Here is a 72,089-nt window from a genome sequence, read left to right as displayed (position 1 = left end):
TATTCATAATGAATACATGAAGATAATATACACATAAGTTCACAAATTCATATGTTCTTACTTGACACAATATTTTACTAGCCTGTGTCCTATCCTTCAAAGAGTATATAAAAGCCAAGTCCAAGCTTCTTGAAGCGGCTAAACTTCATACTCTTATAGGTAGTTCTTTTATTCCCGCACCTGCAAATGCAATTTTTGAAAGAACTATTAAGAAGTTATATTTCAAACTCCTTTATCTTGCAGTCTGAACACAACCTTGGGATGGTTTTCATCATGTGTTCCAATATCTCTATGACAAGCTTTCCACATTGAATTCTGCATGTAACGTTGTATTAGATGGGAATTGGGTATCTTGACATAGGATATTAAAGTGTGGACTTTAAACCCATCCATGTGACTGATTTATTCACGAGATCTCTCCTAACTCTTTAGTTAGATAATCAGCCAAATTAAACTCAAATCTTACAAATTCAACAGATATCACTTTATGCATGATGAGCTCATAAATCATGTTATGTATAACACACAACCGTCTAGACTTTCCATTACACACCTGGCTATAAGCCTTAGCCAGCATTATCACACCTGATAGATATTAGTGATATCGGTTTTGGCCACAAAGAATCTCAAAGATCAAATTTCTTAGCCATTCAGCTTCTTTGCCAGCTACTGCTAAAGCTACAAATTTATATTCCATTGTAGAATTTGTGAGCAAGTCAGCTTCTTTGAAGCCTATGAGATAGCACCTCCAACAAGTAGGAATACCATCCATTTAGTTATACAACTTGCATCGGAATACCCTTCTAAAACTGAAGGAAAACTTTAATAACACAAACCATAGATCATGGTTCTTTTCAGGCATTCAAACAATTTATTCACCGCTTGCCAATGCTAAGTACCTGGATTATCTGTAAATTTACTCAGTATCCCAAAACATATGCTATATCAGACCTTGTACAAATCATAACATACATTAGGCATCCATCGCTTTATATACCCCATCTGTGTGAAATAGATTCACCTTAATTACGTAAAAGTCGGATATTAGGACCTAGAGGAGTACCAACCGAAGAACAAACAAAGTAATTAAATTTCTTTAACAATTTATCAAGGCAATGTGAATGTACCATTAATAAAATATACTTGTTCATCCTTTTTATCCTTAATCCTAGGATAACAACAACCTCCCCCAGATCTTTCATATCTAACAATTACTCTTTTACCAGAGGAATCAAGACTGCTACATATATATTTATATGCTTGGTTCAGAAAGAACCCATTAGATAAGATCATCTTAGCAGTGCTTGGTTAAATGTGTTTTTTTTTTCTTCAGGAATTGGTCATCTTCAATATTAAGACAATATTGATCCTGATGTCTAACCTAACTCCTGGCCCTTTCAACTAATTAAAGATGAAAGACATAACAAAAAGACTTAGATTATCCTGTTCGTATGCTTTCCTAGGTTTAGAAAGAAGGAACAGATACAATGTCTGTACCAATAGCTGCTTTATCATAATCACAAGCTACATTCTCAATATAATCAATAACCCTATTATGAGAATTCTGGATGATATCCCTTGATTATATCACAGTGTTTATATACACTCAATATTAGTTCTAAGACATGGTACCTATAGACTTTTGAATTTTCAGCAGAGCCTATGAATATACCATCTATTTCTTTCTTATCTAAACTCTTTCTTTGAGGTTCAGTAAGACATACAACAGGCATACAACACGATAACCCCAAACTCTTAAATACCTCAATTCCGGGATTTTAGACCTAAATTCTGTAGGGGAAATCTTGTTCCTTTTATTAGAATTCGCTATCTTTTGCATGCAACATAAATACATAGAAAATCTAGGGGTATCGTCTACAAAAGTAACGACACACTTTTGTTATCCAATAAAGGTGTAAAGTGAAAACATATAAATCGCTATGTATAAGTTCCACAATATCTACAAAAGCTGGAACCAAACCATCCCCATATACATCATGCGTTTTCCTAAAATTTGCATGACCTAAACGAGCATGTCATAACATAAGATCATGAGTTTTAGGTATGCTAGAGGTCAAATAAACATAAACCTCAACCAAAGCATATTTAAGGTTCTCTTTCAATATAAACATTTTGTTACTACCACATTATTAATATCCATTTAAATAAGAAACGAGAATTGATATTATTTGAATGGATTATAGTGAATTAGATTAACGTCATTTAAAGGATCCTTATCTTTTATATAAAGATTGCCTCATCCATATATAAAATAATATCCATTTATACATAAAACGAATTAAATCCATTTATCATTTGTGATTGAAAATCCTTTTCTAAATGGATAATAATGTGTTAGATTAGGCAATTAACTTGCTCTATGAATTTCTAATTCGAATTGCCTCTTGTCCCTCGAAACCGGATGAATCAAAAGGGAACCCGAAGTTCACGTATCTTCGCCTAACAACCCGCTAACCACCACCAGTCAACAAAACCCAAGTTTCCTTACAAAGGCAGCCTCCTCTTGGACTAAAATAATCCAATAACTAGCTCACTAGAATTCTTTGGATCATTAAGCTTGTTCAAGACAGTCTCAAACTTATTAAAATCTAAACTTACTTATTAAACCCTTACTCAATACAATATCAAATTAAAACTAACCTGGCATTGACGAGTTCATGGTTTGCAGAGGATATGATTCTTGAAATCACCTTGATGAATTTGAACCAACTTGATGACCATTAACAACTAAACAAGTGTCGTCAACTTTCGATTTTATCTTGCAAGTTAAATACACCAAGAAACAAAAAATGTTTCTTATTCTTTCTTTTAACCGCCAACAAAACCAAAAGTTTTAACAAGTAAAGTTATCCAAAATTTTGGTTGGTTTTTGTGTTGAACAGTATCAAGAATATTTAAACCACATAAAACGACCTTCAAGATTTTGATACTGTTGAGACAACAAAATATAGACCGAGGATAGTAGCAAGGGTGGTTAGGAAGAAGGGTTAAAGGGTTTAACCTTACCTAACGCAGGTCGTGGGGTCCCCCCACGTTTGCAAGACGTGGAAGGAGGTTCACTAGTTTATGTTTCTTGTTTGAAGATCCAATTCTTAAATATCATCCAGAAAAGGATTGAGGAACAGAAAGAATAAGAGTTGTTGGTGCAGTTGTCTGTCGACTACATCTTCGTTTGAGTCTTAGAATAGGACTGATTGTATAATGTACGGAAAACGAGAAAACATATAACACATAGGTCCAATTAGGTTAGGTTCGCCCGAGCGGACATATGGATGGTCCGCTCGAACAGCATGTCAGCTGGTCCGCTCATTTGGCCCATTTGGTTTTAGGTTCGCTCGAACGACAAAGTAATAGGTCCGCTCTTATGACTGTTTGGGATCGCTCGAGTGACCAGTTGTGTTGGTCCGCTCGAGTGGCATCAAACTGGTTCGCTTATTGGGCCTGTCCAATAAGCGAACCCAAATGTCTATAAATAGGTCCAATGAGCAATTCATTTGTAACGGTGTATTGAAATCGTGCCGAAGTGCTGCCGGTGCGAGATTTGAAGTGTAATCAGTGTCAAATCAATAAAACAAGTAGTTAAAGTGATTTGCGTGCTATTTCTACCTTAGTTTCTTGTTATTCCGCACCTGAAACCAAGGAGAAAGCCTCTGAACGACTCGTTTAGATCAGAATACGATCCTACAATTGGTATCAGAGCCAGTTGTGAGTTAGTTTGCTAGATACGAAGCGTTTTACACGGACTTTTGTAGATTTGGACTGTTTGAACGGTGGAAATGGACTGAAACTTGGACAACAGGTGTAAAATACACTAATAACAAACCCTCGAAAGATTCGGATCAAAATATGGCCTAAAAGTGACCCAAAAACCCTCGTGAAATTGGTTCGCGCTTACGTCATGCTTCTGGTTCGCTTTTCTGGACCGCTCCAACGTACATTTTAAGGTGTTTCTGGTCCGCTCCAGTGTCATCTGTGGTTCGCTCGATAGTCAACTGTCTGGTCCGCTCTTTGTGCAACTTCCTGGTCCGCTCGAAGTACTCATTTCTGGTTCGCTCTTAGGGTAATTTCTGGATCGCTCCTAGTTACAGTTGTGGTTCGCTCGAAAGTCATTGTGGTTCGCTTTTTCAGCCACTGTGGTTCGCTCATTCAGACTGTTTGAAAAATTTTTCCGTTACGACTGAAAATGGAAAGCCAAGATTTTTACAACATGTTTGCGGGTAGTGGTGGAGTTACTCAGAGTCCTGCTAGCATCATTCAGAATGGGAATCTGGAAAACGAGCTTGGAACGATGCAGAAACCTCCTAAGTTGATGAGTTTGGATGAATATTCAGGATGGTCCGGGAGATTCAAAAACTGGGTACAGGCAAACCATCTAGAGTGCTGGATAAAAATCGAAAGAAAGTATGTTCCTCCGGTAGACGGGTTGAATATGTTGAAGACCATAGCAAGTCTTACAGAGGCGGAACAGGTCGAGTTCAAAGCAGAAAAGAAGATGGTTAGTATTCTGCAGCAAGCGATAAAAAAGGATATTCTAGTTCTGCTACAGCATGATGATAGTGCACAGTCGATATGGCAAGCTTTGGAACAGAAATTCAAAGGCAGTGCGTCGATGATCAAGAGTAAGAAAGCACTGATAAAGAAAGAATTTGATATATTCACGGGAATTAAAGGTGAATCGACAAAGCAGCTTATCGAGAGGTATTGTCACTTGGTGGTAGAGATGAGAAGGTTGAATATCGAAAAGACGAATGAGGAGTGGATAGACAAGTTGTGTGATGCGCTTCCCTATGAGGAATGGGGAACGTACTTGATGATGTTGAAAAATAGTTCAGATTTCGTGAACTATAGTTTGAGCGTGTTTATAGAGAAAATTGAAGCTCATGAGTTGGAGTTGGTAAAAATCAAGAAGATGAATTCAGCGAATATGCCACAGGATGTGTCTTTGTATTACAAAAATAGTCCGGCAGCTTCTAATGTTCAGAGTCCGAAGATTCAAACCGGGTTTAGTGCAGATAACACTTCATCTGCTGCTCCAAATGCCTATCAGTCGAGTCAGTCGACTCCATTTGCCAACTACGAGCCAAATGTTAAAGTCTCAGAGCAGAATTCTCCTCAAAGTTCTACAGGGTCAAATCAACAGACATTTGTGTCCGGTGTGCAGTGTAACATTGCGGTTAATATCAAGAATGGGAATGAAATCACCGAGATTGCAGCCAAGCAGCACATTGCGTTACTGGCATCAGTACTGGAAGCTTATGAAGGTTTGGTCGCTGGTAGGATCGGTAATCCCGATATGACTAAAGAGGATTACGATCAGATCGATCCGGAAGAACTGGAACTGATAGATATAAAGTGGTGCATGGCGAGTCTGGTTAGAAGAGCACAACGCTTTATGGAGATCACGGGTAGAAGTAGTCTGTCAGGTCCTGATCAGAAATTAGGGTTCGATAAGTCAAAGGTGACTTGTTTTAAGTGCAAAGAACGAGGTCATTTCAAGCGCGAGTGTCCGAATCGTGAAGTGCAGAATCATCAGAACCCGTTCACCAATGATTATTACAGACAGGCTATATATCACCGCCCAAATCAACAATCTGCTGTTCAGAGACCTCAGATTGAGAACAAACCAGAGAAGGCACTTATCGTAAACCAAGATGATGAAAAGGTTGCGTCTGGATTTAGTTGGGACAAGTATGTTCCAGGAAAGGATGATCGAGCAATGATGGCTGAGGTAGTTGAAATTACCGAGACAGTTGCAGAGCCGAAGGTTGTCGATGAGGTGGTTACTGAGAATGTTGGTGAAATAGTTTCTGAGAGTGTAGTTGAGTCTGATTCTGAGGTGGTTGAGGAAGCAGTTACTAAGATGGTTGATTCTGTGACTGAAATTGTGATTGAAGAGGTTATGGAAGTTGTTGATCAGGTGGTTCCAGAGGTTATTAAAGAGGTTTCTACAGATAGTTCTGCAAAAGCTGAGGAATCAATGACTGAAGTTCTCAACTTTCAATCACGGCAGGAGGAATTTGTTTATACAATGAAATCTATTTTGCCTCCTAACGTCTTTGATTCTTTTGCAGATTATTTTGAAGAGCCAAGAACTGGAACGTGTCTGAGATTTGAAGCAGAGAAAGAAGCAGTCGAGGAGGTGATCGACGTTTCCAAAGAGATGACTGAAGAAACTCTAAAGGAGATTGCAGATAAAGCATTGATGAGCAAATTGAAAGAGGTAGACACAGATTTCCAGGAGTCAGTTGATAAGATGTCAGGTCTAGGAAAGGAAACTAAAGTCATAGAGGTCAACGTGGTCAAGTCGTCTGAGTCGGAGTCAGATCTTGTTGGTAAAATTGTTTGTGAGAATGAGATTATAGTTGAAAAAGTTTCAATCCCCGATACACCGTGTCTAAGTTGTTCACAACCATGCACGGGGTGTCTTGAAAAAGACACCAAGTATCAGGAATTAAAACAACATGCAGATTTGGTGAAGTTTGACTTAGAGCAAGTAAAAGAGGCTTACGACACATTGTCTAGGTCAATAAAAATGATCCAAAAAGAGAGTCTTGAAAACGATAAAGCAACCAAGCTAGCACAATCAACTTTATTTGATAAACAGAGAGAAGTCAATTTTCATTTAGATACAATCGCTTCTTTGAGAAAAGAGATTGAGTTGACTAAAATTGAAAATGATAGAATTGATCAGAAATTGATGAGTTATGTGGCATCATCGTATGTGTTAGAACAAATAGTGCCACAACAGCCACATGCTTCACCTGTCTACAACAGTGTTCCACCCCCAATGTGGAATCATTATACACAGAAATATCCAGATGGGGTGGAAGCTGCATTAAACATCAAACTAAAAACACTTGAGAATGATTTACCTGATAACATTGATATCATTTTCACTGCATCTGACACTGACAACGAATCCCAGGTAATCAAAAATGTTATTGATCAGGTGTTGGACGATGATAGTGAGAAATCTGAGAAGGCAAAATCAGTGGAGTCCGGTAGTGATTCTGAGGAGGACGGAAACTTTTTAGATCGTTATTTGACAAAAACGGATAAAAGTGCGGATGATGATTCAATTATGGTGGCTTACACTATGGTTGGATCTGACAAACTTTACTCCAACATCGAGTTTCCACTTCAGAATGTTAAATTTGAGAATGTTCAGAAAGTGTTTAAGCTGATTGAGCTGAGCGTAAATGAGTTAAAGAAAAATGATTTCTTTTCAAAACTGAAGAAGTCAGTTGGTTCGTCACGTCCTACTAGTCCAGAAAAGGTAGAGGGGGTGGGTAAAAACCAAAACAAGAAAAATCAGTTAAGGAATAAAGGTCTTGGTTTTGAGAAGAAAATGACTAAGAAGTTGGTCAAGCCAAAAGATAGGATGGATGATGTGTTTGTCGCTGGTCCTAGCACTGAAATTGAAAAAGATTATATCTTTAGTCAAAAGGCCGTGGACGACTTCAATGCAGCGAAAAAGCTAAAAGTGGAAACTGTCACAACCACTTTTGTAGAATATGATAAGCGTGTGTGTTATCGCTGCAATGAAGTTGGCCACATGGCGAAGCAGTGTAAGAAAGTTATTGTAAAACCGGTTGTGGTAAAAGCTGTTAATAAACAAATGGTTGAGAAACCGAATGTTGAAAAACCTAAGGTTGAAAACAAAAATGGTTCAAAACAAATCATTCAAAAACCTCGACCAAAATCACCGGTCGTTGCAAAAGATAAACAAGTGTTGGTTTCACCGATCCGAATTCTTAAACGGGGTGAAAAATTGAAGTCGGAGGATAAGCCAAAATCGACTTTCGAGATTGGCGAGTCTTCTAAGTCTTCCAAGACTTCGAAATTTTACTCTAAAGCAAAAACTTTTGAAAATCAGTCATGGGTTGCAAAGTCTAAACCATCTGGTGAAATCAAAAAGATGGAAAGTGTGTTGAAAAATGAGTTACAGTTTGTAAAAGATGATGTTGCTGTGTTTGAGTCTGAAATTGATCAGTTTTTATCGGAATTTCCCAAACTCCATAACAAAGTGAAACAAGATAAAAAGGAAATTGAGTCAAATGTCACATTTAACTTTCCTAAAACAAATGAGAAATGTAATGTAGTTTTTGGGTCTGTGTCGGAAGTTAAAAAGTCGTGGGCATCATTGTTTAACTGATGTGTTTGTGTGCTGATTGCAGGAGTTGCCCAAGTCTGTGCTATCTAGGTGGATAATGGACAGCGGAGCGTCGAGACATATGACGGGATCCTTAGCTCTATTATATGATGTCAAATCAATTAATGGAAGCTACGTTGGATTTGCTGGTAACCAAGGTGGCAGGATTGTTGGTCAGGGAAAGCTCACAAACGGCATCATATCTTTTGACAAAGTGAATTATATTGTTGAATTGACGAACAATTTGTTAAGTATTTCACAAATTTGCGACAAAGACTTTAGCGTACATTTTACAAAAACAGAGTGTTTGGTTTTAAAGCCAGGGTTTAAAGTCCCTGATGAGTTGGTGCTGTTGCGTGCTCCTAGGGTTAATGATCTTTACATTTTAGACATGAGCACTGCAACACCAACAACTCCTCAAAAACAATGTTTTGTGACAAAATCTAAAGCAACTGAGAAAGAGTCAATTATGTGGCACAGAAAAATGGGTCATATACATGTTCGTAAAATGAATTTTCTTGTGCACAACGATTTGGTAGAAGGTGTGAATGTTAAGAATTTTCATTTACCTGACGATTGTGTTGCTTGTAAGAAAGGTAAACAGGTACGGAAGTCTCATCCGCTAAAGATGCTCAACACCATCCGGTTACCTCTTGAGAGATTGCATATGGATCTCTTCGGGCCGGTCAACATCAAAAGCATCGGTGGAGATTCTTACTGTTTGGTGGTTACGGATGATTATACAAGGTTTTCATGGGTTGTTTGTTTGGAAAAGAAGGACGAAACATTCGATGCTTTGATGGTTTTATTCAAAAAGATGGAAACGGTGTATAAGCTGCCGATCAGAAGAATTCGGAGTGATAACGGAACAGAGTTCAAGAATAACAAAATGTACGAGTTCTGTAACGAGAAGGGGATACTACATGAATTCAGTGCGCCGTACACACCACAACAGAATGGAGTGGCTGAACGAAAGAATAGAACTCTGATCGAGACCGCACGTACTATGTTGGCCGATTCAAAGCTTCCGATTTTCTTCTGGAGTGAAGCAGTGTCAGCGGCTTGTTATACATTGAATAGAGTTCTGACAGTGAAGAAATATAAAAAGACTTGTTTCGAGTTGCTGCATCGCTATAAGCCAAATCTTGAGTTCCTAGAACCTTTTGGCTCTCCGTGTACTTTCATAGATGCTGATGGTAAATTCGGAGCGAAAGCGAATGAAGGATTTTTCGTAGGTTACGCCAGCCCGTTAAAAAGGGTGTTTGTACCGTGTCTGGGGAAGGTGATTCAGGTCCATCATGTGGATTGTCAAAAGCACACGCCATCGCAACAACTTCCCGGACAAAGATTCCTTTTCGACTACGACAATCTCTGGAAATCGTTTCATCTGCCGTCCGAGCCGAGTGAGGAGGAATTTGCTCTCATGTACTTGTATCAGCAAAGTCAATTGCAAGAGCCGGAATCTAGACCGCTAGATGTTCCTACACCCACCGTGGGTACTCACGATGATGAAGCTGGACCAAGTGGAACCGTTTATATACCGCCAGAGGAACCAGAGGAACCAGCTCCGTCATTTGACGTTTCTGACGACTCAGAGGAGGAACCCGCTCCTACCTTTGACGAGGAACCAAATGAGACATCAGAGGATGCTGTTGATCAAACCGTTGATCTTGACATATCGAATCTGGAGTCAGAAGTTGTGGTGCCTGATACTGTGATGCCACGGACACTGTCTTACCATCCTTCAGAACAAATTATCGGCGATTTACAGAGTGGTGTCAAGACGAGACATCAGATAGACCAAGCTTTTACATGTTTTTATTCAGATATTGCTGATATGCAGAAAGAAGTCTCACTCAAATGTTTTATTTCGCAGATAGAGCCCAGGACTTACAAAGAAGCGTTGACCGAAGACAGCTGGGTTAATGCAATGCAGGAAGAGCTGCAACAATTTGAGAAACTGGGCGTCTGGAGACTGGTCGATCTGCCGAAGAATCAGAAGTTGATAAAGACAAAATGGGTGTTTAAATGTAAACGTGACGATAGAGGAGTCGTGGTGAGGAACAAAGCACGTCTAGTGGTTCAAGGCTTCAGCCAGCAGGAGGGTATAGACTATGAAGAGGTTTACGCGCCGGTCGCAAGGCTTGAAGCTATTCGTATTTTTCTTGCCTTTGCATCCTGGAAAGATTTCAAAGTCTATCAACTCGATGTTAAATCCGCATTCCTGTATGGCAAGATTCGAGAAGAAGTTTACGTGGGGCAACCACCGGGGTTTGCAGATCCACTGAACAAAGACAAGGTGTACTTACTGGATAAAGCATTATACGGTCTACACCAGGCCCCGAGAGCCTGGTACGAGACTCTCTCGACCTACTTGCTGGACAACGGGTTCACAAGAGGAACAGTAGACAGCACCTTGTTCACAAAAGAAGAAGCAGGCCACTTGCTGATCGTGCAGATCTACATTGATGACATCATTTTTGGTTCCACCAACGACGATTTGTGTAAAGAGTTTGAGAGAGTAATGAAGAAGAAGTTCGAAATGAGTTCAATGGGGGAGATGAAGTTCTTCCTCGGGCTGCAGGTAGAACAAATGCCCGACGGAATCTTTATTCACCAGTCAAAGTATGTAAAGGACGTGCTAGACAAGTTTGATATGACAGATTGCAGTCCTGCATCAACCCCCCTCGCACAGAACCATGGTATTTGTCCGGATGAACAGGGAGTGAAGATGGATGAAACGTTATACCGATCGATCATTGGGTCTTTAATGTATCTCACAGCTTCCCGTCCCGACATCATGTACTCGACATGTCTGTGTGCGCGATATCAGTTGAATCCGAAGCAATCTCACCTGACGATCGTCAAACGCATTTTACGGTATTTGAAGGGTTGCCCAAGCATCGGCTTGTGGTACCCTCGTTCGGGTGATTTTACCTTATCCGGTTTCGCTGATTCAGATTTTGGTAGCTGTAAGCAAAATGCAAAGTCCACCACTGCTGGGTGCCAGTTCTTTGGAACTCGGCTTGTTACCTGGCAGTGCAAGAAGCAAACTGCAGTCGCGCTCTCCACGTGTGAGGCTGAGTACGTCTCAGCCTCTAGCTGTTGCTCGCAGATCCTCTGGATCCAACAGCAGATGCGCGACTTCGGTCTGCAATTCTTGGATACGCCGATATTTGTGGACAATGAAGCGGCCATAAATGTTACTAAAAATCCGGTTCATCATTCGAAAACAAAACACATTGAAATCCGTCACCATTTTATTCGAGATTGTCACGAAAAGAAATTAATACGGATTGAACATGTGGGCACCGATGATCAGAAAGCTGATTTTTACACAAAACCGTTTGATAAAAATAGATTTTATTATCTTTTAAGGTTAAATGGGATAAAAAATCTGCAATCTGGGAGGGTTATCGAGTGTGAAGCCGAATTGGGCGGCGATCTGACTTGAACCGTATCGAGTTGTCAACTTTTGTTTGTATAGTTGTATTTTTTTCTGCTTTTCGTTAAAAACAAAAACACAAAAATATGTTTTAGTTTTAGGGGGAGATATTCGCAGAAAAATACAAAAACATGATAAAACCTTAAAAATCCAAAAACATTAAAAAATGCAAAAAGAGCTGTGTAATATAGGGGAAATGATAGTACATCAGCTGAACGGAAGTTCTGACCTGAGCTCTCACGGTTTCGCATCTACCCCCAACAGATATCAGCCGTGGTATATTCACCTGTAAGACTGAATACTGGGATCCGGATACGGGAGTATATACTGAGGTGGGAACACACGTTAACGTTTAAGTCTCTAAAACATTAATCACATATCCCGAACAGTTTGAAAGTTTTGCGAGAATTTCAAGTGGATCAATATACCGACAATTAACGCGAGTTGTTTAAATGTTTAAAATGAAATAAGCTTAACGGTGCTTGTGTTCTGTCGGCAGCTGATATGATCCCCTAACACGCTCGAAAAAATATTGTGTGTATATATTTCAGTTTGTACAGCTTTAAACCCAAAAAGATTTTCTTTTCTCACTATTTTCGACAACTGATACTAGGGATTGAAAGATCAAAGCCTGTGTGCAGATCATGTTAGTGCCTGATGAGGGTTGGGTAAGCTGTGATTGCAAACAAAGATCTGGTATGATGTTTGAAAGATAAAATGTGCAAATGTTTGAAACGTCGAAAAGTTCATTAGTTTGAACTGGTTTTAAAACAAAATGACAGAGTACTTCATAAAACTGATCAACCAGGGCCATTAACTTGGACTTGGTAGGTCAAACAGCTGTCCAGGGTCATTAACTTGGACTTGGTCAACTGGGTGTCAGCGTGTGAAATCGAAAAAGTTGGAAAAATATTTAAAAAATTGAATTTTTGAACAATAAGAAACAGGTTCGCTCTTTTGTCACCATCGGTTCGCTTATTTGTCAAAGTAACACGTTGGTCCGCTCATGAGGACATGTCGAATAAGCGGTCCAGACCTCATATAAATAGAACAGGGGTCCGCTTTTTCTGTCATTTCCAGACCGCTTATCCGTCATTCTCTCTGAGGCGATTTCGAGCGATCCTTTGTATTCTTCGTGATTTTCTGCTGTTTGAGCCCGATTTTCACTTGTTCTTGATAGATTCTAGTTCATTACATCATGGGCAAGGTAAGACCTCTCTCAATCTTAGTTCTTTCGTGTTAAAAACATGTCTGTTAGTATGTTTAAATGAACGAATCATGTTTTATACTTTTAACTATCATATTTGGATGTATAGAATAGTGTAGTTGTGTCGTCTAATGATTCCAAGTATAGTGTTATGCTTTAATTGCTGAGATTTGAGCGATTGTTGAGTGTAGTCGGCAATGAGTGACTTCAAGTTCAGATCTAGGGTGAATTAGACATGTTCTGTTGGAATGAAAGATACCTCTAGTCTCGGAATTCTGTGAAGAATCTGATTTTGGAATCAATTTTAGGGTTAAAGTAGTTTTTCAGGTTTTGAATTTGAACCGCTTTTATGAACAGATAACCTTGAACCGCTCATATGTCATTTGTTGAACCGCTCATATGACATTTGTTGAATCGCTTATCTGACATATGTAGGACCACTTATAAGAACCATTTTAGGTTCGCTCTTATGACATCTTTCAGGACCGCTCATATGTATAATATCAGGATCGCTTTTAACACAGTAAACTGTTGATTCCCTTATTTGGTTAGGGACGGTTCGCTTTTTGTGCATTTTCTAAGTAGGTTCGCCTTTTAGTCACTACAGTGGTTCGCCTATAGGGTTGTGAAGTGTTTGGTTCGCTTTTAATGTAATATGCAGGTTCGCTTTTTAGTCAGTGATAAACATGTGAAATTTTTCTAAGTTTTGATTTCTGTTGTTGTTGTGCAGGCATCACCAAACGTGTTATTTGATCCAGTACACAACAGTTGTATTGATTTAGATGTGGAGAAGTGTCCTTTATTGTCAGAATTCAGCAGCATTTTGGATTATATGAACCGTATTCCGGTGAAGAAAGCAATGATTGATCAAAGACCGTTGTATAGATCACATATTAGTCGATTTTGGATAAACGCAAAGTATGATGAGGAAAGCAAGGTGATATCATCAGTGGTGGAAGTGGATGGAAAGTTGGAGACTATTCTGGTGACTGAAGCGTTAGTTCGCGAAGTGATGAACTTTCCTGATGAGGCCAATTACCCCACAAGATTTCCGGAACGTATGGTGAAGGGTTGTATGCTACGTTTGGGATACAGAAATACTTTGAACACCGGAAACTATTTGAAGTCGAAATTTCAAAAATCTTTCAAGTTCTTGATCCATTGTATTCTGATTTCATTGAGCCACACAAAGGGCAGTTTTGATCAGATGAGAGATTACCAAATGAACATGTTAACAGCGTTGGTGTTGAATAAGAAATACAATTTTTCGCACATAGTTTTTCATTATATGGTGGAGAATCTCACGTCGGATGTTAGAACCTGGAGATATCCGCGTTTTGTACAAATGATGATTGATCGTGCATACCCTGGAAATGATAGAAACATTAAGGGTGATCTTCTTGTTCAAGCTCACATGTCTAACAACACTTTGAAGAATCTGGTCAAGTATCATCCTAATCATCCAGAGCCTGATCTAGTGATTGAAAACTTTGGATTGCTTAGAGATGCGAACTATGTGGATCCTGATCCGGAAAATCATCAGAATTGGAGAAATCAAGAGGAAATGAAAGAGGTGTTGTATGTTGTAGAGTTGAAAATATTTCAGAGTTTCAAACCAACCAAGAAGGAGTGGTATGTAAAGGAGTCGGGGCGTAGACGTAGATTTGCAACTCCTGTAGCTGAAGGTGAAGGTTCTTCGTCAAAACCGAAGAAGATACAAAAGAAGAAAAAGCAAACAATGTTAATTGATGAATCTGATGAAGAAATTCATGAGATGAATGTTGAAAATGAACAAGAGACGACTGGTGCTGAAAACATTGTAATTGAGACAGATTTGTTTACAACAGAAGCGTATTTTGTTGATAATGTTGTGGAAACGGGTACTTCTGATGTTCAAAAAGAAAAAGAAAAGGAGTTAGATGATGTTGAAGGTGACGACGTTGATAAAGACACTACTAGTTCTTCTAGTTCGTCTGATTATGAAGTGATTGATGCAAAAGAACGTGAGAGACGAATGAGAGAAGAAGTAGAACAGGAGAGGTTGATTAGAAAGAGGAAGAGGGAAGAGAAAGAAGATGCACCTTATGAACCCTCTCCGGAGCATGTTTCAGTGTCACAATCTTCTCCGAAGGGTAAAAAGAAAGCTGCTGGTCGAAAGAAAAATACACCAAAGATCAAAGTGTCGAAGCGCCCTCAGAAGATCAGGCAAACACACTCTACACCTCCACGTCAACCAACACCTCCACAATCTCCAATACATCAATCTCCTCCCAGACAACCAACACCACAACAATCACCAAGACAACTTACTCCTCCATCACACTCAACACCACCCAGACAACCTACTCCACAACGACAACCATCTCCTCTGTTTCAATCAACACCACCTCCACATCAACCATATTATTCTTCGCAAGATCTCTTTGGCACACCTCCACTCACCCAAGCACAACCTGGTTCTTCAAGTAGAGGTCTTCCGATACCGCAAGATAATCTGCTAGACGTTGATTTTGACTTTGCAAACAATTCTCAAGTATTGAAATTGGAAAAGAGAATTGATGATGTTATAGCAGAAAATAAAAGGTTGGCGGCTGAATGCAAAAAGATTGCTGATAGAGAAAAGACTCTTGCTGGTAGGATGCAGAGGTTGGAAGGTGAAAACAAAGTGTTGACTCTGAAAATTGAAGTTGATCAGACGGAAATCGACGTTCTGAAAGTTCGAGTGTCTGAATTAGAAGAAGAGAAGAATCGTCGAGAAAGTGAAAATGAATACTATAAGTTGAAGAATAAAGAGCTTATGGCTGCTAAAGCGCTGCATGAACACAAGTTCTACATGCTGAATAGAGTTGTGGAAAGCATGTTAGAAACATCAGTGGAACAAAAATATGAAGAGTTGAAGTTAGAAGACCTTCGTGCAGAACGTAAAGCAGATTTAGAAAGGCAGATGAAAGATAAGGGTAAAGGGGTGGAAGGAAGTTCTGTAATGTCTATTGTACCTTCAATGGTGATAGATAATCCTGAGCCTATATCTGCAGTTCCTGGTATAGTCGAAGAAGAATCACCAACGCCTAAGTTAATTGGTGGCGAAGATGAAGAGGATGATGAAGATGATGATGAGGATGAGTTTGTTTATTCTGCGAGCAGTCACAGTTCTAAAGGTGATGATGATGATGACGCTGCAGGAGGTTCAGGTGTTAGAGTAACTGAAACTTCAAATGAAAAAGTCGTTGAAGATCTGCTAAACGACACAGTCAATGAAGAAAGTGGTGAAGCTGAGAGAAAGGGGGAGTCGAGTAAGACTCAGATTGTAGAACATCATGAACCTTTGTTCTTACGTTTAGATGTGTATAGGGAGATGTTAAAAGATGTAAATCCCGAGATTCCAATTGATCTTGAAGCAGATTTGGAATCGTTTGATATCAATAAACAGCAAGATTATAAGTATGATTATGTTGAAGATGCTGATATTTACGATAGAGTTGAGGTTGAAGAGTGTTCGAATAATGAAGAGGTTTCTGAAGATACTTCTAAACTTCCAACATTAATGGAGTTCTTTGCTGCTGAAAATAGAGATGAATTACGTCAGAAAGTGACTGAAGCAGTGAATGATAATGTGTTTGAATGTTTGAGGAAAGAAGCTGAGCAGAAAGATCAGTCAAATGCTGATAAAGAAGATCAATCTAAAGTTGAAGAAATTGATCGTTCTAAGTGGTTTAAAGATTCTCATGAAAGAAAATTCAAAAGGCCGCTGAAGTTCTTCCAACGTGATAGAAATGTTTCGCTTGGCGATATTATTAGTTGGGGTTTTCTTCCACAAGTCAACGCTTATGCTATTAGAAGAGAATATGGCGTCTAGTATTTTGCACGTTTATATGATATAATGACATTACTGTGGTGGGACGTTGATGAATTAGCAAAAGTGAGGGTCTTGGAGTACAAGGTGAGACAGAATGATACCGCGATGTGGGGCTACATCAAGTATGAACAATTGAAGTCGTTTCGAAAGTGGAAGCCTCATCGTCCAAGACGTGTTCAGAGAATTGATCCGGAAACTGGAGCTGTAGAAGTTATTCTGAATGTAAAGCCTCCACGTACAATGAAGACAATTCCGATGCCAGAAATGGAACAGGATTTTTATAAAGGCTTTATTGACTGGGTTTACAGTTGCAGGACGACTGAAGCAATAATCACATACAGAGCTGGTGGAGAGCTGAGGGATATTCATGTTTACGACCCTATGTGGTTAGTAAACTGTTCAGCGAAAGACATCGAATGTCTATTCATTCACAAGATTCGCTACTCTCCAGCAGATAAAGAGCAAGCTCTTCAGTTTCAACGTGTTGTATCACTGTGTATTCAGAAAGGAATCAACTCTGAAAACAAGTGGAAATCCTCGTGGTGGTCTTTAGAAGAGAAGATGAGGAAGAAATCAAAGCGTGAACGTGAACGTGAGAATCAAAAGATGGAAGAAAATAGAGGAAAGTTTATGAAGGAACAAGAAAAGGAGGAAAAGGCGAGGAAGATCAAGAATGAGAAGATCAGAGTTGCTCTGAGCGGAAAGCCAAAACCAAAGGAAGAGAAATTCAAAGCTATCTAAAGACCTACATTCAAGACAAAGAATGCGGCTTCATCCAAGGGGGAGTTTGTTGATGCACAATGTCTAAAGCCTGCGTCTTTGTAATACTAGTTTAATGTATAGGGTCCAGATAGGTCATTTTGTATTAGTACAAGGGGTAAAAGTGTAATTTTATGACTTTAATGTTGTAGGTCCGCTTTTGTGGCATGTGTCCACAAAAGCGAACCAGCTTAGTTGTCTGGACCGCTTTTATGGACATGTCACATGAGCGGACCAGGTTCCCTATATATACCCCAATGTGTTCTTCATTTGTAACGTCTTCGGGAACTCAACGTCGAACTGCTGTCCGTACGACAAGCGTTATCAAGTGAAGAAAAAGTATTTTAAGTGTGAATCTTCTGTTTCTACTCCTTTCTGTTACGTTTTTCTTTGTATCATGCTGAAAATGTGTTTCCGCCACATTTTCAGTAAGCACTAGCTCTGATTGACTCACTCGAGAGGTCAAAACTGTTCCTACAATTGGTATCAGAGCTCAGGAGGAGGTTCTCTGCAGAAATTAGCCGGATTTCATCACTTTTTCTTACTTCTACACCTTCTTTTACTGATTCGGAAAGATTTCATGGTCGGAATTCGCTCAAATTTTCACAGATTGTGCGCAATAGTACCTAGACAAACCCTAGAAAGTTTGAAGCCAAAATTCGAAAGAAAAATGGGTCAAACCAGGAGGTCCGCTTATTTGGTCGGATAGAGATTCGTTTGGATCGCTCATTCGGACGGTCCGCGTATCTGGTCAGATCAATCCGTCCGGTTCGCTCATACGGTCGGTCCGCTCCAAGATCAATCTGTCCGGTTCGCTCATACGGTCGGTCCGCTCTAAGATCAATCCGTCCGGTTCGCTCATTTGATCCGTCTGGACCGCTCTTGTGTCCGATTGACTATTTGGTCTGTTTTTCTGTCATCCTGGTTCGCTTATCAGTCAACTAATACGTATCGGGATTTTGTGAAAAATGGCAATGGTGTTTGATGAACAGGAGAACTATTATTTTGAAAAATTTAATGATTGGCATCACGGATTTCTAGATGAGGGTTATAGAAAAGTGAGCAAAGATGGATGGGCAAAAAGGTTTAAATATTTGGTATGTCTGAAAGACGAAACGTTGGATGATCTTAAAGACCGATATAGTGTCTTACTGAATTATTTGAGAGATCATGAGATATATCCGTCAAATGTTGAGAAATTAGAGAAGTTTGCAGATGCATTACCGATTGAATGGGATGAATGTTTGAAAAATTTAAGGGATGACTCAAATTTTTCAAAACTACCTCTAAATCAGTTTATCAGCAAACTTAAAGCTCATGAACTTGAAATTAGAAAGAAAAAGAAAGAAATGATCAAGGTTTTAGAGAATAATGTGCTAGATCTGAGTTCAGATGTGATTGAAGAGATGCATAAAAGGGTTGCTAAATGTGTCAGGGCAAAATATGTGCTGAAATACGATTTCAAACGAGGTTGTTATATTGATAATAATGGAAATCCTCTTGATTTCGTTAAAATTTTTTGTGCAGGTACATTCATAGCAAAGGAAGAAGAAGCTCCAAAAGCTGAAGAATCGGTGAAGAATGAAACAATGTGTTCAAGATGCGATAACGTCAAGACTGATTATGACAAACTTGTGAAAGACATGGGAAGTTTGGCATCTGACGTCAAAAGGTTGAAAGACGAGAAGCACGCTGCTCAAAATCAGATTCTTATTCTGAAAGAAAATTGTGAGAAGTTGAAAGCTGAAAATGACAAACTGTTGGTTGGTTTGAACAGTTTGACATTTAAAAACAAGAAGTTAAATGAAAAAGTTAAAGGTTTTGAAATTGAAAAAAACAAAAATTGAGAAAGAATTTCAGAATCAAATAAAAATTCTTGAAGATGGGAGAAATGTGTTTAGTAAAAACAACATTGAAAAACAGAAAATGATAAATTCCCATCTTCAGAAAATCATTAAACTCGAAAAAGAAGGTGAATGTGCTCAAATTAAAATCAAAGAGTTGGAAAAAGAGCTTGAAAGAAAACAGAAATCATCAGAAGATGAAGATTTCTGGATCAAGCTAGAGAATAAAAATTTGAAAGCGAATGAATTAAAATTTCAAGAACAGATAAAAGTTCTGGAAGATAAAAAATCTGTTCTTGAAAATTTGAATATTGATAATGAAAGTTCGATCAAGTCTCATCTTGGTAGAATATCTCAGCTTGAAAAAGAAGCTGAAAATTCCAGAAGCAAGATTGATGAACTTGAAAAGAAATTGATAGGTTTTGTGGCTAAATCAGACAGTTTGAATTTTCCCTGTCTAAAACCAATCAATTCAGTTCCAATAAGTGACGTTGTCACAAACTTTGATAATGTCAAAGTTAAAGATTGTGGTGAAAAATCTGATGATAAAAAGGAAAAGTTTCAGAAAACTGTTCTGCAATCGACTGAAAAGGGTGAATGCTCGAAGCAAAAACCTTTGAAGAAGAAAGCGGAACAGAAACAAAAAATTAAAAATGAGAAAATTGTTCAAAAAGATAATAAAAGCTCATCAGATCGATCATCCAATCAACATGAAAAATTACAAAAAGTAAAAAATGAAAATTCAAGAAATGTTGGTAATAAGTGGTGCAGGTCGGACCACAGTGCTCAAAAGCCAAATCCAGCAAACTTGAGGAAGGAATATCACCAAGCCAGACAATGCTATGATCTGAGCGTTTGGTGTGAAGGTGGTATACGGTACGATAACAGAGTGTGTTACCGATGCAGTTATCAAGGACACATTGTTGTTAACTGCCGGAATTGGAGTTATGAGACCAGAAGATGCTACAATTGTCAGATCAAAGGTCATATTGCCAAAGATTGCCCAAGGAGATCAAATGAAAGATCGAGGGCTGTATCTCAGAAAGTGGCAAGAAATCCAGTCAAAGTCAAACCCAAAGAACTGAAAGTTCGAGAACCAAAAGTTCAAAAACCAAAAGTTCAAGAACAGAAAGTTCAAGAGACGAAAGTGAAGCTTTCGCAGGGGTAGAAAGACAGACTGAGGAAAAAGAGGAAAAAGGCGAGAGAGTATCTCGAGAAGATTTTGTCATCGGATTTACGGGACAAAAGGAATAAAAGTTCTGATGAATCTACTCCCTCAGTTGTAAAGACAAACGAAAAGAATTTATCAGATACAAATTTGGGGACGAAAGAGGAGAAAAAGAAGGAAAAGGTCGGCGATGAATCTGACAGTGTCAAAGTCAGACAAGCCACCTGCAGGCAATGATTCTGGTTTGTCAAAGCCAGAGGAGCCGTTGGTTGAGGTAAAAAAGGAGAGTTCTAGTTTAACAATGGATGATGCAAGTTTTCCACCATTGTTGAATAAGAATTCGAAATCACCCAAGGCTGGTCAGGCTTGGGTGAATCTTTTCAAATGAAAAACCCTGACTTGCCGGAGATCCCAAGATGGTATCGTGGATCATGAATCGGCATCTGTCTAAAATTCTAATCGGTAACGTCAATCAAACAAACGGTAAAAAGGTTTGTTTGTGTTTTTCTTTCAAGTGGTATTAGACGAGTTTATATTTTTGCAAGTGGTACAGAGGATTCTGGACTGCAAATGGTAAATCAAGGACATTAACTTGTACTTGGTTTTTCCTACTTTTGTATAGAAAACAAGATGATGAAGTAACCCCGTACCTAAAATGTTTGGTAAACAAACTTATATTTTCTGGAAAAACCATTTTGATTAAAACAAACTTAAGTGTTTTGAAATCATAATGGGAAAATAGTTTGTTGTGAGGGGGAGTTCTGATTGTTTATGCCAAGTGGATGGAGAATTGAAGTGATTCTCATCGTGTTGTCATGTTTGTACAGTTTGTTTCAAATTTTCCCAGAAAATCAAAATTGAAACATATTTTGATTTTAGGGGGAGATATTCGCAGAAAAATACAAAAACATGATAAAACCTTAAAAATCCAAAAACATTAAAAAAATGCAAAAAGAGCTGTGTAATATAGAGGAAATGATAGTACATCAGCTAGACGGGCACAGTACGTTAAAGAAATGTAATGTAAAAATGCAGTTAAGCAGTCTCGCTAAAGATGTGCCGGTAGGTTCTTACAGAATTAGTAGATCAGTTTGGGATATAAACTAAATTTAACTTGCGTTTTCGTGGGGAACACCTCCAGGATATATAGGTAACCCCTGAAATCCTGTTTGAAAGGTCCCGTATTCTGAGATACTAGGTCTTTATGCTCGGTGATATCTGGGGTATTATCCCGGGACTTCTGCTGTATGGAAATACTGACCTAGTCCCCGGATAATACTTTACGCAAAAAGCTTTGAAACATAAGCTTCACCCTCAGCATGCTGATGAAACAATAAAATTGATAGTCGCTGCTGTTGAAATGCAAAAGATCCTATAAAGGGGACCCACCTTAAAGTCGAACCGTCATCTCTCTGCTGAACGGAAGTTCTGACCTGAGCTCTCACGGTTTCGCATCTACCCCCAACAGATATCAGCCGTGGTATATTCACCTGTAAGACTGAATACTGGGATCCGGATACGGGAGTATATACTGAGGTGGGAACACACGTTAACGTTTAAGTCTCTAAAACATTAATCACATATCCCGAACAGTTTGAAAGTTTTGCGAGAATTTCAAGTGGATCAATATACCGACAATTAACGCGAGTTGTTTAAATGTTTAAAATGAAATAAGCTTAATGGTGCTTGTGTTCTGTCGGCAGCTGATATGATCCCCTAACACGCTCGAAAAAATATTGTGTGTATATATTTCAGTTTGTACAGCTTTAAACCCAAAAAGATTTTCTTTTCTCATTATTTTCGACAACTGATACTGGGGATTGAAAGATCAAAGCCTGTGTGCAGATCATGTTAGTGCCTGATGAGGGTTGGGTAAGCTGTGATTGCAAACAAAGATCTGGTATGATGTTTGAAAGATAAAATGTGCAAATGTTTGAAACGTCGAAAAGTTTATTAGTTTGAACTGGTTTTAAAACAAAATGACAGAGTACTTCATAAAACTGATCAACCAGGGCCATTAACTTGGACTTGGTAGGTCAAACAGTTGTCCAGGGTCATTAACTTGGACTTGGTCAACTGGGTGTCAGCGTGTGAAATCGAAAAAGTTGGAAAAATATTTAAAAAATTGAATTTTTGAACAATAAGAAACAGGTTCGCTCTTTTGTCACCATCGGTTCGCTTATTTGTCAAAGTAACACGTTGGTCCGCTCATGAGGACATGTCGAATAAGCGGTCTAGACCTCATATAAATAGAACAGGGGTCCGCTTTTTCTGTCATTTCCAGACCGCTTATCCGTCATTCTCTCTGAGGCGATTTCGAGCGATCCTCTGTATTCTTCGTGATTTTCTGCTGTTTGAGCCCGATTTTCACTTGTTCTTGATAGATTCTAGTTCATTACATCATGGGCAAGGTAAGTCCTCTCTCAATCTTAGTTCTTTCGTGTTAAAAACATGTCTGTTAGTATGTTTAAATGAACGAATCATGTTTTATACTTTTAACTATCATATTTGGATGTATAGAATAGTGTAGTTGTGTCGTCTAATGATTCCGAGTATAGTGTTATGCTTTAATTGCTGAGATTTGAGCGATTGTTGAGTGTAGTCGGCAATGAGTGACTTCAAGTTCAGATCTAGGGTGAATTAGACATGTTCTGTTGGAATGAAAAGATACCTCTAGTCTCGGAATTCTGTGAAGAATCAGATTTTGGAAAGTTAATAAATTGTTAAATGTGAAAAATTCTTGAATATTCTTAAATGATTAGTTGATTCATTTAGTTGAATCACAATTGTGTTTGTTTGTGATAGATTGTTTGAGTTGTGTAGGTTTCTGATCCTGTTGATAGGGAAAGCCAGGAGATACATCAGAACCTGAGAAGAAATTTGAAGAGATAAAGCCAGGAGATGATTTCAATGGTGGTAACAAATCCCAGACGGCAATCCTAGCATGGTGATAGGGGAGTCTGATGATAGTTATAGCCAAAGAAGGATCCAGGCAGAATTCCTGAAGAAGACCGAGCAATATCCGAGAATGTCATGTTGAAGACTCTCACTGAAGATTCCGTCAACATTCAAGGGGGAGTCTGTTGGTGCAGTTGTCTGTCGACTACATCTTCGTTCGAGTCTTAGAATAGGACTGATTGTATAATGTACGGAAAACGAGAAAACATATAACACATAGGTCCAATTAGGTTAGGTTCGCCCGAGCGGACATATGGATGGTCCGCTCGAACAGCATGTCAGCTGGTCCGCTCATTTGGCCCATTTGGTTTTAGGTTCGGTCGAACGACAAAGTAATAGGTCCGCTCTTATGACTGTTTGGGATCGCTCGAGTGACCAGTTGTGTTGGTCCGCTCGAGTGGCATCAAACTGGTTCGCTTATTGGGCCTGTCCAATAAGCGAACCCAAATGTCTATAAATAGGTCCAATGAGCAATTCATTTGTAACGGTGTATTGAAATCGTGCCGAAGTGCTGCCGGTGCGAGATTTGAAGTGTAATCAGTGTCAAATCAATAAAACAAGTAGTTAAAGTGATTTGCGTGCTATTTCTACCTTAGTTTCTTGTTATTCCGCACCTAAAACCAAGGAGAAAGCCTCTGAACGACTCGTTTAGATCAGAATACGATCCTACAAGAGTAATGTCAATGTGAATGAGGGACACTTTGAATGAAGTGAATGTACGATGTGAAGGACCAGAGTTTGAGAGAACAAATCTTATCCGAGATGTCTTTGTTAATGAATGAAGTGTCATTATATAAGCAAAGACATGTCCCAAAGGAGTATTCATTTGACTAGTGAACCAGCTTGCAGTGAGGGGCTTACCCTTTCGGGGGTTGAAGCCTTTTGACCCCCGGATAATAGCGTGTATTCTGTGGACCTGCATTGCTTTTACGGCTGTGGTTGGTGAGACTGTTTGGGGATGTGACTTGTTCACTATTCCCATGTTACTTTACTCCATCTCCTCAGCTTTTTCAAGCGTTGAACCTTTTAACCTTTTAGGTGTTTACATACTTGGTCATTTTATTTGGTCTCGGGCTACCCCCTTCATCAGCCCCCCAAGTCAGAGGTTTTTGGGAGTAGATCAAAGACTTCTGACTTTTTTAAGCATCTGTTTTATTCCCTGAAGGTTTCAAGGGTTCAAAGTTTGAAGGATTGGAAGGTTGTCGGCAGTTAATGTTTGAATTTTGAAAATTAGACAACTGATTTGATTGACGTGTAGCAGTTCCTAGGGTGGCGGTTTTGCAGGGTGTATTGTTTACATTATTGCCCCTATATTAACTTGTTTATATTTTTCTTATTTGCCATTTCATAGTTTCTTTGCAAAAATGGGTGCCCTTAAGGTTAGTGTTGGTTTCTTTTGCTTTACTTTTTCATAGTTTCTTTGCAAAAATGGGTGCCCTTAAGGATTTAGCAAAATCCTTTTCCCGGTTAACCCAAGAGGAAGTAGAGTTATTTTGTAAGGAATATGGCATTGGGATTGAGTTTACACCTACTGCTCCTGCGTGTGATGCTTCGATTAATAAATGCCCAACTGGTTTCATCGCCCTTTATTGTCGTCACTTTGAGTTTTCAAACCTTCGCTATCCATTTTCTCTGTTTGTTTTGAATTTGTTGGAGTATTACCGGGTCTCTTTTGGTCAGATTCATCCGAAGGGCATGGCTAGGGTTTTACATTTCGAGGTTTTGTGCCGTGCCCTCGGATATGATCCTTCCTTATTGCTATTTCGTCGTTTTTTCCGCTTGGCCAAAAATGGCGATTGGTTTACTTTTGAAGCATCTAAGGTTGATTCCGGCCTTATTTCATCAATGGTTACCACACTTGGAACTTGGAAGAATCAATTTTTTCTGGGTTTCCGACACTATTGTTCCGTTTAAAACTGTGTGGCGACACACGGATGCTGTTCTCAATGAACCGGAACCCCTTGCATCTGATTTGAATGATGCTTTTCTGAAATCTATTCGTGAATGCCCTGCGAGGGTTCGTCCCTTTCCTGAGCATTTGCTGGTTTTATTAGGGGTTAGTAAGTTGTGGGAAAAAGCTGACCGGGATCCGGTTCTGATGAGAGATGGCACAGGTATGCATTTTTGTTTTCTCCTTTCTTGTATCTTTCTAATTTTTGTCTCATGTTTTGTCTGCTTGTTGCTTGCAGTTATGTTTGCCTTGGATTTCATCAAAAGTGATGACACTTCGGATGTGGTTTTTGGGGATGTTCCTGTTGTTCCTGATGAAAATGTTGTGGTTAAAGGTGCCGAACAAAAGTTTGAAGGTGCAGGGTATGTTAGTGTCTCGAACATTAAGGGTTTTTCTAAACCTCTTGCCCCCAAGACTTCGACTCGGCGATCTACTCGTCGTCTGAAAGCTGCTCCTCAATCCACTTCTACTGAACTGGTGGAATTGAGTGATGATGTTGAAGAGTCTGGGGATAAGGTGTTGAGGCGGGTTCTGAAAGGGAGAAGAAGTTAGTTGTTCATGGCAAAAAGGGTTCAGCCAAGAAGGTTGCTGCTACACCTGTTCAAGGTTCTTCGAGTATGGACGTTGAAGGGTTGGATCCTGATACGGTTTATGTGCCATGTTGGTCGGTAAAGGTTGATGATAGCTTTAAAGATGTTGCTGTTTGTGAAGAGGCCTTGAGTCATATTGCTTCTCCTTCGATTCACAAGACTATTTCTGAAATGGATGATGATGTGATGTTGTCCCGGATGATTCTTAGTACTTGCAACCTTGCTGCCATGCTTCCTCGGGGCGTTGCTCGTTTTCGCCAAAGGATCCGAGAGTATGAATAATTTTCCAAGAAGAAAGATAAGATGAAGTCTTCGATGGCATCAATGAGAAAGGAGATAAGCAGCTTTGCTGAGAAGGAGGAAACTTGGTCGAAGAAGGTTGAAGGCTTGTCCAGGCAGCATGAGATTGAGATGGTCGATTTTAAGAAGAGCTTTGAGGCTGATCGGTTGAAGCTAAAGGCAGACAGGGAGGCTTTGTCTGTTGCCCAGAAAGCCTTTGATGAAGAGAAGGAGAGCCTGAAGGCTTCAGTTTCTCGTGCAACTAGTGATAACCAGTGGTTGATTGAGCGGGGCTTTCAACAGGTTGTCACTTACCTGCTTCATTCTACCGAGTTTAATTCTGCTCTTGGTGATGTGTATACAAAGTTTCTAAACTTGGGAAAACACCAAGGTCTCATTGCAGGTTACAAGTTGCATGAAGCTGGGCATGCTCTGGAAAAGTCCCCCTTATTTCGTCCCGATGCTTCTGATGTTTTCAAAAGCTCAGTTGAACAGATGGAGAGGCTAACCTATCCTTATGTTCATCAGGTTTCCTCTTTCTTTGGTAAGCCTTTGTCTGTTTTACATGATTTGAAACCGGAGGGTCTAAATGAAAAGGTTTACACTGAGGTCTTGGGCTCCCTTTCAAAGAAAAGATCTTATTCCGAAGATAGTGATGATACCTTCTCGAGTCTGCCGGATGTTTCGAAGGATGTTGGTTTAGAGACCTCAGCGGTTGGTGGTGATGATGGTGCTAAGGCTAAGAAGTCCAAGAAAGCGAAGAAGGTCAAAGGTGAAGGTTCTGGTGTCTCCAAGCCTTCTGCCATCTGATGATTATTTGTAGCTTTCTTAGCAAAACACTTTATGGTTTGTAATGTTATTTTGAACAATATTAGGTTTCCAGGAACCCTTAAGGTTCCTGTTGGTGGTGTGTTGGGCCTGTATGGCCATTTGAACAGTAGTTTAACTTGCAAGTTACTAGAACTTGCTTTAACTTTTATTTGAAAGTCGTTCATGACTTTCTTTGATATGGTATGATGGTTATTATATTACTTGCGTTGTTGTTTGGTAGGTTTTAACCCTTCAAGCCTTTTGGCTAGTCGTAGTTGACGTTTCAAGCTTGTCGTGTGGGTGGCTTGAAGCCTTGATAGCTTTTGATTTGGTTTGTATGCTTTGCCGATGAATTTTTACGTGTATTTTTCCTTGGATAATTTTTTGTTTTTAACATTGTCTTTGTTGAATTTGTGCTATCTTTATGTTTTTTCACCTTAAAGGGATCAGTGCTGCAGGCACTTAGCCTTGGTATTTTTAACAAAAAGACATAACACCTATCCTCTTTATCATTTCTTTGTGATTTGTTTTACTTCGTAAGCTTGTTTGTTGGTTATGTTTCTAAGGCTTAAGGAACGATTGGCGTAGGCTGTTCAGACCTGTCTATGAGACAATTTTATTTTCACTCAATGAGTCTTATGGAGTTGTATTGATTTAGGAACTCACCCCTTATATAGGTTCATTCAACCCTTGAACCTATTGAGCGATGTGGCCTGGGAGCTCATCCCCTTACATGGCCCTTGCCATGGAGTTTTTTGCTAGGTTCTCAACCTGATATTAGGATAGAAAGACAAGTTTGATAAAACAACTTCATTCATTCAAGCAATACTTGCTTTTTTACAAAAGGTTTTCATAGTGTTGTTCGAGGTACATTTTGATACAAACCAAACTTTTCTGTCTAAACATGGAATCTTCTCAGGGTTTTGTTGTTCCAATGTCTTGGAAGCCTTTTGCCTTCTGAATCTGCTAGCTTGTAGGATCCACCCTTGTGTGCTTCGAGGATGGTGTATGGACCTTCCCATTTTGGGCCCAACTTTCCTTGATTTTCCTTTTTGCTAGCTTCATTGTTTCTGAGGACTACGTCCCCTGGCTTAAATCGTTCATTCTTAACCTTCTTGTTGTAGTAGGCTTCCATTTTTTGCTTGTATTTGGCTTCCTGGATTGCAGCTTGATCTCGGGCTTCCTCTAGGAGTTGTAAATTTAACATGGTCTCTTGTTGGTTTGTTTCGGGATCTATGTTGACGATTCATTGGGTTACAACTCCTATTTCAGCAGGGATTACAGCCTCGGATCCAAATACCAAGCTATAAGGTGTTTTCTTGTGGCTTGTTTTTTCGGTTGTTCTAATTGCCCATAGGACGCTAGGCAATTCTTCGAGCCAATTGCTTTCGTATCTTCCTAATCTTGTCTTGATGCCTTCCACTATGCTTCGGTTAGCCCTTTCAACCTGGCCATTTGATTGTGGATAAGCCACTGAGCTGAAGATCTGGTTGATTCTGTACTCTTTACACCAAAGGCTGAAAGGCTTTTCTGCAAATTGCTTCCCATTGTCGGTGACAATCACTCCTGGTAGCCCATAGCGGCAGATGATGTTTTCCCAAACGAAGTCGATAACCTGTTTCCCTGTGATCTTTGCAAGGGGTTTAACCTCGGGCCATTTGGTGAAATAGTCTATTGCTACTAGCAAGAATTTTACTCCTCCTTTGCTTGGAGGGAATGGCCCAACAATGTCCATTCCCCACTTATGGGATGGCCATGCCAAGGTTATTGGAACAAGATCATGTTTGGGACTTCTTGGGATTGGAGCATGGATTTGACAAGCATCACATTTCTTCAATTGTTCAGTGGTGTCACGATGCATCGAGGGCCAGAAATATCCAAGGTTCATGAGTTTTGCAACCACCGACCTAGCTCCAAAATGGGCTCCACATACTCCTTCGTGAATTTCTTTGATCAATACTTACTTTGCTCGGGACCAACACATCTTAGCAAGGGGGCAAGGTAACCCTTTTTGTAGAGGGTTTCTCCTTGTAACACATATTGTCTTGCTTTGATTTTAACCCTTTCGGCTTCTACTTGATCATTGGGTAGTTCACCATTTTGAAGGAATTTTTTGATGGGAGTCATCCAGTTTGGATCTTCCTCGGTGACTACATCTTGGACCTCCAATTCATCAATCGATGGAGTCTTCAACACTTCAACCAACACCTTTTTGGTGAGGTGGGCAAAGGTGAGGGATGCTAGTTTACTTAAGGCATCAGCCTTTTTGTTTTAGGACCTTGGAATTTGCTTGATGCTGCATGCTTGGAAGGTGTTCATCAATTCCTTGGATTTTTCTTTATATCTTCTCATATTGGGTTCTTTAGCAACGTAGCTATCGTTGACTTGGCTTGAGACTAGCAATGAATCTGTGAACACTTCAAGCTTTTGAACTTTCATTTCTTTGGCCAGTCTTAAGCCGGCGATCAGTGCCTCGTATTCAGCCTCATTATTGGTTGTCTGAAAATCAAAACGGAGAGCATATGTGAATTCTAACCCTCCAGGGTTGATTAGAACTAACCCAGCCCCTGACCCTTCAACGCTTGAAGCCCCATAGGTGAATAGCTTCCAGGCCTCAGGGTTGGAGGGTTCAATGGTTGTGGTGTTTACTTCGTCAATTGTTTGGCTTGGGATTTCCACAAGGAAGTCGGCCAAAACTTGGGCTTTAATGGCTTTTCGTGGGACATAGGTGATGTTGTGCTCACCTAGTTCCACTGCCCATTTTGCTAGCCTTCCTGAGTTCTCAGATTTTTCGAGCACATTTTTGACAGGTTGGTCAGTGACCACTTGTATAGGATGTGCTTGGAAATACCTCCTAAGCCTTCTAGCTGTTTGAACTAGGGCTAAGGCAAGTTTTTCGAGGGGAGGATATTTAGCTTCAGCTAATTTTAAAGTTTTGCTGAAGAAATAAACGGGTACCTGAGCCGTGTTTCGTTCGATTGTGAGGACTACACTTATGGCTTCTTCAGCAACTGATAGATAAACTGATATTAATTCTCCCGTTTCTGGGGCTGCAATGTCTGGCAAGGAGGCCAGGTGTTGTTTCATCTGGTTGAATGCTTCCTCGGCCTCATTGGTCCATTTGAAATCCTTCTTATCAGAACAATTTTTAAGTGTTTTGTAGAAGGGTAGGGACCTTTCAGCCAGCTTGGAAGTGAAACGCTTCAGGGCAGTGAGTTTCCCGTTTAAGCTTTCAACCTCTTTTTTGGTTTTTGGTGGCTTGGCTTCAAGGACAACCTTTACTTTATTTGGGTTGGCTTTGATGCTTTGTTTTCCGACAATGTGACCCAGGAATTTTCCTTCTTCGAACCCAAACGAGCACTTTTCAGGGTTAAGTTTCATGTTAACCTTTCTGAGATTTTTGAAAGTTTCTTGGATGTCGTCAAGCATTTGATTCTCCGTCTTGCCTTTGATTACCAAGTCATCAACATAGGCTTCCATGTTTTTGCCAATTTGGCTTGCAAAAGCTTTGTCCACCAGACATTGGTAGGTTGCTCCGGCATTCTTTAGCCCAAAAGGCATCTTCTTGTAACAGAAGATTCCTTTATCAGTGTGGAATGCCGTCTTTTCTTCATCTTCTTCTTTCATGAGTATTTGGTGATACCCTTTGTAAGCATCAAGAAAGCATTTGAAAGGGTAACCGGTAAGCGAGTCAACCTTGAGGTCAATTTCTGGTAGTGGGTAGCAGTCCTTAGGACAAGCTTTGTTGAGATCCTTGAAGTCTATGCACATTCTCCAGGAGTTATCAGGTTTTTTTACCATGACCGGGTTTGCAACCCATGATTGGTACTTGACTTCTCGGAGAATGCCAGCTGAGACGAGCTTCTCAATCTCTTGACAAGCAGCCAGGCTTCTTTCTGGTGCTAAGCTTCTTTTCTTTTGTACAACAGGTTTGACATCAGGAGGTATCCTCAACTCATGTTCAGCAATGCTTCGAGGGATTCCTGTCATATCTTCCGGACACCAAGCGAAGACATCGCTATAATGTGTCAACAACTTTTCCAAATAGGAGAGAGTTTCTTGTGAAAGGTTTGGGTTGACCCTTATTCTTTGTTCAGGGTACTCAGGGTTTATGATAAGCCTTTTCTTGTCTTCTTCACTTCTGGGACTTTCACCTTCGATCATGTAGGCCTCTTGAGAGGGTTGAAGGGTTGCTACCCCCCTTTCGGTTGGGAATTTTGCCGTGCCATGCCCAACGGACACTGCCATAAAGAAGGCACATTGCCCTGGCCTTCCTATGATTACATCATAGTTCGAAGGTATGTTGAGGACTACGAAGGTAAGTGGCTGGATTCTTTTCTTCTGACCTTCACTGAAGCAAACATCTAGTGTCAGTTGCCCTAAAGGCTTGAGGGGTATATCGGCGATACCTTTTATGGAGGTTCCAAAAGGTTGAAGCCCTGAACGTTCTTCATTGCTTAAGCCGTTGAAAAATTTCTCGAACATGATCTCAGTGGCTGCCCCAGTGTCTATGTATGCCCTATGTGTTTCCAACGTTCCAATGGTAGCTTCTACGACGAGAGGGCTTGAAAGGGGCCCTTTTTCAGTTGGGGGAAAGCAAACACATTGAAGCTCTCAAGCTTCCAACCGCTGCCTCTTATGAGGAACCTTTTCATCAGAGTTTACCATATTGACTTCCTTTCCCTTGCCTTCAGCCATCTTGTCTCGAACCCCTTTTACTAAATGGGCGAGTTCACCTGACTTAACAGCCTCTTCAATTCTTTTCTTCAGTTGGAAGCAATCATTGGTGTGATGACCCTTTTCTTCATGAAATTCGCAGAACTGCGTGGAGTTCTCATTTTTTCTACTTTTAGGGAGAGGCCTGGGAGGTCTAAAGTTCTGTTTGACTTCTTCGGTTGCCAGGATTTCTTGAGGGGTCTTTGTGAGGGGTGTGAAACTCATGCCTTTTTCCCTGGTTGGAGGGTTCCGGCCTTCAGACCTTCGATGGTCTGAACCCTTTTGCCGTCTGTCATAGGAGTTGTAATTCCCTCTTTTTCTGACTGGGCTATTACTTCGCCAGCTAGACCCTCTTTTCCTCTGTTCCTTGATGTCAATTGCTTCCTCTCCCTGAATGTGGGCTTCTGCTCTTTCAAGGGCCTCCTCCAAGGTCTTAGGCAGGGACTTGTTGAAATCTCTTGTGAGGTATTTTGAGGTGATAGCGTTCATGAAACCGGCTACCCTCATTTTTTCATCTGCCCCTACGTAGGTAAGACCTTCCTTCTTGTATCGTTCAATAAACTCACGAAGACTTTCATTGTCTCGCTGTTTTATTTGAAAAATAACGGTTGCATCTTTGACATATCGTCTTTGCTGGGAGAAGTTGGCCAAAAAACCCTTGCTAAGGTCGTCAAAGCTTCAAATGCTTCGAGCAGGTAAATCGTTGAACTAGATCCTGGCAGATCCGATAAGGGTTTGCATGAACATTAAACAACATTCAGCGTTTGACCATTTTTCTATCCTTGCTGCACCGGTAAAGATCTGAAGATGATCTTCTGGGTCTTCAGACCCATCGTACGTTCTGATGTGGGATGGCATCTTGATCTTTGTTTGAAAATCATAATCGGCTATTTGCTGTGAGAAGCATGAAAGGTTACTCGGCTTGTAGGGTTTAGCCAAGTCTTCTTCGACCCTTGTACCCATATTATTATTGCCATTGTTGTTCCCTTGAGTGGCTAGCACTTGATTGATGAAGTGTTGCCATGGGAAACCGGCCATCATCTGGGTCATCATCTGGGACACAGGGTTGAAGCCTTGGAGGCCTCCGGACGTGATCGGACAGCTAACTCCAAGGGGGGTGCTCATTACCGCACTCTGTGCCAATGGAAGCACTCACAGGGCTTGTTCCCAAGAAGTGGAGGTTGAAGCTGGAAAGCTTGATACTGGGGAATGTAGGAGCTGATCCAAAGTCAGCTCATGGCCCAGAGGAGCACCACTTGTAACTGGTTGGGATGAAAAGAGGGGATATGCTGTAGGATTTGTCATGGTGGATAAATATGGAACGGGGTTTGAAGGGTTACTGGGGCCAGCCTCGTTCCTCGTTCCTGGTTGCAAAAGGTGGAATGGGAGGTCTGGGAGACAGTGTTGGTTCAGGTTCGTCGTAGTCTAGACGAATCCTCACTCCCTTGTCTTTTTCCTTGTTCACATACTGGTTGAGGAGGGTCCTCAACTCAATAAAATTATTAGCAACTCCCTCGGGGGTGAGTTCAATACGTGTGGGGGTATCTGTGATACCGACGTTAGGGGAAGGAACTCCAGATCTAGAAGGAGTTGGAGTGTTAAAGGTAAGAAACTCGGGTGTGCTCCCCGGAGTTGAAAAAGAAGTTGGGATAGCCACATGGGCTTGACTACTGCCCGGAGTTGAAGTGTTTGGTATCTGGTTCACTTCACCTGGGGGTCCACTTTCAGACATGACAACTTTGAGAGAGAAGAGCTACACTACTAGGTCTTTTTGAGGAGAAATAGCGGCGTAGCCCCACGGTGGGCGCCAACTTGTTGAGACAACAAAATATAGACCGAGGATAGTAGCAAGGGTGGTTAGGCAGAAGGGTTAAAGGGTTTAACCTTACCTAACGCAGGTCGTGGGGTCCCCCCACGTTTGCAAGACGTGGAAGGAGGTTCACTAGTTTATGTTTCTTGTTTGAAGATCCAATTCTTAAATATCATCCAGAAAAGGATTGAGGAACAGAAAGAATAAGAGTAATGTCAATGTGAATGAGGGACACTTTGAATGAAGTGAATGTACGATGTGAAGGACCAGAGTTTGAGAGAACAAATCTGATCCGAGATGTCTTTGTTAATGAATGAAGTGTCATTATATAAGCAAAGACATGTCCCAAAGGAGTATTCATTTGACTAGTGAACCAGCTTGCAGTGAGGGGCTTACCCTTTCGGGGGTTGAAGCCTTTTGACCCCCGGATAATAGCGTGTATTCTGTGGACCTGCATTGCTTTTACGGCTGTGGTTGGTGAGACTGTTTGGGGATGTGACTTGTTCACTATTCCCGTGTTACTTTACTCCATCTCCTCAGCTTTTTCAAGCGTTGAACCTTTTAACATTTTAGGTGTTTACATACTTGGTCATTTTATTTGGTCTCGGGTTACCCCCGTCATCAGATACATATGACACTTGACTTCTTTTCTTTTCCTTGGTCAAATATAGATAGGCTATTAATCTAAGCATTGCTTCAAAGCCAAAATTATTCATGGAGTTGGTACAAACAGAAATTAAGTTAAATGCATCAGGTGATAACATTGGACCAGCAAGATTTTGATAAGTTAATTGCAACGAAAGCTTCTTGAAGACCCACCCCATACGGTTCGCATAGAAACGAAGTTCTTTATTGGTTATATGTCAGTATTGGATCAGATCGAAGGAGTGCAAAAGGTTTACTACAACCTTTCCTCCTCTTTACGTTCGAAAACCGCCATACAGATTATACCTACCCGAATCAACCCAAATACTGAACCAAGTAAACCGAACCTAAGTTCCGGTTGCGGATTTGACGAGGAATGCCACCCGGGCCAGGTGGCCGGCGGCGAACTGTTGCGGTGGTCAACAATATCACTTATCGGACAATGGTACTTGGTCTAACAACTTCCTCTTATCGATTTTCTGATTCGAAACAGTAATCACACAAAGTAAACCGAACCTACTTAGTTTCTTGTCGGTTGCCTACTGTCGAGGAATCACCCAAACAAAATAATTTGAGTTTTTTTTTTTTATTGCTACAGTCGAGACAACCAATCACCATAAATGAAACCACCGATCAGATCGGAAACTCACTTTCGTCTTAGTTGGACACCGTAAATCATGAGCAAGAATACGATCCTTCTATCGAAACCGTATCGGACAACGAATCAAAACCCTCTCTGTTGTAGAAATTGCGTTTGTGTTTTAGTGTTACAGTTGGACAACAAAGCACAGATACATCTCTATTGATATGGTGATGGACCATCCTTAGAGGATGATCCGCCACGTAGGCGCCACGTCATATTCCTTTCAAAGATGGTCCATCCTTCAAAACTAGGGCATGATAGGATGGTCCTAGTCATAGTCCTCCACCACTTTTTATGTTTTTTTTTATTTTTTTAGTCTTCTATTTTTTTTTAACATTTAACAAATATACTAACAAAATATTTTCATTAATATTAAAACCACATTACATAAACATAAAAAAAAACATAAACTTAAAAAAATAACATACACTTAATAAAAAAACCAAAGACTTAATAAAAAAACATAGAGTTAAATAATTTGATGTTTTTCATGATGTCTGTGTTGTAGTTTTTTCAACATCGAACGTTTCGGCTCGGGTTCGTCCTCGACATTCATCGATATTATTTCCCATTCCTTGAGCCGATTTTTTTCATCAGAAAATCGGATTTTCTCATTCGACAATCGGACCTTCTCGCGTAACTTTTCTTCTGCTACACGACTTTTTTCTTCGACGGCCCGCTCCTTCGCTTTCGTCTTTTGGGCCGAGACGTCGTTGTACATTTTTAAGTGTTCCATAAACTCAACCATGTTCGGGTCCATCTTTTCCTTTTCTTTCCCCTTGGCCCGCTCCTTCTTTGATTTGTCTCGGCCCGGTGGACGCTCCGGTTCATGTACGGCGTACTCCTCTTCGTCAAAGTCGGCGTCATCATTTAAGTTTATGTTACACCTCGCGTCCGATCCACCGGCGCTAAAACTACCCGTTTCCGATGTTTTTTGGCGTTTCGCCATCGCCACCTCGTTGGGAATCGGCGCCCATTTTGGTTCGTCTTTTACAACCATTCACGCGCGAACATGAGGAAAATTGGTATTACCATTGTTTTGCTTATACTTGTCCAACGCTTTTTTGAACACATAGTCGTCGCTCCACCCGCTACGACGGTCACTTATATATAATTTATTATATTCCTCGCAAAACCTATTGATGGACGAGTTCATTTTCCGCCACTTTGAGGAGACCGAGTCGATATCTCGATACGGGCCTTGGTCCATAAGGACGAGGAACTTCGCCAATACCTTGGACCAAAACCCCTCACCCGATTGGTTATTACCTATAAAAAACAAACAAAATATATAAAGTGTTAACAAAATAATAAACAAAAAAAATTAAACTGTTAACAAAATAATAAACAAAAAAATTAAACTTTAAAACTAATAAACCAAAAAAGCAACTGTTAACAAAAAAAAAATTAACTTTAAAAAAAAAAAAACTGTTTAGGCTTGGCTAAGAAAAAAAATTTAATCTTTAAAAAAAAATTTAAACATTAAAAAAAATACGAACCTTTTGTCGGGTGGTCAGACGTGCTAATGAAAGCCTTGGCTAAGACTTCTTCTTCGATTGGTGTCCACTTAGTTGCCTACGCTTTGGACGGTTGATCACCCACCACTTGCTTGCCTTTGTTTCGTTTTTCTTTTCCTTTAGGCGGTTGGGTTTCGGGAACAACCTCCACATCGTCTTCGGGTTCGGATTGTTGAAATGGTTGCGTCGGGATCGGTTGAGGTTGAACGGGTGGTGTGGGGATCGGTTGAGGTTGAACGGGTGGGAAATTATAAGCACCCCGCATCATCATTTGTTGAAGGGCTTGATTTTGGGAGAATTGAGCGAATTGGTTTGGCGAGTGTTGGAATGAAGCAAACGCATTTGATGAATATTGCGAGAATTGGTTCGGTTCTAGCGTCAGATAATATCCCGGAACCGAGAAAACATTAGGTTGGGTCGGGTTGTTGGGATTGTTCGGGTTGTTCGGGTTGTTCGGATTGTTCGGATTGTTGAAGGGATCCATGAAAGAGTGAAAGGTTTATAAAAGTGGAAGAAGATTTATAAAAATTATGTGAGAGAGAGATGAAATTTTGGGGTTAATTTTGTGAATGAAAGTGAAAATGGAATGAAAATATATATATTTTATAAATATGACCGTTTGTTTGTTTGTAAAAAATGGAATTTTTTTTTTCTATAACGGTAACTTTCTGGAATTGGGCCCCACTTTTTGGAACGTCGCAAACGGCGAGAATCGAACGAGGACGACGGGACGTGGGGGGCGGCACGGTGTTCAGACCGTCGCCGGTCCAAGACGGATGGGGGACGGACCCCATACCATGTAGCCTTATTGATTTCAGAATTCCATGAAGTCAAATAGTTTGTTCTTTTCGGTTGGATACCGCAATCGCGACCCAAGAACACGATACAAATCTTCCTTGTTTCTGTTGCAAATCCACAATAACCCAAATTCAATTGTAAGTTGCAATTTAAAAGAAACAAATTTGTACTGATAAACCACTCCGTGAATCACGATTTGTAGGCAAATGAAGTCATCGAATTCGTTGAATAGAACCGAACAGAGATCGTCTTCAACGAAATGCAAACAGAGATAACACGAATCATGTTGCTAATAACCAAAACAGCCCATGATTCTTCCGTTGCTATTGCACCTCCAAATCGAATATCCGATTCCGTCGGACACCAAACAGTTTGATCAAACACACCAGATCAGATTATACCCCAGAACCGTCACCCCATCAAACAATAAACTGAAAACAGAGACCCGACTCTAATTGTTGATTGCATTTAACGCAAACAAAATCTTATCTGGATGTAATCAAAACAGCAAATCGAGATTGTATGTATAAATGTTTGATCTTTGTTTGAACTCACACGATTTGCAAAGCCGAATAGGGACAGTATAAAACTGAAACAACTTAGATTCTCTTGGAATCGTGAAACACTTTCAGATCAAACATTTGATGGTACACTCAAAGATTTGATCGGACAAACCAAGAGTCGTCAAGAACGAATTTGATTTTTGATGAGAAGACCAAATCCCGTACCCTTTCTGTTCGTAATATTCGACCAAAGAAAACCGTTTTTTCTTTTCCTTGTGAATTGTGATAGTGTGCGTCCCCCACCAATCCTATGGATTTCTTGTTTTGAAACAGAACACCCCAAAACCCACGGATCGATTTATCAGTGGCCCACTCATTATCAAAGGTTTCAATAAAACAAACATATATCATTTTAAGCCCAACTCATAAAATTGATAACATGTGTATTATCAGGCCCATCAAATATATATATATATATATATATATATATATATATATATATATATATATATATATATATATAGGGTTGTAAACGAACCAAACGTTCAGCGAACAGTTCGTGAACCGTTCGGCGGGAAATTCGTTTATGTTCGTTCGTTTAATAAATGAACGAACATGAACAAGAAATTTCGTTCGATTAGTTAAATGAACGAACATGCACAGAGGTCTCGTTCGTTCGATTGTGTTTGTGAACGTTCGGTAAGGTGTTCGTGAACGTGTTCGTGAACATTCGTTGATTTCTGTTCGTTTATGTTCGTATGTTTGTGTTTTAATTGAAAATCTTTGTACTTTCTTATATTTTATTTGTACTTTTTTATATTATTAAACTTTTATTTATTTTATTTCCCTAAAATTAAACTAGGAAACCCACTTTCACCTTGTTTATGTATCATTTTCCTTTCATTTCTCATTATTTACATCCACGAATACAATCGACCTCCGTTCCACAATAAGGGATTCAACTTCGAGTGCTACTCTCTGGGCCATCTATCTTTATCCTTTGTCGCTTTTGCCAAATTTATTTGTGTTCGTTTGTGTTCGTGAACCGTTCGCGAACACGCTCATTTCCTTAATGAACGAACACGAACATAAAATCTCGTTCGGTAAGTGTTCATGAACCGTTCGTGAACACATTTATTTCCTTAACGAACGAACACGAACAAGGCCTTGTTCGTGTTTGTTCGGTTCGTTTACAGCCCTATATATATATAGGGTAGGGATATGGTAAAAAGTGTCTAAAATGTAAGAAGGGTAAGAAGTGTTTTAAACCATTGGATATTTGATCTAATGGTTGAGATCAATAGGGTATAAAAATGTAAATTGTGTTTTAATTAGAGGGACCTTATGTAAAATTGAAGGGCAATAGTGTCTTTTTCAATGTTTGAAATATGGTAACCATATCATACACGACCAAAAACTCCTACATTCACTCCTTTTTCCTTAAATATAGGAATTAATGATTCATCTTAATTGTAGGAGGTCTTTGGTTACATATTCGTCATACATTATCATAAAGAGAACTGTAATCAGATTCATGGCGTGGTGTTTAAAACAACTAGATAAAATTGACTATGATTCAAGTCATGGTGTTTTATCTGGAGACATTGTTCATGACGTGGTGTTTTAAACATCTATGATTCAAGTCATGGTGTTTTATCTGGAGACATTGTTCATGGCGTGTTGTTTTAAACATCTATGATTCAAGTCATGGTGTTTTATCTGGAGATATTGTTCATGACGTGGTGTTTTAAACATCTATGATTCAAGTCATGGTGTTTTATCTGGAGACATTGTTCATGGCGTGGTGTTTTATCAATACAAAACATTCCCAGATTTTAAAACACCATGACTATAATTCAAGTCATGGTGTTTTATCTGGAGACAGTGTTCATGGCATGGTGTTTTAAACATCTATGATTCAAGTCATAGATAAAACACCACGCCATGAACAATGTCTCTAGATAAAACACCATGACTTGAATCATAGTCAATGTCTCCAGTTTTTTAAAACACCACGCCATGAACAATGTATGATTAAAAGATGTTGCGATTAAAAGATGATGAAGAATATAAAACAATCAGATGTATAATGTTTCCTAAAATTTCTCCTAATTCAAAATTCGATTCAAACCTTAAAAAACTCATCGGCAGTTTTTTTTTTAGCAGTTATTCTTGGAAATCAATTAAATGATAAAAATGTCAAATTACTAATATACCCTTTTGAATTAATTAGGATAAAGGACACTTGTCATTCCCAAATTATTTCTCACACTCCTCACAAAAGTCCCACTTTTTACAGGATCCTCTACCTATATATATATATATATGTTATATTTAATTGAAATAGAAACCGATAAAACACTAAACCTTATTAAATTAAAACGAGCATGCACTCCCGCATCTCCTAATTAGTCTAATATTTAATAAGATTAACTTGGTCGACAAGTTAATCCAATATCACCAAAATCCGTTGATAACACTAAAATTACCAACATTAAGTGGTAAAAGGGATCAAACCTCATGAACCAAAATGGTAGTTTACTAACCTAAAACCCTGTTATTCGCCGACCGTGTTTCCAAGATCGGGAGAAGAAACCTAATTTCTCTGTTTCAACATTTCTTTATAAAAATGGCATGGCGTGGTTCACTCTCCCGGACCTTCATCTCCACCACAAGACCATCATCCTTCCGCCCTACAACCACCCTCCCCCGCCACCGTCTAGTCGTCTACCGCCTCTTTCTCCTCCCAGACTCCCTCTCGCCGTGTCTTCAACCCTAGGTAATTTCCCAACTAACCTTCTTCGTTTAGTATTTAACTTAAGTTCAATGTTTTGTTTTATATGTTATAGGACTCTGGGAGAATTGGGTTGTGCCCAATCTTTGTTGCCGATGTTCACCGGAGCTCGTTTGATGTCACATATTGCTGTTAACATGCACGCATTTTGCAAGTTGTCTCATGGTAGTTTCAGATGTTAAGATTTTATATGTTGTTATTTAGTTTTTTTGTTTATAATAAGGAATTGGGTTGGGGTTTGTTTTGTGTATTGCAGGGTGGAATGGTGAAGATGGGTGATGTTAAGAAGTTTGAAGGATATGTGATGAGATAAGGTTAGTTTTGTTTTGTCGTTGTGATTGTTCGATTTTGATTTGGTTTTTTGGTTTTGAAAATATGCAATCTTGAAATGTTGATCATGATAGTTGACATTGATAACAATTATCAACGGTATTCGATCTATGGTTCTATAATGCTATGATCTTCTTAACATCTGCGAGTAAAAATGCGATTGATGTTTAGAAAGATTTTATATTAACAGTATACCAGATACATGATGTGCTGTAGAAATGAGATCTTTTCGTGGATATTGTGGGTTTTAAGATGTCGATTTTCGAGTTTCGACCAAACAAAATGAGGTTACTTGTGGAGTTCACATTAATAAGCATGTTAAGAGAAAAGAAACCGCTTACAAAGGTGCAGGATTTTCTTTATACAGCAGTTAAAGCTCCAAGTTAGAGATGAATTAGTTTGTAGGATTTACCGGCATTAATTTATGTTAGCCACGCCTTTTAGAATAGTGAAATGTGAGACTGAACACGCTTATTGAGTTTTACAGTCTCGTTTGAGGGTTTTCCTAATCGTTGATACTCTCTTTGATTCTTTAATCTGTTTGGTGTTCGAAGTGACTTAATTCCGCTACTCAAACACACACCAATTGGCTTGTTAGCAAAATTGGATATGTTCTCTAAGTTTAGAGTTGGTTCTGAACTTTTTATGTGATGCAGGCCCTTGATGACTGATTTGACTCTTCAAGGCTTGCAAAGACTGTTTTGAGCAAGCTTTAGCGAGGTTTTATTTATGTTGTGTTTAGCAAGTGGAAAAGTTAATAATGGCTGGTTTTAGTTTTTTTTTTTTTTTTTTTTCAGTTTTTAACTATTTATTTATATATTTCTGATTCCTGTAATAATATTATAATAGAAATATCAACTTACAACTAGATCTTTAATCAACTTACAACTAGATCTTTACTGTTTGTAATAACAAGACTTGGGTTCTGTTTGTTTTTTTTGGCCAGAAGTACTTCTGGCCACTTATGTCTGTGCGATGCAGACGCGCGCAGACGTTTGATGTCTGTAGCTTGTTTGTTTTCTCGCAGACCTTTCATTAAAAAAGGTATGCGAGACCTCTTCTTGGAGCAGACATGGACCCAAGTCTTCTCCTCGCAGACGTTTACCTCTTCTTGCCACCACCTGCACCTCCGACACCACTGCTCCGCCACCACCTCCACTCCGCCACCACCTCCACCTCCGACACCCCTGCTCCGACACCATCATCACCACCTCCACCTCCGACACCCCTGCTCCGCCACCACCTCCACCTCCGAAACCCCCACCTCCGTCGACACCCATCGACCTCCACCTCCGAAACCCTAAATCGATGGCAAACAAAACACCCCAAATCGATCTGAAACAAAATCCCCAAATCGTCATCGATCTGTTACATCATCATCGATCTGTTACATCATCCTCATCATCATCGATCTGCATCATCATCATCATCGATCTGTGGTGTAGTGGTGACGGTGGTGGCTGTGGTGTAGTGGTGACGGTGGTGGCGTTGGTGAAGTGGTGGCGGTGGTGAAGTGGTGGTCGCTGGAGAAGTGGAGGTGTGAAGGTGGAGGTGGTGACGATGGTGGTGATGATGGCGGTGGTGAAGTGGTGGCGGTGGTGGTGGTGGTGATGATGGCGGTGGTGCAGATTGTAGAGAGAGAGTAGAGAGAGAGAGTAGAGAGAGATATTGTGTGTTGTGTGTGTGTTTTAAACCTAGAAGAAGTTTTATATAAAAAAAAAACAAACCATCTCCTCCTTGCAGACTGCAGACGTTTGGTCCACCTCTTCTCCTGCAGATGCTTGCAGATGTGGTCCGCAGACTGCAGACCTTTTTCTACAGAAAAAACAAACAGCACCTTGGTATCTAATAAAGTTGTAACAAATTTGATTTTGTCATCATTGTTGAACATATTCCAAACTTACAACATGGCGAACTCCAGTCGACTTTATATTTTTTTATTAAAAATCTAACACGAATTCTCTACAATACCACTCATGAAACCATGACACGACTAAATAAAACTCGTATCTTTAGTACTAGTAGCACGAACCATAGGGGACTACAGTCGACTTCATAAAATTTTTAGAAAACACCACAATACTATATTTTTAAAATTTGCAGCACACACCTTAACACTTTTAAGAACCGACACGAATTCTCCCCAGAACCCAGCGTGAAAGATGATGGTTGCGGTCGTGACGATGCTAGTTGGTGATTGCGACGACTGCAGCTGGTAAACAAAGGTCTTGGGTGATTTCTCACCAACCCGTTTTGGTTCATTCAAATAGAGCCCGGGGGTGCCTTTAAACCCCAAGAGTAGACCATGTTTATTTAGCATATACATTTTTGGCAGATTTGTGTCATCACTTTAATCAGAAATTTTGGCAGACTCCCCTTGAGCCCATACCAGCTTTTTGACGACTATAGAATTTAGGGGTATGGTGCGGTGAGGCAATCATAGTCGGTAAAGGGGTTTGCCGAATAGGTAAACCATTGCCTACACCCATTTTGCCGAAGAAGATGATGCCGTGCAGTGAGGGTATACCGAATCAAGGAGAGGGAGGGAAGGGGAGAGAGAGGGGGTGTGTGGTGGGGTCCATGCCATCTCAACCAATCACACATTTTTTCTTTAAAAAAAAAAACTTTACCACTTCACCAAGTGTCTAACCATTGCCAACACTTTTCAGCAAAGTTTAAACACTTTTCACTGATTGACATGACGCACTCTGATTGGTTGATTTTTTCGTTTGTCACTCTCAAGTGTTTAATCACTCCTTACACCCTTATGCCAGTGGCAGACGCATGTGCTTAGTCTACCTAATTTCAAGGAGCCATTTGTGATATGCTTCGAGAGTGGTTCTCAGTCAAAACAAGCACCGAATAGCTTTTAGCAACCTACTAGAAGAAATTGTTGGCGACATTCAAAATGGAAAGGGTACCAGTTGGGCTAGCCTCTAACGATCACCAGACGCAAAAGTTACTTGAGCAAGCTTCTACGGCTGTTTCACACAGTTTTGTATCAGAAAGGCAGTGGCAGATACTTGACGTAGAAACACCATAAGACATTCCTAGCGCACTCAATAGACTTATTTAAGATATTTTCAAGCATTGGATGTCATTCATTCTAAGGGAAAGTGAGCCTACATATAGTTGCTAGAATCCAACCTGGAAAACCGAATGAAGACCCAACCAACCAAACACGAAAAGGTCCTTACAATGGGTGATAAGATGCATTTAATGATTGTCAAACAATTAATTAAAGTTCATGACTTGAATTGAGAATTTAGCATAGTTGTTCTCTAGTTGAAAACCATTTCTGATTTTCTGTTGACTTAAGTATAACTGAATTCAACTTAAACCAAACTGAATTCAAGTTTTAAAATCAAACTCGGGTTTCATTTTCGGCTCCGTGTAGAGCCAAACAGTTTCAAATTTTGATTTTTCTTTCAAGCTTCAAATTTGGTGATTTTTGTAGTCTGACCAAACTAAGAACAATAACATAAATAATATATATTAATAATCAACTAACTTCATATATGAAGGACCATGCAAACAACACATATGATTTTTTTAGTCTGCCTCGTCTTTGCCTTCTCATCTTGTTGTGTTCAATATGCAATCCATACATTAGATAAAAAGGCAACTGAAAATATATCATCAACATAATTATAAACATTTTGAAACAGCAGCTATTGAAAAGCAATAATCGGAGAAGAGACATGCCTCTTTTAAAAGTCATTTTAGTTACAGAATCTTCTGAAACCTGATATTACTGAGTTAAAGTGTACCTTAAAGACTATCAGGGACTTTCAGCTTCTGGGTCTTATGCAAGACGACGGGAAGCCTTTGGCTGATGACGTTTGGATCATTATATGAGGCAGAATCAGAAGGATATCCTTTCTGCACAGTTTATTTATAAACTTAACAATGCTCGTTTGATATACACACACACATATATATACAGAGAGAGAGTGCTTACGGAAGCCAGCGCCTTGAATGTAGCTTCTCTCCAGGAGACATCTCTAAGGATAACAGGCTTTGTATTCTCACTGAAATTGCAAACTACACGAGTGTCCCTTAATCTCATAAGAACGCCATCAACTCTTAGCTGCAAAAAAGATGCAAAGTAAATAGCCAAAAACAAAAATAAACTATTTTGTTCATTATCTAAAAAAACCCACCCAGAAGCGTAAGAGAAGAAACCAATAGCTAGGCATCACTCTCTACAAGCCACAAAAAAAAAAAAAAAAAAAAAAATCCAGTTAAGATGCAGAAAGGTTAAAGATTAACTAAAAACTATATTGTTAGTTTGAAATTTACCACTTTCACAGTTAAAAGTGAAACACCGTTATCAGCCAACTCATCTTCATACAGAACCACCTATTAGCATAAAGTTCGGTTATCAAGAGTGAGAAAGATGCCAGAAGATACAATATTTATCACTTAGTTATAAGTATAACCAACCTCATCATAGAAGAGAATAGGCTCTTTTGATGTCAATGCAGCCACATTAATTTGTTCTTCACAATCCTCCCATTTATAACGATTGTTTCCCTCAGAGTCTACTCCTCCGCTAGTCTGATCATTAATAGCATAAAAAATCATCAAGTGATACAGATAGAGATGAAGAAAAGAGTAAAATGCCATTTTCGTCCCTGAAGTTTGGCCAGTTTTGCAACTTTCGTTCAAAGGTTTTTTTTCCGCATCTGGATCCAAAAGGTTTGAAATCTTGCCATTTTCATCCGGCTCATTAACTCCATCCATTTTGCTCCGTTAAGTTGGGGGTATATCCAGTTAGGAGAGAAGCTACCTTCAAGGCGCTGATAGAAATACCCCTGACTTAACAGAGAAAAATGAACGGAGTAAACGAGCCGGATGAAAATGGCAAGATTTCAAACCTTTTAGATCCAGACGCGGAAAAACAAATTACAAACCCTTGGATGAAAGTCGCAAAACTGGATAACCTTAGGGACGAAAATGGCATTTTACTCTGGAGAAAATAACTTTAAATTTACCTCAACAGTTTCACTGCCAGAATAAGGCGTGGTGAAAGTGTAATCATAGTCTAGAATAATTTGCTCAAAGGGTTTGCTGCAAAACATATTAAAAATTCAAAATGAGATAGAAACTCATATAATAGATTAAATAATTCAGCTTCTTAATGTGATAGGTTATAGGTAACCTTCTAAATTTCCACTGGGCGGCTGCGGGAACTTCAACTGGCGGCAGGGGTTCGTTTTTCCAGCCAACTAAAGCATCAAAAGCATTAAAGTGAATTTTGGTTCCGCTGCTTATATGCTTAAGAACCAAGGTACTGTCACCGAATATCATTTCTGGCAAGTGAGACGTCTCAAGCTTTTCTTCCCATCTGCAAACCACATTAAGAAAAGATATCATACGGTAGATAAAAATACCAAATCACTCAATTTTGCCCCTTTTCTGAAGTATATGCAGATGAAAGTATTCGGCTTAACCAACAAATTTAAAAGAATTAGACTCATTTTTACTCTAAGCCTTCACACTTGTTTATTGCTATTTGTAACCAGGATCATACATTTCGATTTCTTGATTCACAAACATGTTCTTTATGACATCAAGGCATGATCATAAGTTAATAAATCCCATAATTAAACAACAAATATGTTCAACAAACAACCCCTAATAACTGACGTATTAAACCAACATAACAATTCCAAATCAAATGAAAGTGCTTTAAAGATAACATCAAACTCAACAGTGATGGATGAAATTAGGAGAAAAAAGTACGATTGGAGGTTGAGAGAAGTGAGACAAGAACGGTTGGTTGACTCGATCTCCCAGCCATGAATGCGGAGACCTCTTCGGCCGTCGGGCAGAAGCTCAGCTCCGGCGGCTTTTACTTCTTTCTCGTCGGCTTCCCACTGCATCTTTGTAAACCCTTCCTCGGCAACAATTGAATCTAGGTTTCAGTGGTTTGTTTTCTGGGTTTAGATGGTACAACAGAGAGGGGTTGTTGGAAGGTTGGGTGTGTGGTTATTTTTTATTTATTTATTTTTTATTTTATTTTTTTTGATAAAATTATTATTATTATTTTCTTTGATAAAACAAGTATGCGAAATAGAATAGATGCGTGATTGGAATACACGAGATAATAGAATTGACAAACGAATAAAATGAATCATTACCTTGTGTTGTTTGGTAGGCATGAAAAGACGAAGGATTAAAATCCGCGATGGATGGTGGGGTGGTTGTGGTGGTGGTGTGTCGATGGTGGTGTGGGCAGCGGTGGCAATTGGTGGTGGCGGGTGGTAGCTGTTGTCGGCGGTGGTGGTCAGCGGTGGTTGGTGGCAAAGGATGACAACGATGGTGGGTGGCGGTGGCAGCGGCAGGAGGTGGTCAGCGTTGGCGTCGGGTGTCGGCAACAGTGGAGGCGCCGCTTGTGGGTGGCGGCGACGGTGGGTAGCGGTGGTCGGTGGTCAGTGGCAGAGGATGACGGTGGTGGTGGCGGGTGGCGGTGACGCGGGGTGGCGGTTGTCAAAGGCGAGTTTTGGCGGCGGCGGTGGGTAGCGGTGGTCGGCGACAGGTGTTGGTGGCGACGGTAGTGGCGGGTGGTGATGGTGGTTGGCAGTGTTGATGATGGACGGTGTGAGAGAATAGAATGGAAAAAAAAACACAGAGGTTGTGGATGGAATGAATTTGAGGGAATGAAATGTCTTATGTAAGTGTAATTCCATTAGGCTATAGGGTGTGGTCATGACCCTCATGACCACCATGATCCTCCACATAGGCACCATGTCATCCATCTTTAATTCACCATTTAAAACCACTATCCCCTTTATTTTTTTAATTTATTTTTGTCTTAAAATTTTCAAATGGGAGGGTCGTGGCATTCGTGGTTTAATCCATGGGAACCACCATCAATCAAGGAGGGAGGGTGGTATACCATTTAATTAATGGTCCTATGTGGAAATAATGTTCCAATCCATGACCCTCACACCCCATAGCCTTACCTTGACAAATCAAACATATGTTTTTTTTCATTCCTTTGAAATAGTCCATTTCATTCCGTCTCCCACTCCTGCATACCAAACACTACATAAATGTTCTAAATTCTATTTACATTTTCTAAATCCATTGTTTACAATTTAGTGGAAGAAATAGAGAAACTAACTAAAACACAAACTTTGTTTACAATTTAGTGGAAATATAGAGAAACTAACTTAAACAAAGGTTTTTGTGAATAAGCAATAACCAACTATATTTTGAGTGTTACTATACATCTCTATAATGTGAGTATATAAAATGAGAAACAATAATAAAATAAGTGTTTGTAAGTAAGATAAAGATACAGAATGAGATATGTGAGAGCATTTGCAATCGATTCTCTATATTTATGTTAGCGCATTCTCTATATTTTTAGAGTAGTTGTGAGTGAAGGAGAGAAATGTTATTGTTTATCAGTAAATTTGGAGGGTTATTGTTCACCCTCTATAATATTTTATTAATTTTTAAAAATGATTATGAGTAGATGAGAGAGAAAATGTAATGATAAGAGTATAAAAAGTATTATTTAATTGAAAAAGAAATAGAAAATATAGCTTTTTAGTGTAATCATAGAGATGGAACAGGTAACTGATTATGAAAGCTCTCAAGTTTTTGAAAATAAACAGATTTTGGAGAAAAGTGTGTTTCTTAATTAAACTGGGTTTATTTAAACGGCACGTTGCGCCTGGTTCACTCGGGTTTATTTGTGATATTACTCTTAAGCTAGCTACCGTTGCTACTTTTTTCGTTAATTGAAATACTCGAAGCGCTGGATTTCCCACGCTACGCTTTCCACCTCAACGCGCGGGGATTATTTGCGTTACGCTTTCCAACTCGAGCGATATATGTGCCCGGGTTAAACCAAGACGAAACAACCATTGGTATTTAACCAAACATACTCAAATAGTCAAATAGATCGAAGACATCGGAAAAATAATATAACAAGATAGAAGAGTTGTTGAGGTCTGTAAAACCAATATCAAATGGACAGAAAAATTGAACAATTTATTTCGATTACCAATACCATAGTACCATCAAAACATCTCCACAACAGGTTACAAGTATTGGTCTAATCTAAAAGGAATACCAAAAGAATAAAAGAGCGTCTGCCTTGTTTCTTATTCTCTTACTCTGGCGTATGAGCTATGTATTCCAAACCATTCTTTTATAGCTTTCTGCCTCTGAAGCACACCTACACTTGACACAACAAAACTATGCAACTCAGTCCCCATCACATCATCAACACTCAAATATTTCTTAAAAATCCCTTGGAACGTCACGCTAGAAGTTTCCAAAAAGATTGAGCCAAACACATGAATCCTCGAAAATGGTTAAACAATCATTTGAGGGTTTGTCTAACGACTGTTTGAGATTCGGACCAGCGTCATAGCCATACCTTTGATCAACGACTGTTATAACTTGACTTTTTCATAGTCAAAGTTATTATGCCCAACTCTATTGAGAAATAAGTCATAGCCATACCTTTGATCAACGACAGTTATAGTTTGACCTTTTCATTGTCAAAGTCATTATGCTTAGTTCTATTGAGAAAGAAAATTAACTATCATAGTATGATGACTGCTGGAGTACCGGGTATTAAAAATCACAAATTGACTTAATTTGCTAAGCAAGTTAGCCTACCCAATGGTGAAAGTTGTTCTCTTGAACAATCAATGAAATCGAAGCTATTCATCAGACGAATTTAAGTATTGTTGTATTCCAAATAAATAAACTTCAAATCATCAATTGCAAGTAAAGTAGAAATTAGAATGGAAAACATACCTGTGTTGGTGAGAAATAAGAGCATCCATGGTAGGAGAGTTCGTGAGGTGATCGTGATGCAGATTCACGAATAGAAGATGAGATAAAGTTTTGACTACTACGATCAAAAAAAAAATTTCAAAATGATGACCTTAATTTTTTAGGTTGTCTAATCTGAAAAGGAGAGCATTCAAATAACTTCACACTTACCATTGATGAAGATCTTGGTTTTTTTTTCTTGGGGGGGGGGACTGAAAATCGTCAAATGGAAAAGAGAAAGATTATATAAACTGAAATCATATAAACAGCTTGCAACCATCAATTCATAAAAAAGTTTCAATAGGAAGAGTAATAGTCGGGTGTTCCGTTACCACTGGGGTCATCGTCAAACCGGAGGCGACCTTAGGCAACCATCGTCTTCAGGTGAATTCTTAAATACATAAAAAGTTAAACTTTATTTTAAAAAAATGGAGACCAAATATAAAAAGAAAATATAATATAATTACCAAATTCCAATTAAATACCCTCATGACAGAAATAAACTACAAAATCAATTAGGTATAACAAAAGCAGTGCATCAAATGTAATTGATCCAGTTGTATCTCTAATCTTAGGTTTCATTGCTTGATACTATAATGGTCATATTGATTCTGTTTCATTACTTAAATAAACCTATAATCAAAATATTTAATTGTAATGGTCAACATATAATCAAAAGATTTAATTGTAACGGTCAACATATAATCAAAAGATTTAATTGTAACGGTCTTTATTGGAATAAATGTAAAGTTTTTAGTGACGCATGATTCGTTTATATTGGTATGCATCTACTTACAAGTCCATTACAAAATTTTTCTATTTGATCTAATAGTATCAAACTGCAAGCGGATAACTCAAGTATACCCAAATTAACATGTTTGTAGATGATGTTTGTTTTTGTTACATTCTATTTGCTAGGACAAAATTGATTTTTAATTCACGTGCAAAAAAATTGGAGAGTATAACTATACTTTTAGTTCTGATTTTAATAAAGGTTTTGTTGCTAGTAATTAGCAAATACTGCTAGAACAGGTACGAACATCTGTACAAATATAACGTACTAACCTGAATATCATCAAATTCATAACGCTTTAACCCTTCAGTAAGGGTAAGAGAGCCTGATGAAAGACAACATGAAACTTTTCAGAGGCACCAACATACTCAGAGTTAAAACCGCGGCCGTAACCAAAATTACAATAAAAATGTATGAAAACTACAGAAATACAAACAAAAGCATTTAGATTTACGACGGATCAACTTACCGGAGCTTGACTGGAACTTCGCCGGGACCCTAGATGAACTCATTGGCTGCAAACGCCATCATCTGCCCCATCGTTCTTCAGGCCACATGACAACCGCCTCGATCTCTTATCCCCCTTTGATTTAGGGTTTTTGGTGTTCAACAACACAATTGCGGTTTCGATCTCCATCAGCCATCGCCATTGCCGGAATCCTTCTCCGATCCCTCTCTTCCATCTCTTCTCCGATCTCTCTCTCCCCTCCGGACGTCGTGTGTCTTCCTTTTCTTCTCCGATCTCTCTCTTTCCTCCGGCTCCCTCTCCATTTTTGTTGATTCTGAAAAGTGTGAGCAGGTTTCAAGAATCTAGAGGTGGAATAGTGATTTGGTGTATAGGTTTACAAATATGTGAGACACGTGGGATGGAAAAGATACGTGGCCAGTTGTACCTGCAGCCCAATAAACAGGTGCCACCAACTATATGACACTATTCATTCAGTTCTCCTATTAATATATGTTAATTGTGCAGATAAATACTGATAAAACAAATACTGTTACATTGAGAAACCACTGCTAGAGCTATACTCTGTTGGCTTGATTCCAAACATCTATTTCGCCATATAGATGTTTAGTCTTCTTCATCAGACCTTTGGCTTCAACAGACTTTAGCCTTCAACAGATGTTGTTTCTTCTTGAACAACGGTTCCAAGGCTTGATTAGATGGTTGCTTTATCTTCAACATATGTTCTGATTAGATGTTCAAGATTCACTATCTTTGGGGAGAGACTAATTCAATCATTTGTTTATTTCTTGATCAGATGATCATGTTTTGGCTTTTAAATATCATCTATTCTTTTATAGGTCCAACAATCTCCCCCTAGAATAAATGATACCAAAACGATGTTTATTAGATCAATTTTTATTCCCCTTCAATTTTTATACTAAACCAATTAGTTTCAAGTTCCCTTAAAATGTATTTTAGCTATATATTATTCTTCACACTTAACCAAACGAACATACAAATGTACCCACTTTAATCCTACTCATACTAGAGTTAATAGTTATTGGTATGGAGAGGGTGAGATAGGGACAAGCCTTCCGTCTAACCTAGGGGATAGAGAGGCTGCACCGCTAAGACCCCCAACTCCAAAAACCTCGTTTTCATACAGTATAGTAATCAAGATACATAAAACAAAGCTAAAAAATCCGAGCAAACAACCATACAATGTACTAAGTGCTAATAAGAATAGTTGTAAATGACCGCTAACATATGGAAGGGCTAACCCTATGAAAAGTATCTCTACACTCCCTTAGAACAAGTATGTACACCAAGACAACACCAAGGCAAGGCTGCAGCTAAATCAATCAGCAACAGTGATAGGTACACTATCATTTAAAATTACAATTTTCCCTTTTCCTGAAGTATGTGAAGATGAAAGCATTCAGCTTTCAAAGTACTCGCAAATTATCAAAGTGTAATCACCATAATCATCATAATCACCATCCTCCTTAACCAACAAGGCAACAAATGTAAATTTGCACATGATTAAAAAGAATAGACTCATTTTCACTAGAAGTCATCACATTTGTTTACTGCAAACTTACGATTTGTAACCAAGTTCATACCTTCCGATTTCTTGATTCAAAAACATTTTGTTTACAACCAATTGGTATAATCATAAGCCATAAAAACATCAATACACAATCACACACCAATTCCTACAAATCCCATAAGTAATCAACAAATATGTTCAACAAAGCACCTTTAAAACAAACAACGCCTAAGAACTTACATATTAAACAAGCATAACAATTCCAAATCAAATCAAAGTGCATATATGATATATAATATTTACGGAAATAATTAAATTAAATTAAATATAATAATGTAAGAATACCTAAATCACTTTTAGCCAAAATTAAATTATATGCTTTACAGCTATTTGCATTTTTCTTCTCCATTCTCACCACTGTTAACCTCCACCATTACCTAACACCGTCCTAACCACCATTGCATTGATCATCTCTGTAAGGTCATAATTAATAGGCTTTTGTATCGAATCAATGGGTTCTCGGGTTTTTAGGGGGTCCCACATCGCAAACTCTTTGCGATGGGTTAGGTTGTTTGAGCTAGGCCATGTGGGCCGTAATAGGTTAAGCTAGACTATATATTCTTTTTTTATCATTAGTCTAGGTTAGCGGTTTTGTATGTGTTCCATAGTGTCAGATGATTAACACGCTTAATAGAAACCGTATGCTTTGAATGTTCTTCGTGTTTCTTATTCTTGAATCACACAAACAAGTGTTTTGGTCAGTTATTTGTTTATTTGATATCTCTGTTAAAGATTTGTGATTTAAGGACTTACAATTGGTATTAGAGCCTTTGAAGTCATTTAAGGCTCGGTTTAGATATCAAGGATTCAAGATTCTCAAAAAGCCACAGTTTTTGTTTGGAATATGATTCCTTTTTTCGTGAAAAACTAAAGATAAAGGACTGTTTGGAAGTTTACGGGTGTTCATTTTGTGTTCTCGAATTAAAATTACTGATTTTTGATCTTGGTTTATTGATTAGTGTACTGAAATCCAAGATCATCTTCAACAAGTCTTGGAATGTTCACCGTGTTCTTGGGATCTTCTTCGGATTCATCGCATAAGTGGTTGGGAATTTGTTAAAAGATTAGATCGAAATCTTTTAAAGTTTTTAAAGATCGATCTTGCTCCTAATCGGGCCGGGGTGTTACATATAAATGTGCAAAACGTATAAATCGAGAATTGAATACTTTCAGTTATTTGAACACACTCCAATAGGTACAATTAATCATTTTAAACCAATATTTCAACTTAAACTCAAATATGTACAAAGAAATATATACATAGACAGTCTTGATTAACACATGTAAATGATAGATAACTAAACCAACGCTGTAGTTGTTAACCTGGTCCTTTAGCGATTAGTCTTGATTAACACATGTAAATGATAGATAATTAACCTACGCAAAAATAAGAAAAACACATTCATGTTTGGAAAAAGTTCATAAGTTTTTTTTTTTTTTTTTTTTTTTTTTAAATTACATATAGAAATGGGTTTATAATAATTTACATCGAGATAGTTGGTAAATGGGCTACAAGCTGCGCCGCTACCCCTTTTTGAATAGCAAAACTAAGCCTTTTAAAAACTACGTCCATAGATCTCGGGGTCATAACATTACTATGCATGACCCTTTGAACTCGACTAAGTAGGTCCACAGCCTCTGGCGCCAGAAAACCAAAAGTATCAAAAGCAAATGGGATAAACACGTGCTGGTTGTCAAGGCATGCTTTCTCATGCTTGATCACCTTACCCGAAGCAGCCTTTAAAGCAGCCTGACCCACTGTGAAAGCACAACTCCCTAAGCCCACAAGCGGAGAAACCCCTGTTAGATGCACACATGCGTGTTTTCCTCCTACCCATCCAAAGACCAGAATGTCAGCTGGTCGAAGGGTAGATCTCCCTTCCAACGGGTCTGTTAAGAACACAAGTGGAAAAATTAGCTATTGCCTAGTGGAGATGAATATGATCGGATGATTTTGCTGGTGGCACGATAATACTCCAGTGGTCCGTCAGTGATCCAAATTTGTAGTTAAAATAATATATTTAACTCCCCTTTCGTGGGCTACATTATATGTCGAGCAAAGCAGAGTAGAGTAGTAGCTGCAGCAGAGTGTTGCTTTCCTCGATGACTATCCATGTGCACAACAAATGACCCATCAAGCCCATTTAGCAATACAAAGCACCGGCCCAGAACCGTTGATTTATTTTGGTGGGCTGAAACTTATGTCAAATTAACTCGCTCCATTCTCTTTCCAGTCTTGTAAAGAAAATTATTGCTTGTGCTCTAACCAGTTTCACAACCTCCAATCAAATCATATTGATATTTTTTTCTTTCTTTTTCTTATTATAATAAAATGTTTAAGGGTAGATATGATTATATGGATCAATAGCTAAGTCTTGATCTAAACTTCGATTTATCTTTATTTTCAACCCATACACCATAACCGTTCAATAAAATAAATAGAGACCATAAAAAAGAGTTGAGAATATCAGTTATATATTTTATTATCTCAAAACATCAATAATATATTTCTTTATTATCTCAAAACTAGGATGTTATATTACCATAGAGTATCGGACACTTGCACATACAACGTCCGAGGTTTGTTGAACAGGTCCACCGTCCACCCACCCTATGCTGAGATACCATTGATACTACTTATCTAGTTGTCAATCCAACTTTAATCAACATACTTAGACCATGTGTAGTGGTTATAGTGAATAATGCCCTACTTATTGGCATTTTTCGTCACGTGTCATCCTTGTCAGTAGGGCTGTAAACGAACCGAACGAACACGAACAAGGCCATGTTCGTGTTCGTTCGTTAAGGAAATTAACATGTTCACGAACTGTTCACGAACGCATAACGAACATAAGTTTATATTCGTGTTCGTTCGTTAAGGAAATTCAGTTGTTCACGAACAGTTCGTGAACACTGGCCTCGAACACAAATGAACGCAAGCAAATAAAAAAGAATGCAAACGAACATTTAATTTGAAAATAAAAAAAATAAAAACATTGTTATCCTTAAACATTGGCTATAAGTAGTTTAATACAACCGATAAATCAAAACACAGGAAGTCTACTACACCACCGAACGATGAATCATGTTTAACTAACTTAGACATAATTATCCACAAAAATGTCTTAGAATGTCCAAAGTTTAGCTAACTCAGAAAAAAAGGGTTTCAAGTTTTCAGTATGTTTATATAAAAGGTTTATTATTTATTATTTTTTAATATAATCAAACCAACACAAACGAACGTATCCGAACATATTAACGAACGTTCACGAACGCAGTCGAACGAACGATGCCTGTGTTCGTTCGCTAAGCTAATCGAACGAAAATTTTTGTTCGTGTTCGTTCGTTAAGCTAATCGAACAAATATAAACGAACTTTCTGCCAAACGGTTCACGAATTGTTCGTTGAACGTTCGGTTCATTTACAGCCCTACTTGTCAACAAAGGGGCATTTTGTAGAAATGGACGTAATGGGATAATGCCCCCACCCTTGGGCGTTGTTTGACACGTGACACTCCCATAATTACCCAATTATTTTTTTTTAATTTTTAAAACAAATAATATTCTATTAATTAAATAAAAATTACATAAACAATAAAACAAATACACATAATATTTTTAAAACTAATAATATTTTATTAATTCTCGTCTTCGCTTATGGCCATTCCCGTCATCTTTGTCTTCTTCGTCATCCGATTCTTGCTCTCACTCGTTTGGAATATGCCACGCGTGTTCAACCAAATCAATCGCTAACGCACTATGTGCGGCTTCAGACCACAATTCATGTGCGTTCTTCACTCTTTCTTCAATTGTTGCTTGGGGATACTCCTGAACGTCTTCAGGTACATAGTTCTGACATATTGCTTTTCCTTAAATCATATTATGCAAGATTATACAAGCGTACATAGCATCTCTCATTTTTTCTTTGCTCCATGCACGACAAGGATTTCTCAAATAATGCCACCGTTGTTGAAGAACCCCAAAGTATCTCTCAATATCCTTCCGCGAAGGCTCTTGAACCTTTTTAAAGTAAGCTCTTTTTTCATTGTACGGATCTCTGAACGTCTTCACGACAATTGAATATCTAGGATAAATTCCATCGCACAAATAGTATCCATGCAGGTAGTAGTTCCTGTTTGCATAAAAAGATGCTTTCGCAACTTGATAAATATAGTCCTCTACCAATGGAGACTACTCGAGAACATTTAAATCATTGCATGACCCTGCGACACCAAAGTAAGCCGACCATACTCAAAGGCCCTGCCTGATTGGCTGCCTCCAGAAGTTTAAAATTGGTCGTACCCGGTACCTAGCTCTTTAGCTTATTCGTCCCTGCCTGGCTGCCTCCAGCTTACGGCTTATCGACTCATGTCTCAACACAAGGACAAACAAAATCCAAATATAAATTTGGTAGATAATAAATATTTATAATTATTTTAACTGATCATTATAGACTATAGTGTACTTACTTCATTAATAACACAGCTAAATAAATCAAACATATCATACTTATATTGCATGAGTATCAAAATATCAATCAAACACATAACATGATCCTGTACCGATGTTTAAAGGCTAAGAACATGATTTTGTACATTTTAATTGTAGGACTAGCTTTGATACATGTACTGGCCATATGTAACCTGTAGCACATGGTTTTGCCCAATTTATTTGCTTTGGCCTGTCTTTTTAATAATAATAATAATAATAATAATAATAATAATAATAATAATAATAATAATAATAATAATAATAAGTATAGGTATGTATATTATATATAACAATTCTAAAACTTTCTTATAGTACATCAAAAGCCACCCAATTAATATTTATTTACAGTAATGCAATCATATATTATGTGGAGGTTTATGTTAGATTTTAGTGTAAAGGTTTGTGTTGGATTTTAGTGTAATAAAAGGGGTAGAAATACTAAAGTCAACTTAGAGAAATTTCTTTTTGTTTTTCTTTTATAGTTTGATACTCAAATACAATATATCTTTTCGTTTTGTACGTTTTCACCGTTTTAAAATCATGCTATCTACTCTTAGCTCCTCAACAACCATAAGGATTACATTTTCGATACCTATTTTTGCATCTTAAAAAATCGAAGAGCAAGAGTTGGTTATATGGAGAATTTTTTGTTGGATTTCGCTCAAAATTCGATTGTCGAAACTCATTGAAATTGAAAGTGAAAGTTAAATAGTTTGTCATAGAACGAGTATAATTCAAAACAGGAACATAATTGTTTTATTGTTTTTAATATTTATTATTTTATCATGACTTTTCGGGTTTTCACCTTCGATAACAATACCATCCTAAATCAAACTGCTATCGACCGAATGTCCACTGCAAAGCGCGGGGTATCACACTAGTTTATATTAATTCACTTAGGGTTTGTTTGGCAACTTCTGAATGGTTAAGTGCTGAACCAGTAAGAGGTCTGAACCATTAAGTGGTAAACCAGTAAGAGGTCTGAACCACTAAGATAGTAGGGTGCTTAACCGTTCAGAGGCAAATGTCTGACAAATTCAGATTAGAGGTCTTAACCATTCAGACTTGGTATAATGCTTAACCATTCATAGGCAAATGTCTGAATCATTTAGACATCCGCTCGCGAAACAAACAGTCTGAACAATTAAGTGTTGAACCAGTAAGAGGTCTGAACCATTAAGAGCCCCGTTAAGAGGTAAACAAACAACCCCTTAGTGACTCTAATGTAGAAACACAACATTACGTCTATGATTTGTTGAGAGGAACATAGGATAAATGTGTTGGTATAAATAGTCAAAATTCAGTATTTAATTTGGATATTTTATATCATTTTTAAAACTCCATTATATGTCTCTCTGATTTTCTTTGTATAAAGGTTGAACCTTGAGTGAATTACAGTTTTCCTCTATGTGGTTTGGGGTAAATTTTACTTTGCCTTCCTTTTGCAAAAACTTTCAGTTTTGCAACCCCAAACTTTCCAAACGTTGCACAATGCCTCCCTGCCGTCAAGGTCCGTCAATCTACAGTTCAAAATGTGTGTGAAATGACTCTTACACGCTTATCCAATAACTTCTTCCTTATATACCCAATTGATTAGACAAACTCAATGTTCTAAGCCCTAATTCAAAATCGAGCCATTGAGCCTTCATCTTCCACATTCGGCTTCAATAAGTGACAATGTTTCAATTCTCGTCTAGCTCATCTTTGTAATTCAGGTCACATAAGTCAGAAATGAAATGCTCGTGTGGTGCAAGAACCTGCTACAAGGTGTCCGGGACTAATGCTAATCCTGGACGTCAATTCGTATGTTGTGTAAGTGTTCAAACTATGTAATTATGTGTTTAATTACTTTGTAATGAACCTGTTTGATGAAATTGTATAATCTGTTTGTGTGATTTGTGTAATATGTAATAATGTGTTGATCAATGTGATCGAGTGATGAGATGCATGAGATTGTTGGATTCTGTAATTTGTAATAATGTGTTTGATTAGTGTGTGTAAGCTGTTTGATGAACATGTATAATATGTGTATGTGCAGTTTGACTTGTATACTCTGTGAATTTGATATATTTGACCAACAGTTGGGAGTTTATGGTTTGTTGATATATTTGTGTAATCCTTAACATTTGTAATATGTAACAATCTCTTGATTAACTTGTATGAGCTATCTGATATTTGAATTACAGTTGGGAGACTGTGGTTTTCCTTAGGTGGGTTGGTACTCCCATATGTCCAAGATGTGAGACGGTAGTTCTAGCTTTGGTACAAACTATCAAAATGAAAGACGAAACGGTCAAAACAAAAGCTACGCAAGTCATGAAATGGAAGATTTCTTTAGGAATCGGTTGGTAACAATTTGTTTTCTATATTTTCAAGTATTGAAATGTATCTATGTCAATACTATTGGAAACCTTGTAATGGATCTTTGTTTAATTTGAATTATATGGTGATCTTCATGCACATTTGTTGATTATTTTGATTTATATGTTTATATTGTTTATAGTATTGTTGTAACTATGCTCAATCTGAGGTTTATAAAGAACTTGAACTTGTGGAAGTCAAAAAAAGAAGTGGTTGAAGATAACTTTTGTAAGGAAGTGGGTGAATACAACATACTCGAAAAAGAGTTGCAACTAAGATATGAAATGGATTACAACAATTTCGTCGAAGAGTTTGAAGAACAATACGGAAAGGATCTAGAGATGGATTATGATAGTGTGGTTTTGAAAGAAGCGTATGACTACGAAACCAAGGATTATGATAGTGAGGGCTACTGATATCATGATCTGTATGAAAGCGAGCATGAATCAGATTCTGAATGGTCAAACGACGATTGTCATTGGAAATGAAATGTGTTAGTTGTAATGTTTGTATTCAGAATTGTGTTATGTAATAGTGTAATGGTTGGATTCTAAATTATGTTTCTAATGTTGAAATTTAGAGATGACAATTCTTGGTTTCCTTTGTTTCTTACTGTTAACCTATATGCATACAACTAGCCTGTTTGACTTTCATAAGTTGAACCGCACCATCAAATGTCCCATATGCACTTGTACAACCCTGTTGACTTTCATAAGTCAATCTGCTAGTCCAAATGACCCATTTGCATACAACATCCCTGTTTGACTTTCATATGTCAATCTGCAAATCCAAATGACCATGTTTGGCTTTTAAAACTACACATCCAAATGACCCATTTACATACAACAAGACTGTTCGACTTTCAAATATCAAACTACACATCCAATTGTTCCAAAAGCAAATGATAAATATTCCATACATTACCAACCATTACAACATGTCTTAAACAACAACAAACATAAATTAAAATTGTCTCAAACATGTCTCAAACCATAACAAACAAAACATTAAAATTGTCTTAACATAATTCATTCAAACTTCATTCAATCTTGAGTAGTCTGTGGTGTACCCTGTGTTGATCTTTGTGAAACGAGTTCTTGTCTTGCACTTGGCTCTACTTGGCCTTTGTAGCTTCTACTTTTGTTTCCAAGGTTCCCACACTTGCTGCATTTTGTGGTGCCCCATTGTTTGTAATCTTACTTACCTCTCTTATCAAAACATTCTTGAACCTCATCAACAGTCTTTCTTCTTTTTTTCTTTGGCCTTCCCACATGTTCAATGTACATACACCTATTAACTTTAAGAGCGAGTAAAGGGCCAAGTGAATGACCTCTTGCTTTGAAGTTTTGCACTTTCCCATCCATGTTAATTTTCTTATTGAAAACCCACTTGTTTCCTGCTGTCCGACATTCGAGAGCTAGGTCAACTAAGTACCCGACTTGGTTGTCATACACGGATTGAATCTCAACATTCATAGCCTCAAGTCACTTCTCATATTCCAACCCTTTTATTGCACCTTGATAAGTTTTAGGTTCACTTTGAGCCATTATCAAAATGTCATGCAGACCAACATATCTATCAAGTTCATGACGATCCCTAATAGAAATCATATTTTGTATTATTTTTGTTTAATCATGCTTGCATAATATGTAAACAATCACGAATACGTGATTTAATTACAAACCAAGCCATACAGCGAGTTTATATATTCTTCAGAATGTAATCATACATGTTTTGTTATTATACATACCTACATACACCTTAAAATGCTTAAAATATGCCAAACAATGCATTTATAGCACAAAATAACCAACAAAACAAGTCCAATGACCAAAAATGGAATTTCAGTACTTTTGCCAGGTCCGTGCGGACCATAACCATGTACCCTTTCGGTTCGCAAGGGGCTTGTCTGGTAGACTCTTTAGCAACTCGCGAATTTTGTGTTTAAAACCATCTTTCCCTCCTTCCTAACTCCCAACCACCTTCATTAAACACCTAAACTCTAATCCCAGTTATAAATATAACCCCTTACCCCCTCCTAAACACTTTCCACATTCTAAACACTTTCTCTAACACTCTTAAAACTTCAGATTTATCAAGTTTGAACAGATTGTTCAAGCTTCAAAACAGTGAGTTTCGGGTTTGTTCTTGCATTTTTCTTCTTCTCCTCCTTTGGATTTCCTTTAGCAGTATTACCACATGTTTACCAAGCTAAACAAAGATGGTAAACCACCATTTTTGAGGTCCAAATTAGGATTTTTCTTGATTCTTTTAAAAACTTTTCAAACATGTTCATCTTTCTTTGTTTTTGGAACATCTTCAAGTTACCAACTAATCTCAATGTTGAATGACTTAGAGTGAGGTTTTGTTCCAGAAACTTTGAGGTCATATACCTCCATTTTTGTTGGTGCACTACGTCTGTCGACTACGTCTTACATCGAGTCTTAGTGTTGTATAGGTTAGATATGGCACGAAATCCTAGAAACATGTGATTGTATAGGTTTCGCTTATAGGGTATAGTCTAGGTTTCACTTATGTGTCATGGTCATAGTTTCGCTTGTATGTCATGTGTATAGGTTTCGCTTATGTAAGCATAATAGTTTCGCTTATACGTACATGTCTGTATAAGCGAAACCATGTCACCTATAAATAGGCAGTCATTTCAAGCGGAACCTAGAACATAGTTAGAGATGTATTCTTCCGGTAAGCCACGAAGTGCTACCGAAGTGCTGTCTGAACGTGTACTCGTGTTATTGATCAATACAACAACAAATTTAAGTGAATTCGACTAAAATCGCACCAAATCATTAGTTTCCGCCTCTTGATTTGGATAGGAATTCTTCTGATCGACTCAAACAGGGCCGAAAGCGACCCTACAATTGGTATCAGAGCTCAGGAGGAAGAGTTCTTACCGTTTAGCTCGTTTTCGCTCAAAAATTCTGATTTCTACACCTTCTTTCATCAGTTCAGGAAGTTTTAACAGTCGAAATTCGCTCAAAATTTCACAGACTGTGTGATATTGGACACTAACAAACCATGGAAAGTTTTGGAGCTAAATACAGACTAAAAATGGATCAAATCAGCTTCGGACTTGGGTTCGCTTATTCGAACATCTAATAGTTTCGCTTATTTGTCCATATAGTTTCGCTTCTGTGTCACAATATTTAGATAGTTTCGCTCCAAAATGTCAAGTGGTTCCGCTTGAAAGGTTCGCTTCAAGTGACAAGTTGGAGTTTCGCTTTTAAGGTTTCGCTTGAAAGGTTCCGCTTCAAAGGACAATTGTGATAGTTCCGCTTTTGTGAACAGATCAGTTTCGCTTGGTTGAACAACACTGGTTTGCTTATCAGACATCAGTTGTTCCGCTTATTTGAACCAATTGGTTTCGCTTCAGTGACCAATTCCAGTAGTTTCGCTTTTGTGTCACTTACATCTTGGGATTTCGCTTTTGTGAACAACAAAGTTTTGTCGGGATTATTTGAAAAATGACAATGAGGTTTGATGAGCAGGAAAACAATGATCTTAAAAGGTTGAATGATTGGTATCAAGGATATCTTAGTAGTTCTTATCAGAAATTGCCCAAAGAGGTTTGGTGTAAACGTTTTGAATGTTTTCTGAGTAAGAAAGATGAAAAATTGGATGATTTGGAGAAACGTTTTGATCGTTTGATTGACTATTTGAATGAAAATCAAATAGTAATAACAGAAGCTGATAAGATATCAAAGTTTGCTAATGGATTATCAGCTGATTGGGATGATTGCTTGAAAAATTTGAGAGAAAATTATAATTTTTCACAATTATCTCTGAATAAATTCATTAGAAAACTTAAAAATCACGATTATGAGAAATATGAAAAGAAGAGAGATGTATTGGATAAGATAAAAATGAATTTGGATGATTTGAATTTAGATGTGATAAAAGAAATAAACAAAAGAATCAATGTTTGTTGGGCAGCAAAAAGAAATTTGATATATGATATGAAAAGAGGTTGTTATATTGATGATAATGGAAATTCTATTGATTTTGTTACAATCTTTGGTGCAGGTACATATAAGATAGAGAAAGAACAAGTGCCAAAGGTTGAAGAATTTGTGAAGTATGAAACTTCAAGTTCTGAAACAGTGTGCTTCAAATGTGACAGCTTCAAGACTGAGAATGAAAAACTCTTGAAAAATGCGGAAAGTTTGACATCGGAAGTCAAGAAGTTGAAAGACGAGAAGCAAACTGATATTAAACAGATTCTTATGTTGCAGGGAAATTGTGAGAAGTTAAAAACTGAAAATGACAAACTGTTGGTTGGTTTGAACTGTTTGCAATCTGAAAACAAAAGTGAGAAAGAAAAGGCAAAAGTCTTTGAAGAAAAGATTAAAAATTTTGAAATTGAAAAATCAAGAATTGAAAAAGAATTTCAAAATCAAATGAAAATTCTTGAAGATGGGAGAAATGTGTTTAACAAAAACAACATTGAAAAACAAAAAAAATGATAAATTCCCATCTTCAGAAAATTATTAAACTTGAAAAAGAAGGTGAATGTGCTCGAAAGAAAATCAAAGAGTTAGAAAAAGATTTTGAAAGCAAAAAGAAATCTTCAGAAGATGAGGATTTCTGGATTAAGCTGGAAAACAAGAATCCGAAAGCAAATGAAACGAAATTTCAAGAACAGATAAAAGTTTTGGAAAATGAAAAGTCTGTTCTTGAAAACATGAAGAATGAGAATGAAAATTCAATCAAGTCTCATCTTGAAAGAATATCTCAGCTTGAAAAAGAAGCTGAGAATTCCAGAAGCAAGATTGGTGTACTTGAAAAGAAATTGAAAGGTTTTGTGACTTCATCAGATAGTTTGAATTTTCCTTGTCCAAAACCGATCAATTCTGTTCCAATAAGTGACAATGTCACAAACTTTGACAATGTCAAAGTTGAAGATTGTGATGAGAAATCTGATGATGAAAATGAAAAAATTGAAAAACAAAAATCGTTTTTGAAATTAAAAGAAAAACTTCAGAAAACTGTTCTGCAATCAACTGAAAAAGGTGAATGCTCTAAGCAAAAACCTTTGAAGAAGAAAGCGGAACAGAAACAAAAAATTAAAAATGAGAAAAATGTTCAAAAACATAATAAAAGTTCATCAGATCGATCATCCAATCGCAATGAAAAATTACAAAAAGTAAAAATTGAAAACTCAAAAATTGTTGGTAATAAGTGGTGCAGGTCGGACCACAGTGCTCAAAATCCAAATCCAGCAAACATGAGGAAGGAATACCACAAAGCCAGACAATGCTATGATCTGAGCGTATGGTGTGAAGGTGGTACATGGTACGATAACAGGGTGTGTTACCGATGCGGTTATCAAGGACACATTGCTGTTAACTGCCAAGGTTGGAGTTATGAGACAAGAAGGTGCTTTAATTGCAACATCAGAGGTCATATTGCCAGAGATTGCCCAAGGAGATCGAATGACAGATTGAGGGCTAAGTCTCAAAAATTGGCAAAGATTCCAGTCAATGTCAAGCCCAATGAACAGAAGGTTCTAAAACCTAAAGTTCAAGAACAGACAATTCAAGAAAAGAAAGTTAAACTTTCACAGGGGCAGAAAGACGAACTGAAGAAGAATGTTGTTCAGGAGAAGATTGAAAAGAGAACCTGTTTTCAGTGTAAAACCGTTGGTCATGTTGCTAGGAATTGTCCGAAGACATTCAAACCAAAACAGGAAGTCTCTGGTAAAATGAAAGAGAAAGTTGTTGACAATACTGAACTGAAAACCCGAAAGTTTACAGGCTTTGAAAATTCAACTTTTGAGAAAGGAGAATGTTCAAAGAGTACTTCGAAAAGAAAAGATAATGTGCCAAATAAAAAATGGGCTGTGAAAGGTTCAGGTAACAATTCTGGTGATGAATCTGATTCCACAAAATCAGAGGAGCCATGTGTTGAGAAAAAGGTTGAAAGAAAAGTTCCGACTATGAACGATGAAAATTTTCCACCATTGCGTGCTGAAAATTTTACGAAGAAAGTTGGAAAAGTTGAAATTTCAAATCAATTTTATTATGACAAGAAGAAATTTGATGTTGAAAGGACTTTCAACGGAAATGTGAAACACATTTTTGGCAAAATGGTCAATGGTAAGGCCAAAGGTGTTAAAGAATTTTATGCTGCCAAAAGAGGGATTCACAAGTCCGTTAAAAGTAAAGATGAAGAAGTTGTTACACCCAAGGAAGGTCAGGCTTGGGTGGATATATTTTTCAAAGAGTAAAAACCCGACTTGCCGGAGATCCCAAGTTGGTAATCGTGGATCATGAATCGGCATCCTTCTTAATCTGTGTTTGAGTTATTGTAGGACTTGCCGGAACTCCCAGGTTTGTAAGCGAGGAGTAGGAATCGGCACCTTGAGAATTCAACCAAAGGATGGTAATTGGTTGAAAGACAGGTTTGAAATGCTTAATTGTTAATCCTATTAGTGGTTGAGATTGATCTTACAAGTGGTTAATCAAGGTCATTAAATTGAACTTGAATTAACTTTCATTCAAAAGATTGGTAAAACAATATGATAAACCACATCCCCAATTTTGTGAATTGACAAATCTACAAGTGGTAAAATCCATCAAACTTATTTTCCGGAAAAACCATTTTGATTGAAACAAACTTGAGTGTTTTGAAATCATTATGGGAAAATAGTTTGTTGTGAGGGGGAGTTCTGATTGTTTAAGCCAAAACGGATGGAGAATTGAGGCGATTCGATAACAGTTGTCATGTTCTGTATAGTTTGTTTTCAATTTTCATTAGATGTATTTGAATTTTAGAGGGAGTAAGAAATTTTCAGAAAATCCAAAAACATCAAAAATTTGAAAAAAGCCAAATTAAAAATTAATTCTTGTTGCATAAAAGAGGAAATGATAGTACATCAGTGGTCTATCACAGCACGCTAAAGAAATGTAAAGATTAAATGTAATAAACAATCTTACTGTGGATGTGTCAGTAGATTTTCGCACATTTAGTAAACTGTAAAGAGATATAAACCTAAATTTCAAACTTGCTTATTCTGTGGGTTAACAAAACTGCTTGGATATATAGGTAACCCCTGAAATCTTGTTTGAAAGGTCCCTTATTCTGAGATACTAGGTCTTTATGCTCAGTGATATCTGGGGTATTATCCCAGGACTTCTGCTGTATGGAAATACTGACCTAGTCCCCGGATAATGCTTTCCGCAAAAAGCTTTGAAATATAAGCTCGCCCTCAGCATGCTGATGAAACAATAAAATTGATAGTCGCTGCTGTTGTAAATAAAAGATCCTCTAAAGGGGACACACCGAAAGTCGAAGCCGTCATCTCTCTGCGTATACGGAAGTATCGACCTGAGCTCTCACGGCCCTCGCACATAACCCCTTTACAGATATCATCTGTGGTATACTCACCTGTAAGACTGAATATTGGGATCTGGATACGGGAGTATATTCAAGTAGTGGGACACACGGATAAGTTTAAGTTTCTAAGACACTAATTGCGTATCTTGAAACAGTTGAAATCTGTGTGAAAATTTAAGAGGACAAACATACTGACAATCTAGGTAAATTGTTTAGAACTTAAAATGAAATCTAGCTTAACGGTGTTGTTGATATGTCTTAAAACTGATATGATCCTCTTGCACGAACTCACAAAAATATTGTCTGTAAATATTTCATTTCTGCATTGTTTCGTATTTTTTACAAGTGGTACTTTCTTTTAGAAAATCCAAAAAGATTTTCGACAACTGGTGTTGAGAAGCTGATTTTCGAAGTTCTAAGTGCTAAACTTGAAGAACAGGTTTGGGAGAGAGTATGTGATGATTGATATGTTTGTTTGAAAAGAGCCAGTAAAGATCTTGAATGCAAAATCATTACTGTAGTTTATCAACATAGTTTCTAAATTGTTGAAAAGATTTAATCTTTGAAGAAACTTATGTATGGGTAGAGAGTGTGCAGGTAAATATTTGCCAGGTGATGATCCTGAAATAGTATAGAGTCAGGTAATGATCTTGAACCTGATGGAAGCCTGTCCACGATCTTAGTATGAAGCTGTGAATTCCAGACTACAATCCCAGCAGATTGAGAGGGGGAGTCTGAAGACAAAAGTTGAGGAAGCAGTTAGAGCCAGTACTGATCCTGGAACTTGCTATCAAGAAAGAAAAGCTTGTTAGTGATGAAGATAGAGAATGAGTATTCTTGCAATGACAAATTTTTCAGAGGAAGATTGAAGACCGATAAAGACTGTAGGTAGGCAATTGAGAAGACTCGAAGACTCCGTCAACATCCGAGGGGGAGTCTGTTGGTGCACTACGTCTGTCGATGTAACGCCTAACATGTTTTAACCGAAAAGACGCAGCGGAAATTCGTACCATAAAATTTCTTTCATTTACAAACATCTTTACCTACTTGAAAGTTTGTTTTAATATGTATCTTTTACAAAATAAGGTATAAGTCCTATTTGCTAAAGCACATACTCTATGTTTCCCGTACAATCTATCTTGTGACTCGGTCTTCGATCTCTATTCTTTGTGATAACCGCCCGGGATTCGTACAACATGCATTCGCCACATACATTCATAACATTAGTACACCAAAACATAAACAAGGTTCAATCTCGTACACTTCCCATTTCGTTATCTTTCCCAACTTTAAGCATTTTATCTGTGTATCCATATCCTGGTGAGGCTTCAATAACGTACCTGCATTACTTTTCATCCTCAAAGCACACTATTAATAATGTAATACTCGACGTATATAAATAATGCATACATACTTTCTTACATGCATACATACACATCTACATACGTACATACCCTCCTATATCCCTACGTACATGTATACATTCATACATACCATATACACATCTACATACGCACACACATCACTACGCCTCTACATACGTACATACACACATACGTATATTCACATATACATAAATACACGTCAACATACTTACATACATTACTACGTCATACATATGTACTTATACCCTTATGTACTCGTTCAAGATCCTACATACCTCCTATATATCCATACATTAATTACATGGTACTTAGACTTAGATTCATAGCCCCTAGACGTCTAAGGAACGATCAAAATCATGTTTGGGAGGCCCGTCGTGGTCCACGAATGATAAACCGAAGCCTACTATACCCAAATCAACTTAGATAACATTTTTCAAGTTTTTGAACATGGGGAGGCCGTCGGCGACGGCCCTAGGGGCGTCGGCGACGGCCCTTGCAAATACCCGTAGCCCAAAACTCCCGTAGACAGTCAAATAGCCCGTCAGCCAAAAACTGACTTTCCAGGGCCCGTCGGCGACGCCCCCATGCCCGTCGGCGACGCCCTCTAGAAAATGCATTTTTCTGCAGCTTCGTTTCGTCGTCCGTACGCACTAAAACGCGCATAACTTTTGAACCGTTTACCCGTTTAACCTCCCGTTTCTTCCTACATGCTTGTAAATTCACATTCTATCATATGGACTTGAAATCCCATATCCGAATTAAGGAAATTCTTAACATATGAACTATCGACTTATTATTCATTTATGACTTGTTTGACCCGTTCATATTTTCATCAAACAACACATTCGATTTAGCCCAAAACTTACAAGAACGTTATAGCTATAAAACCTTTACATTATCCGTACTTCCACTCACCCATTAACGTGCTTATGCCCAATCCTACCCGTTACCCGGTTACCATTCCGTAGACATTTCTTATTCTTCATTTCATTATAACATCAAGACCTCATTTTTGACCCATTACATCTACTTAGCGAAATCGTTGGTTTCATACAACCCATCCATTATTTGTCTCAACCATTATGCTTAATTAACTAGAACATAACCTTACTTAACAAACTAAGAAGTGATTCGGAAATCACTTACCTTGTGCATCCGTGTTCGTAACCGCTTCCTTGCCTCATCTTGATCCGTTTGCCTTCCATGCTTGGTCCATGCTAGTTTGGTTCCTATTCTTTCATGTTGTCATGCCATAATAATGTTAGTATTCATGCCCATTCAATTTGACACACATTTACCAACTATTACTAACATTGACTTTCATTAGTCAAATCTAACTAGCATAAGGCATATACCCAAGATCACATCTTCTCATACTCGTATCATGTTAAGCTATACTAATGGCACTATATACATTTCATATTCATCATGCAATATGTTTTAAGCAAATGATTCATCAAGTTACATCATGCTCATATACAACCAAATCAATATAAACTAAAGGTCTCATGATCCTACAATTGTCATCCACATTCAAAGCTAGTAGTTAGCATAATCCCTACATCATTCTTCACTAGTAAGCCCATAAACTACCCGTTTAGTGCACATCCATATCCAAATTACCATTTAGTCACTAATCCGACATATGATATGCACATCACCATTCAAGCATAGAGTGCAAATTCTTAATTCATAATTCAACCCAATTCATACCACCAACTATTCCATCTTACGAAATCCTTCTTAAATATATCTTCTCATGTTTAATTATCATCAATCACGTTATTATCCAACTCTACACATGTTCATCCATTATATAGCGTATAATTTCACATGTTAGCTTATACTAAGCATTTCATCAAACACTTGGTGTGCGTACACCCTTTAATGCACAATGTACAACTAATTTATGTATATTCATCCAAGCTTATTCATAATTAATCAAATTTTCATACTAATCAACAAGTATCATTCATACATAAACATCAAACATATCAAACGCCACATTTCTTTTAATTCATCTAACAAGAATTTATCATACACAACATAGTACATCATTATTGAACAAGAATTGGACATGGATGATATATCAATGTCGCCATCTTCACCATCACAAATGGGTTTCATCTTAGAACATCAAATTAGCCGAAATCATACACAATATATGTTTATATAGCAATTCTAACACCTAATCATGCTTAATTCCATACTACTTCGTGGATTAAGCAATAACCCACTTCATGCAAGATCAACAAATCACAAAATTTAACTTACTTGATTGTGAAGAACACATAAGAGATCGAAAATCTTGATACATGCATCCTATACATCTTCAATTTCCTCATCAATTGGCTGATCATCATGAACTTGGGTTTTCCCCTTGTTCTTCTTTTGTCTGGACGACACACTCACACACATCAGTGTGTGAGTTTTGTGTTTTAATTGATTTTTATTTATTTCATCTTTCATAATGCCCAAAATAGTCCCTCAAGTTTGATAATAAAACATAATTTGCACTTCATTCTTATTTCCTTAGCTTTTTACCTTTCCCTTAACTAGGTTAATTAACCTAGTTACTTATTTCATGATATATCCTAAAGGGACGTACAACAATATAAACATTCGGGTTTTGGGGTGTTACAAGTCTACCCCCCTTAAATGAGGTTTCGTCCTCGAAACCTTTCACATTCAAAGCTAGACCATTTCTACTCTTACCCCTTTCAGGTTGTTCATTCACAATACTTACTACCACCTAAACGCATTCGGGATTTTGGCAAGGGTGTTATTCATGCATGAACGTAATTGTACACATCGTTCCTATGCCCTCATATTACGTAAATTACTTTCATAATTATACTTATGTCAGACTCTGCTCCAGAGCTCTTATTAGTGTCTTTTACTTTATAATACTAGCTCTTAACACATATCATCACTAACGTTTCTTTCATCGACTTTATTCTAATTGTATACAATTATTAATTATACAAACCTTAGTCTGTGGTTTGTTTCTAACTTCCTATTTAAGCATATTACATTCATGTATTAGCTAATCGAAATAAATCGATTTATTTCATACTACTCATACATCATATGCTATCTTTCATTTTGTTCGCTATGAGCCGTCCTAAGCATTCCATTACTATCATTACTTCCGTTTACCTTTAAGCTTATAGGAGGGGTCGATATATTACCATACGCATACTATAATCATTCAAGGACTTATTATTATAGCTAAAATTCACCCTTCTTAACTTATTTATCCATACTTAAATCACGAAGACTAAGCATTATTTCCATAGTTACTATTGTTATTTACGCCATGCGTATCTTTTCTACAACGTCTTGTTCAAATGAACATGGCCAACAAGCCGAGCATCAAAATTAGCATTTCTTAATGACACTTGTCGTCTTTTATATTCTATCAGAATTTCCACAGTTATGAGCACTTAAGTTCAATACCACCTGACGATCATTACAAACATTTTGAAATTCACTTTTATTGACATATTCTCTTCTTATGCCAATTGTTAAAATTTAAGCTTTCCATACCATATCATACATATCCAATATAAATTACACCTTTTACTAACCTCGATTTCGTTGCATAATTCGATGGTCCGCAACCAGGTCTACCCGCTTCTTCACGAATCCGTATCTTAACAGGGTTGATCTTGTCCATCTGGTATCATGAGCTCTCATTCACGAGCATTCTTTCACCGTCCTAGGTAGATTTATTGCATTATGATTACTGCCAACATTTCATTCGATTTCATTCAGACATGATGTTTATCACATCACCTCATTTATATATTAATACTTTCTCAATTCCTTCTTAAGACATTAGTGTGTTAGACCTATTCATAACGGGTCAATACATGGCCATTTCTTAATATATCATTCTTATTATTTGACCCGTTCTTAATGGATAAATACATAACCATTATTTTGTAATTCTTTAACTCATTTGGTGTACTACACTACATTTTTCCTCTCTTCTCTAGCGCTCCCACGGTTCGAAACTAAATTATTTCTCAGCTTCTGCAGTTTGA

The 72,089-nt window shown here is 38.1% G+C and overlaps 2 protein-coding genes and 2 long non-coding RNA genes across 6 annotated transcripts; 1 reads left to right on the top strand and 3 right to left on the bottom strand.

Annotated features, from left to right (window-relative positions):
* Window positions 1–35,323: 35,323 nt before the first annotated feature.
* LOC110933348 lies at window positions 35,324–36,642 on the bottom strand. The gene is made up of 3 exons (XM_035985499.1): window positions 36,468–36,642; window positions 35,887–36,123; window positions 35,324–35,700 (listed from the first exon to the last, which is right to left on the bottom strand). The coding sequence occupies exons 1-3, from the start codon at window positions 36,640–36,642 to the stop codon at window positions 35,324–35,326; spliced, it is 789 nt and encodes a 262-aa protein (XP_035841392.1).
* A 3,572-nt stretch (window positions 36,643–40,214) lies between these two features.
* LOC110936345 lies at window positions 40,215–41,664 on the top strand. The gene is made up of 4 exons (XR_002589925.2): window positions 40,215–40,451; window positions 40,522–40,631; window positions 40,723–40,780; window positions 41,453–41,664. It is a non-coding gene; the product is annotated as an uncharacterized LOC110936345 (long non-coding RNA).
* A 2,600-nt stretch (window positions 41,665–44,264) lies between these two features.
* On the bottom strand, window positions 44,265–46,778 carry LOC110936346 (TIP41-like protein). 2 transcript variants are annotated; one of them, XM_022178716.2, is made up of 9 exons: window positions 46,545–46,776; window positions 45,961–46,146; window positions 45,794–45,869; window positions 45,243–45,356; window positions 45,099–45,158; window positions 44,960–45,001; window positions 44,758–44,886; window positions 44,567–44,678; window positions 44,265–44,421 (listed from the first exon to the last, which is right to left on the bottom strand). In XM_022178716.2, exons 1-8 carry the CDS (start codon window positions 46,682–46,684, stop codon window positions 44,568–44,570), a joined length of 858 nt encoding a protein of 285 aa, XP_022034408.1. In that variant the 5' UTR covers window positions 46,685–46,776; the 3' UTR covers window positions 44,265–44,421; window position 44,567. The 2 variants fall into 2 exon arrangements, with proteins under 2 accessions (XP_022034408.1, XP_022034409.1); XM_022178717.2 differs by lacking the exon at window positions 44,960–45,001 and having other exon boundaries at window positions 44,265–44,678; window positions 46,545–46,778.
* Window positions 46,779–48,785: 2,007 nt separating this feature from the next.
* On the bottom strand, window positions 48,786–50,011 carry LOC110934634. Of its 2 annotated transcripts, XR_002588509.2 has the most exons (4): window positions 49,934–50,011; window positions 49,773–49,813; window positions 49,584–49,680; window positions 48,786–48,993 (listed from the first exon to the last, which is right to left on the bottom strand). It is a non-coding gene; the product is annotated as an uncharacterized LOC110934634 (long non-coding RNA). The 2 variants fall into 2 exon arrangements; XR_002588508.2 differs by lacking the exon at window positions 49,934–50,011 and having other exon boundaries at window positions 49,773–49,922.
* Window positions 50,012–72,089: the final 22,078 nt, after the last annotated feature.

The sequence above is a fragment of the Helianthus annuus genome, chromosome 16 (assembly GCF_002127325.2).
Source record: "Helianthus annuus cultivar XRQ/B chromosome 16, HanXRQr2.0-SUNRISE, whole genome shotgun sequence".
Classification (NCBI taxonomy): domain Eukaryota; kingdom Viridiplantae; phylum Streptophyta; class Magnoliopsida; order Asterales; family Asteraceae; genus Helianthus; species Helianthus annuus.
The sequence above is the reverse complement of the archived record's forward strand: the minus strand, read 5'-3'. Positions and strand labels throughout refer to the sequence as shown.

Excerpts from the sequence above, each read along its gene's own strand:
- LOC110933348 (XM_035985499.1), bottom strand. The coding sequence starts at position 36,642 with ATGATGATGCGGGGTGCTTATAATTTCCCACCCGTTCAACCTCAACCG. Across the intron at positions 36,124-36,467 it reads AAAAGAAAAACGAAACAAAG|GTAATAACCAATCGGGTGAG; the intron begins GCAAGCAAGTGG and ends TGTTTTTTATAG. Across the intron at positions 35,701-35,886 it reads CAAGTATAAGCAAAACAATG|AGGAGTACGCCGTACATGAA; the intron begins GTAATACCAATT and ends ACTTTGACGAAG.
- LOC110936346 (XM_022178716.2), bottom strand. The coding sequence starts at position 46,684 with ATGCAGTGGGAAGCCGACGAGAAAGAAGTAAAAGCCGCCGGAGCTGAG. Across the intron at positions 46,147-46,544 it reads ACTTCTCTCAACCTCCAATC|ATGGGAAGAAAAGCTTGAGA; the intron begins GTACTTTTTTCT and ends TGTGGTTTGCAG. Across the intron at positions 45,159-45,242 it reads CTATTCTCTTCTATGATGAG|GTGGTTCTGTATGAAGATGA; the intron begins GTTGGTTATACT and ends TTATGCTAATAG.